Raw genomic sequence first — 72,089 nt, 5'->3', positions numbered from 1 at the left:
AAATCGGGGTTTGAGCTGAAATGAGTTGGATTGAGCTGGGTTCTAGAGTTTCAGAACTCAAATGGACTGACAAGGTACTGACTCAACTGGACTTTTCGATTAAATTTTCAAGAAATACTGCCATTTTTAGAGAAATGGTACGGAATGACCACTGGAGTGAAGTGGATTAGAGATTTGAGCTGGCTTTGAGCCAGAACAAAAGTCAGTAATACTGACATGAACTAAAATCAAAGCTTGAACACTAGCTTAATTGGCTGAACTCAGCTCAATTTCAGCTGAAAGAGCTGAAATGGACTAAAATGGGCTCTTGGACACTTAGAAATAGTTTTAAACTAAAACTGGAGCACTCGAACTTCTGGTGAGCTCAAGTTAGACTTTGGAGAATATGACTGACTATGAATGACTGACTCAGAGACAATTGGCTTGGATTTGAGTGAGAAATGAGCTCATTTCTAAAGAAATGATCCCATTTTGGCATGAATGGTCAGAAATGAAAATGGTTTGTTCATTGTGAGCTCAGATGAGCTTGAGATGACTGATATTCTAACTGTTCTGAACTGATGAGTGAGCTTTGTTGATTCCGACTGGCTGGGGTCCGGGATGACCTAGGGGTAAAATGGTAACTTTCCTAGTAAAAATGGGTAAAGTGGTAATTTTCTGAAACTGACTCGGGGTTTGACTCTTACACTGACCTAACAGGGTTGGCACTGCCTGAGGAGGGTTGTTTGAGAATGCATGATGAAAATTTAGGGTGTTTACAGATGCCCATCTTTGCTACTAAGCCAGCTTGAGGACGAGCTTAGTGGCAAAGAAAAACACACCAAATTTGGGCTATAAAAAAGCCCCAGTTAGAAGGATCTGACTAGATATGAAAATAATAGCCCTGATGAAAATGGTAGATATGAAGTGAAGAGTGAAGAAGAAAATTTACTTAAAAAGAAGTGAGATTCAGGTTTTGCCCTTAACTAGGATGGGACGGGAAATACCTCGTGTAGAAACGAAGCTCAGGTTTGACCCTTAACCTGACCGGGAAATGAAATACCTCATCAAAATGAAGCTCAGGTTTAACCCTTAACCTGACTGGGAAATGAAATATCTCATCAAAATGAGGCTCAGGTTTAACCCCTTAATATGACCGGAAAATGAAATACCTCATCAAAATGAGGCTCAGGTTTGTACCCTTATCCTGATTGAGCGGAAAATGAAATACCTCATCAAAGGAGACTCAGGTTTGTACTCTTATCCTGATTGGAAAAAAAATGGAATACCTCATCAAAGGAGGCTCAGGTTTGTACCCTTATCTTGATTGGGCAGAAAATGAAATATCTCATCAAAGGAGGCTCAGATTTGTACCCTTATCCTGATTGGGCAAAAAATGAAATACCTCGTCAAAGGAGGCTCAGGTTTGTACCCTTATCCTGATTGGGCGATCAAAATGGTAAGTTGGATGGTGAATAAGACAATTTTCTTGAAGAGGAATAAGGTGACTCTTTCGACAACGCGAAAGATGACAAAGGCGATCTAAAGGAACAAGGTGATTCTTTCAACAACGCGAAAGATGACAAGGCGATCCAAATGTGCAAGGCGATTCTTTTGACAACGCAAAAGATGAATTATTTTGACAACGCGAAAGATGACAAAGGTTATTCTTTTAGAGAAAAGGCTAATCTTTCAACAACGCGAAAGACGATAAAGGTTACTCTCTCAAGGTAAAAGGTGATACCAAGATGTGTCAAGATGAACATCGAGCTCTTCACTTCATGTCAAGATAGTAAGAAAATATTGCCAAAATGTTAAAAATTGTTTGTTGATTCAAAATGCTTGAAATTGATGTATATTGGTATGAAAATCTTTTCTCTTTTCTACTTAAAGTATCACCTCCGACTGGGCTTAACTCCGTAGAATCAAGATTCAAATTCAAATTGCTTGCGATTGGCTTTCTTTCAAGGAAGCTATCGATTTCCTTGATATGAGCAGAAAAGAGAGTATTCTTGATATTGTGAAAGCAATTTGTGAAAGAATATCGATAATAGAATTTCACAAATTTTAAAGAGGATTCTTGACAGATTTGGCATTCTGATATTCTGGGATTCTTTTCTCATGATGATCTTTCTGCCCACTTTTTTTTTATTGGCAGAATTAGAGCTCTTTTGGGTTTTTTTGGGGATTACATCATCCATCATTTTAGAGATGTCCTGACTTTTCTCTTTTTTTGGGAAGGGTACGTCACAAACTCCTTCATCTCAGAGATGTTCTGATCCTTCTTTCTCTCAAGGATTATATTGACGGTTATTGGTTCATTGGTTGGAAATCTCTTTATGATAGCAGAAATTAAATATCCTTTAGGGTTTGTCGGGAGGCTCATTGCAGTCGCCTTCATCTTGACGGTGCTCTGAACTTTCCTTGGAAGGATCCGTCACAAACTCCTCCATCTTGGAGATGATCCAAATCTTCTTTGGCCCCGGGAATCTAACTCGCATAATTCGTCTTCATCTTGACGACAATTGAGAGATCTCTTTCGCAGATATTTAATTACAGCTTAAACGATTGAGGAGATATGGAAATTGAATGGATTTTTCTGTATCTCTCAGGATATTTCGACTGCTTTATTTTCCAAGAATGATCTTTAAAAATGTGCCATTGATTGCGATCAATATCGATCACTTATGGCTTTGCAACAACATTGAATTTTCTTTGCTGGCCATATCGAGGATTTATTCTTCATCCTTTTGGTTGGCCAATAGAAAGATTTTGAATTTTGAATCCTTTTTCGCGAAAGCTTTGTCCTTTTGGAAGTAATATTGAAAGTATTCTAAGGTAATGTTTTTATGCAATAAATTTTTTTGAAATCAACAAGTATTTAATGACAAATTGGCAAAATTTTCTTGAAATCTTTGGTGAAAGAAATTACTTGAAGTATAATTGACACATCCATGACCAAATTGAGTCCTGAAAAAACTCAGTAAAGATCAACTCGAAAGTTGAGTTTTGTTTTGACTTACTAGCTCGAAAGCAGGATTTGGGTTGACCGACCAGCTCGAAAGCAGGATTTGTTGACCGACCAGCTCGAAAGCAGGATTTGGGTTGACCGACCAGCTCGAAAGCAAGATTTGTTGACCGACCAGCTCAAAAGCAGGATTTGGGTTGACCGACCAGCTCGAAAGCAGGATTTGTTGACCGACTAGCTCGAAAGCAGGATTTGTTGCCCGACCAGCTCGAAAGCAGGATTTGTTGATCGACCAGCTCGAAAGCAGGATTTGTTGCCCAACCAGCTCGAAAGCAGGATTTGTTGCCCGACCAGCTCGAAAGCAGGATTTGTTGACCGACCAGCTCGAAAGCAGGATTTGTTGACCGACCAGCTCGAAAGCAGGATTTGTTGCCCGACCAACTCGAAAGCAGGATTTGTTGTCCGACCAGCTCGAAAGCAAAATTTGTTGACTGACCAGCTCGAAAGCAGGATTTGTTGCCCGACCAGCTCGAAAGCAGGATTTGTTGACCGACCAGCTCGAAAGCAGGATTTGTTTACCGACCAGCTTGAAAGCAAGATTTGTTTACCGACCAGCTCAAAAGCAGGATTTGTTGACCGACCAGCTCGAAAGCAGGATTTAATTGAAAGATTGAATTTGATGATTTGAAATTGATGGACATTGATGAAGTTGTAACCTGAAGGCTTGGAAAGTTATAGATATTGATAAAGTTGTAACCCGAAGGCAGGAAAATGACTGATGTTGGTAAGATTGAAACCTGAAGGCTTAAATTTGGAAATTGATTGACCCGAAGGTCGAGATTGAGAATTAAACGACCCGAAGGTCAAAATTTGAAATCGAATGACACAAAGGGTCGAAATGGGAAATCAAAGATCGAAATTTAAGGAATTGAACGACCCAAAGGTCGAAGTTGAGAATTTGAATGACCCAAAGGTCGAAATTGGAGATTGAGTGACCCAAAGGTCGAAATAGAGAATTGGGTGACCTAGAGGTCGAAATTGAAAATTAGAAATTAGAAATTAGAAATTGGAAATTGGAAATTGGAAATTGGAAATTGGATGACCTGGAGGTCGAAATTGATAATTGGTTTACTGGGAACAATATGGGTTCAATAAGAATTCAGCCTAAGAACGACATTGGTTCTATTGAGAACGACATTGGTTTAGTTGAGAACGACATTGGTTCACTGGGAACGACATGGGTTCAATAGGGATTCAGCCTAAGAACTATCAATTCCATAGAAATTTAACCTAGGGATCACATCGGTTCAACAGGGATTCAACCTACAAACGATTAATTCTATAGGATTTTAAGCTAAGAACCATAGTTTAAGAAGGAAGGATTCAACTTGTGAGCTTTGAATGGACCAGATGCTAAACTGGGTTTTGAGGGAAGATTTGAATCAGAATTCAAATCTTCAAGGAAAAACTAAATGAATTGGGTTTTGAAAGAAAATTTGAGTCAGAACTTGGATCTTCTAGACCAATTACTAAATTGCAGAAAAGTTTGAGTAGGAGTTCAAACCTTTAAAGGAAAGCCAAGCGAATTGGATTTGGAAGAAAATTCGAGTCGGAACTCTAATTTTCTAGACCGATTCCAGGCATTTGAATTGGATTTGGAAAAAAATTTGAGTCGAAACTCTAATCTTCTAGACCAATTCTAAGACATTTGAATTGGATTTGGAAGAAAATTCGAGTCAGAACTCTAATCTTCTAGACCAATTCTAGGACATTTGAATTGGATTTGGAAGAAAATTTGAGTCAGAACTCTAATCTTCTAGACCAATTCTAGGACATTTGAATTGGATTTGGAAGAAAATTTGAGTCAGAACTCTAATTTTCTAGACCAATTCAGAAGGAAAAGAAATTTGAGTTAAAACTCGAATCTCGGAGGAAAGAAAATTCGAGTCGGAACTCGAATCTCGCAAGAAGACTAGACCATCATGGATTAGGTTTGAAAACATTAACCAGTAAAACCAGATTTAGAAAGTTTGACCAATAAAAATTGGATTTTGAAAGTCCGACCAATAACAATTGGATTTTGAAAGATGTACCAGTGTGAATACTGGATTTTGGAAATGAACCAGTATAAGTACTAGATTTTGAAAATGGATCAGTACGAATACTGTTTTTGGAAGAATTACCAGCACGAACACTGGATTTTGAAGATTTACCAGCACAAACACTGGATTTAGAAAATTTTACCAACACGAACACTAGATTTTGAAAATCTTACCAGCATAAACACTGAATTTTGAAAATTTACCACCACGAACACTGGATTTAGAAAATTTACCAGCACGAACACTGGGTTTTTGAAATTTTACCAGCACGAACACTGGGTTTTGAAGAATTACCAGCACAAACACTGGGTTTTTGAAATTTTACCAGCACCAACACTGGGTTTTTGAAATTTTACCAGCACAAACACTGGGTTTTAAAGAATTACCAGCACGAACACTGGTTTTTGAAATTTTACCAACACGAACACTGGATTTTTAAAAAAATTTACCAGCACGAACACTGGGTTTTTAAAAAATTACCAGCACAAACACTGGATTTTGAAGAATTACTAATTGATTATGATAGAAGATTTTCAGTCTTCACCCTCACGACAACTTGGACAACTGTCAGGGTCTAAGGATTTATCCCTTATCCTGAATGGGTAGTTCAGGTTTATCCCTTAACCTGAAGGGGAAATAAATTTGATGCAAATGAATGTAAATGAATGCAAATGAATGCAAATGTATGCGAATAAATGCAAAAATGATGTGAATGAATGCACATGCGTTTAAAATGAGAGATTTGTTTGATCTTGTCTGCATACAAGATGTTTTGAAGACAATTTTCAAAATAATGCCCCAGTATAACTGGGGAGTGAGAAGTTGAATGAAAGGATAAGTAATTGATATTTGAATAATGCTTTCTGACTTTTGATTGATTCGGAGACTCTAAAGAGGGTCATTCCTCATGCAAGAACATTTTGCAGAGAAGGAGAATAAGAGGTGAGATCAAGTTTGTGAGGAAAATTGATAATTTTATTAATGCATTGAAGGAAAGATGACAAATCAAGGAAAGACAAATGGGATTGCATTATTCCTTCAAAATAATGTAAGCAAGATGAGAAATGGGAAAATGCTAGCATTGTCAGCTTCTTGAATGATTGAGGAAAAAGCTTTGTCAGGATGACTAGTCCTCCTTTTCATCTTCAACGAGAAGATTCTTATCAATGCAGTCTTGAACGATATTCTTGAAGATGAAACAATGCTCGGTATCGTGACCCATTGTTCGATGAAACTTGCAGAATTGATCTTTAAATCTTCCCATGGTCACAGGAGGATCCGCTATCTTGGGGAGTCTAGCCATCCCTTTGGCTATCATGTATTCCAGAACTTGCTCGAGCGGTTGTTCTAAGAGAGTAAAATTACGGTTGTATCCCCAACTGTCATGCTTTGGTCTTCCTTGGGGTTTTAATTCTAGTTGGATGCTCGAGGGATGGCTGTCATTCTGCTTGTTGATTCTGTCCTCTTGTCCTATATGATTATCTTTGCTGGAATTTTGACTCCCTGATCCGTCAGTGTGGTTCTTTCTGCCACCCTTTTGCTTTTGCCATTATTGTTGCCGGGGGCATTCGCAGAGAATGTGAAGTTTGACTTCTTTTTGGTATCTGAATTGCTTTTTGAGAGTGTGAGACTCTCATATACTCCATTCTCTATTCCCATCTCGAGCCATTCAGCTCGTTCTATCAATTCGATGAAAGATCATGCTGGGGAAGTAGAGATCAGGCCTCTCAAAGGTTGAGAGAAGTTATTCAGGATGACCGACATCGCATGCCCTTCTGATAGCAGATCTTTCATTTGATTGTAGGTGGATCTCCATATGTGGATAAAGTCTCTGGCCTTTTCAGTGTTCTTCTACTTCAAATTGTAAAGATGATTCAGGGTGGGTAGCACCTCGGTATTGAACAAGAATTGCTCAATGAAAAGATTAACCACCTTGTCAAATTCCTTCAACTCAATGGGATTGATGTGCTCTAAATACCATTTGGCGGCAGTGCCCTCTAGACTGTGAGGAAAGCATCTAAACAAAGCGTGATTGTCTCTCTTGAATCTATTGCATTCTGCAAAGAACATAGCCAGGTGAGCCTTGGGATTGCCAGTCCCATCAAATTTGACAAATTTGCGAGGGAGATCTTCTAGGCTGTCATCTCCTTCCAGACTATCATAGAAATCTTTGCTTGTGAAAATCCTTTTGCCCTTGTTGCGGGCCTGCAGATCTCGAACTATCCTGACCATATCTCTGAACTGTGGTTGGTCAGAATCACTGATAGACTGATCTTTGAATCTATGGGTTGACCCCTGCTTCTGAGTAGACTTGCGGAGTATCTGCTGAGTCTTAATTTCTTCATCCGTGTCTCCCACTGATTCCTCTTCATCAGATGTATCTTCATGCTGGACACACTTTTTAAATATTTTCACCTGCTTCTTGACTGTGTGACCCTCAGCCTTCTGCTTGACCTGGGTCTGCTCTGTACTGGCTTCAGCTTGCTCTGTCAGCACCTTGCTCATCATTTTTTTGAACATGGCATACATCTGAGGATCGATGCCATCATCTGCTTGTTGACTTTGGTTTCTAGCAGATCGCGGAGAATCCATCTCTTGCTCGCTGCTACTGTTAGGGTACTGAAGCGATGTTGTTTTCTTTCCGGATCTAGTCTGAACCATTCCATGATACCGAAACTCTCTGTAAGACAAATGGAATGATTAAAATGAGGAAAATTTCTTGAAGGCAATAACTTGGAGAATAGAATGAAAATAATGGATGAAGATCTGAAATTGGGTTGACAGTTTGAAGGATATCCCTTTACCAGGGATGAGATTATTGCTGGGTTTGTGACAATTGCATTGTTATTTCATGAGAGAAAATAAACACCCGAGATATGTCTTGTTATTTAGGCGAGGTTATCAACCATGAAGAAAAAGATATTTTTGAAGGAATATAACAAAGTAATGCATAATTGGTAATGAGCTTCCCTGTGAACTTGGTAGATTATCTGAGAAGGAAGGCAGGAATTTTTTTTTTTTCAGAGACAAGCATTCATCACAAAGGGCATATTGCATGAGAGTTCAGAAAATAACATTATGAAGAAAATGACCTTCAAATATAAGGAAAATTGATAATTTTATTGATTTCTTGGAGGAAGGATGACAAATTTAAAGAAAGCAACTAGAGACTACATTTATTCAGAGAAGCAAAAAGCAAAAATGATGGAAATGAGAAAGCATTGGCATTTGTCGTCTTCATGAATGATCGGGGAAAGGCTCGGTCAGAACGATCGATTGGTCTTCCTCTTTAACATGGAGATTCTTGTCAACACAGTCTTGAATGATATTTTTGAAGACAAAGCATCGCTCAATATCATGCCTCGTAGATCGATGGAATTTGCAGAAGCGATCTTTCCATTTTCCTAGGGCGACCGGAGGATTAGCAATTCTTGGAAGCTTAATCATTCCTTTGCTCAGCATGCATTCAAGGACCTTTTCAAGGGGCTGATCTAGAGGAGTGAGCTTGCGGTCATAACCCCAACCTTCGCGCTTCAACTTCTTTTGACTGCTTGCTTTCTGGTGGGAGCGGGATTGAAGGGGTTTGGCTAGGACGGTCGACTGGTCCACCATTTTGCTTTCCCCCAGAATATTTTTATCAACATGATCCTGAACGATATTTTTGAGGACAAAACAATTTTCTGTATCGTGTCCTATTGCACGGTGAAACTTGCAAAATTGCTCTTTGAATATGCCCATGATTGACGGGGGATCGACGACTTTTGGTTAATGAACCATGTCTTTTGCAAGCAAATTTTCTAAAATAGTCTCGAGCTTCTGATCCAGAGAGGTGAACTTTCGATCAGCGCTCCAGTCTTTGTGTTTTGGTTTTTCCTGCTCTTTCCCTTTATGCTGGGGACTGGACTGGAGAGGTTGATCATTCTGCTTGGCTGGTTCCATTGTGGTGCTTGACTCGGGTAGCTCTAATAGCATTTTTGTCATCATTTTTTGAAACATCTTGTACATGACTGGATCAATGTCATCTTCACTTGTCTGGTCCTATTTCTTGACTAGCCTCAAAGAACTCATCTCTTTGACACTGCTTGGTGTTGTTCTCTTTCCCGACCTTATTTGAACCACGGTGAAAAATGCCAATGCTTTCTGTAGAATAAAGGAATGGTTTAGACTAAAGAATTTTTGAGAGAAATTGAGATGATGCAAGAGATGTCTAAGGACTCGGAAAGAGACGAAAATCTGGTAGACCTGGGGAAAAGAAGTTTGACAAGATTTGAACATTTGAAAAATTGCAGGCAAGATCAAAATAAGGTTAGAAATTCGAGGTCCAGAGGAAAGGTAGGAAATGGGAAATCGCTTGGACTTTTTGAGGAAAAATATGAGGTTTTGAAAATCATCCAGGGTTTTGATAAAATTGTTGAAAAAAAAAATAGATGAAATTTGGAAAATGATGTAAAAGGAAAATAAAAGAGAATTGAGAAATAAAAGAAGAATGCATCCAATTACATCCCGCACAAACAATTATGCACATACAACATTCCCTAAGAAGCTGACTCTAAATGCATCAATTTGAAAGAGTTGTAGGACCCTAATCCTGACTCTAGGCTCAGATCAACTGTGTTCAATCATGATATGCCGATATATTCGAGTCGAGACTCGATGTACGTGGCATAAAACTCATCTCCGGTTCTAGGCTTGTGTTTTCCCAACTTCCTTGAGCGTCTGCCGATATACGTTGGACTATGGCCCTTGGTACGTGGCATGGGGGCGTTAACCCAAATAAGTGGCCTAGTTGTGAGGCTATATTCCGAACTATGGTTATGGAAGAGAGCCCAGCAACGTGAAGACCGAGTAGACATAGGTGGGGTGGTTTTTGAAATATGATCAAATGCAGGCAAACAGAGGGCTCTAAGTCCTAAAGAGATAGAGTTTTGAAATTTTTTGAAGAAGCAAACATTGTTTTCATACAAATCCTAGATTGAGGAGTGTTGTATTCCAGACCTAAGTCTAAGTGAGCATGCATAATTCTCCTCAATATGGTCCTACCAAACCATGCCTAGTCTACATGCAGTCCATGTCAGCTGGGTTCAAGTCTAGGCTCCTAGGTTCACATGATATCATAAAGCAAAAGCTGGCATTCCATAGAACACAATTTTGATAATTGAACTAAGTCAAGCACACGATTGATCATGCGAAGACAGGTCCCATCTCGGTCGTCAAACCTGTTATCATCGTAAAAATTTTTCCTACGAGAGAGAAACAAATTTCGTGAGTCAAACTCGACCAAAGTTTTGAAAATGGTTTTGAAAATTAACTTGCCTTCGTTTTGAAATTTTGGGGGAAAATTTCGTGGAATGGGATCCGTCTGTCGGTACAAGGTTCAACCGTTCCTGGCGTCTTTACCAAGGGTAATTGAACCAAGGATCAATTATGTGCTTTAACTTGACTCAAATATCTAAGTTATGCTCTATTTTTCCTAGAATGCACAAAGAATCAGGCTTGTGCTATGAAATTTTGAAAAGATGCAAGTTTGAGAAAATATGATGTTTGCTTTGGAAAATTGAAATATGCTTAAAAAATGATTGAAAAGTGCTTGAAATTAGAATTCCTGGGAAAATCATTGAACTTCATTGAAAATCAGAAATTGGATTAGAAAATGATTTCTCAAGAAAACTTGAATCTTGGGAAAATCGATTTTTAGATTTGGAATTGCTTTTTTGAGAAAATGGATTTGAGAATCTTGAGAAAATCAAGAAATTCATTGGAAAAAGATTTTTGAAATGGAAAATGGATTCTCAGGAAACTGGATCCTCAGGAAAATGGGAAATCTGAGAAAATTGATTTCAGAAAACTTGGGATTTTTGAAATTTGAGAACTTTAAAACATTGGAAAATCTTGATTTGAACTTGGGAAATGCTTTGAAATTTCATTTGAAAATTCAAAGTTCTGAGAAAATCCAATCCTGAGAAAGACTTGGTAAATCCTTGAGAAAATTGATTTTTCTGAAATTAAAATTGGAAAATGAATTTGAAAATAATGCAATTTGGATGAGATGAATGAATGAATATGAATTTAAAAGGGGATTTCAATTGAGGAATTGGGAAATCCTTTTGAAACTTTGAGAAATGTAGTGCATTTTTGAAGTTAGCCTAAGTGTGTAGGTTGAATGCGGCTAATATGAAGATCATAAATCTTGGTTTTCTTCGTATTCTGACTATGGCTATAAATACGAATCCCACCGAGTTTATAAACTCCATAAGAGCTCATGCACGTGCCATTTGTGTCAACCATAGTGAATTTGAAATAAATGCACATGAATCATACATCAAATATTGGAATTTTGCAGAAATTAAACTATATGCAATGCAGTCTTATTCTAAGCAGAAATATAACTCTTATTCCAAATATTACATTGTTTTTTTACATTTAATTGAATAAAAAAAGAAATAAAATAACTAAGTCTTCTTCTTGAATGTTCCTGCAAAACTAGAAATCAGTGTTAGCTAAAAAATGTAGTTTTTTCTGAATTTATCCAAAAATATGGGAAATTATCAGATATTATTCAGATATAAACCCAAATTCATACCCCCTTTGATATAAACATGATAAATAATGAATAAATTTTGAAAATTTGAAATTGGGGTCAAAATGACCAAAATACGCCTAATGACCTTAAAATCAGGGTTTTCTAAAAGAAATTTTGTAAATTTTAGAAATTTGAAAATCAAATAAAATAAATCATACATAATATGATGAAATATGATGATATGCATGAAAATTTATGGAATTAGAAATTGAAATTTCGAAATTTAGGTCAAAATGACCAAAATACCCCTGATAACAAGACTATGACCTTGAAACCAGGGTTTTCTGAAATAAATTTTGTAAAAATGGAAAATTGAAATGCAAATGAGATTGAGTTTAACCCTAATATGATATGACATGCTCATTTACATGGATAAAACCCTAAAATGGCGAAAATATCATAAAATATCAATTTTAACTTGATTTTTGCCTGATTTTTGCTTCTGAATTTAAAGATAAACTAACATGTAAATCAAATAAACTTGGAATTAAGCAAAATTTGGCATGAACACTTAAATTAACCCTAGAAATAGAATGGAACTCGAAAATCTATTTTTTTGTATTTTCTTAATATGGAAAATAGCTAAAATCTTAAGAAAATAAAAAATTTGCCTAAAATGTTGATTCTAAAGGGGATTTCGGATATCAAACTTCCATAAAAATTTCCCAAATTTTATGGGGTGACATATGACAGTAAGGCAAGGATTTTGGCATTTTACACTTTCTGGTTTTGACCTATGGTCGGAGCTGTACAGCTCCGGCAAGTCAGATCAGAATCCGGTGACTCTAGGATTTGGGGGAAACAGACAGGTTTCAGTAGAAAATGTGGGGAAAATAGTAGACAGATGGGGAAAATGCTGAAATTGTGGAAAAATGTCTCTGACAGATAGGTAAAAATTTGATCTTTTTGCATTATTGGGATTCAGGTTACGGTTTGGAAAAGGGCACACTGTTATTAGAGACCCAAATCTCTGGAGTTTCTGGATAATGGAATCTGTCAGACAGAAATGGGAATTTTGAGAAAAATAATGAAACAGTTTAAAAAATCTCCAAGTTTTGGAAAATGACAGGAAAATATGTTAGAAACAACTTTTGTGTTGAAAGTTTTTGCAGACGGACTACGGATTGAACGGACTTGATGCATTAGGGTCTGTCTATACCCTGACGAAGAAAAATCGAGATTTTCCCAGAGGTCTGGGAAATCCGATTTTCGATAGAGGCCAAAACTACTTGGAAAAACCTCAAAATTTCTAGATCATTAGTAGATTTGATTATAAATCCACTGTGATTTTTGAAGGACAATACGAATCTCCCACAAGGGTGGTGCCAAAGGTTCTTTTCTGCTAAAGCAGAAATTGAAAATTCAGAGAAGTTCAAAACCCGAATTGGGATTTGATTTATTTGAGAGGGTTCCGAAACTAGAATTATACCAGAATCTTAACAGAAAATTGAGGACACATAAATCAAATAACAATGAAATTTACAGAATTTATTGATGAAATAACTTACATAAAATAATGCATGGACTTCGTATAAGAATGAAATCTAAAGGATTCTAAGTTAAATGACAATGAAATATGTAAAATGAATGAAACGACTAACAAACTGATCTAAAGACATGTTTTTAATGAAATTTCATGGAATATAAAACTAAAACAAAATCCAATGGGGATATGATTCCCTTTGTTACTTTTGGCTTTCGAACGAAAGATCTAGTCCATCCAACGGACATATCCCATCGTTCATCGAGCCTACTAAATATCCTCTAAAAACGTGTATTGATGAAACAAGGTGAATATCAAGTAAAAAAAAAAAGAAAACTCACCTTGGTCGTGGTTGAAGGTTGGAGAGATGCCTTGTGGGAGTTAATGCTGGAGTCAACCGGCTGCAAGGAGGAAGTTGGTGATGGCTGATCACCAAGGGCTGCCACACCAACTGGTTGCAATGGAGAGCTGGAACTATGGGGGGTGTTGAAGTAGATGGAGATTTGACTGGAGCAAGAGGACTTGACGAAGGTGGCTGTCAAGGCGTGGCTGAACTCTCGAATATTGAAGTATTGCTGGAGATGGTCGGCAGTTGAAGGGCTGCAATGTTGGACGCCACTTGGAAGAGATGGTTGCCAAAGTGGCTACCTTGCTGCAAAGAGGCGCTGGAGTGGATGGTGCTGGTTGTGGAGGCTTCAAAGGGAAAGCTGCTGGTACTCCCCTTGTTGTGGTTGTATGGTGGTAGGTGGCTGCAAGCTGGTGGCTGTATGGTGGTAGGTGGCTGCAAGCAGGTAGTGGCGGTTGTGTGGTTGTGTAAGGAGGTGAACCTTGATGGAGTGTAGCAAAGGCTGAAGATCTGCTACTTTGAGGCTTCAAAGAGGTGCTGCTGGTGGCTTGAATCGGTTGGGCGTGGAGGCTTCAAAGATGTGCTGCTGGTGGGTTGAACCGGTTGGGCGTGAAGGCTAGTGGCTGTTGGCTGGGAGCTTGAGGGTGGCTTTAATGGGGAAGTTGTTGTAGAGAGGTTGGAACCGCAAAGGGGAGAGAAAGATAGAGTTCAAGGGAGAGAGAGAGAGAGAGAGAGAGAGAGAGAGAGAGAGAGAGAGAGAGAGAGAGAGAGAGAGGTGTTGGATGAGGCAGCCGTCTCTTTTTTTTTTCACCAAAATCCAAACTTAGGCTTTAATGTTCTCCTCAACTTAGGTCTGGATAGCCTAATGAAAAAGAAGATCCTACAGTTTACGTGAATAGGCTTAATGAAGAAAGAGGAGTGCGTGAATGGTTGTAGTTTCATGCCTTTGAAAAAGATGGAAAGGAGGTAAGGAAGAAAGGGGAAAGAAGGAAGGGAAGGAAAAGGAAAGAAGAGGGGGAGAAGGAAAAGGAAAGAAAGGGGAAGAAAGGAGAGGGAAAGAAGAAGGAGAAGGGGGCTGAAGAAGGATGTACGTGAGTGGAGGCAGAGGAAAGAAAGAAAGAAAGAAAGAAAAGAAAAAGGAAGGAAAAATGAAGAAAAGAAAGAAAGAAGGAAAAAAAGAAAGGAAATGGGCTGGATTGAGGGCTAGGGTGGTCGACCCCCTTGTGGGTCCCACCTTAGGAAGAATAAAATAATTAAAAAAAACAAAAAATAAAATAAAACAAACAAAAATTAAAGAAAAAGATAATTTTTTTCTTTTTTTATATAAATTAAAACAAGAAAATGCAAATGGATGGGCCATCTTAGAGCAGGTCCAAATTGCAATTTTGAAATTCATTTTGACGATTAGAGGGGTAAAATAGTCTTTTCAAAAAATTTACAGACGACACGAGCTATTTTTGGCAGTTTTTGAAACGAGCTCGGATTTTAAAGTTCAATACCTCGTTGCGAAGCAAATCCAGTGTAGAATTTGAAAATTTAATTTTGAAAGAAATCCCAATTGTTTTTCTTGAGAAAATATTTCCAAATTTAGATTCCCGGGGGTAAAAATGTCAATTTTGGAAACCCAGGGTTTGAAATTGATTTCTGAAAGCTTTCGAAACTCAATCTGGATTGAAATGTATAAAACTGGAGTTCTGGACTTCGAAAATGGAATGAAATGTGATGAAATGTTATAAAATGTTGATAAATGATATGGAATGATGAGAAATGACATGCGAAATGCAGACCCTGAATGAAGAATTTTAAATGTTAGACCCTGATTGGCAGCTGTACCAGTTCAAAAAGCATTAAAATTGATAAAATTTGCAAAATAGCTCCAGAAATGGTTTTCGGACTCTACTGGGTTAGAGTGACACTAAAAATCAGGGTTTGAGCTGAAATGAACTGAAATGAGTTGGACTGAGTTGGGTTCTAGAGTTTCAGAACTCAAATGGACTGACTACTACAAGAAACCTGTGGATTAGCGATGACCTAAATTCGTCGCTAATCCGACGCTAATTCGTTCAGTTTAGCGACGGATTAGCGACGGAAAACTTTCATCGCGATTTTTTCGATGCTAAGTAGTGCAAAACTTATCCGCCGCTAATTCCGTTGCTAATTTGTGATGGATTAGCGACAGATATGATCCATCGCGAGTCCTTCGCTATTTTAAATTAGCGATGGATCATATCCGTCGCTAATCGGTCGTTAAATTTAAAAAAAAAAAAAAATTTGCTCGCTGCCGGCGCGTTCTCCGACAAGAAGCATTTTTTTTGCACAGAACCGGCGCGTTCCGGCATCGGGACGCTCTTCCCCTAACAATCGCGATGAACCGACGCTGCCTCCAGTTGCATCTTCCTCACCCTCTCCCTCCGCCTCTTCCCTTCGCTCTACGACTTCTTCATCGTCCTCCTCCACGTGACCAGCATCGTTGCTGCCGCATTTGGCTGCGCGTCGGTCACCAGCGTTGCCTCGCACATGCGTTGATACACCTTCCACATGGTGTCAACCGTGCTGACAGCCATATTCGAGGGGTCGGTGCTCATCTTCACGTGGACGAGAGACTTCCTGCAGTCCCTCAAGTCGTACGTCAGAGAAGATGACGAGGAGGTGATACTCAAGCTCACGGGGGGTCTCTGCGTGCTCATATTTTGCTTGGAGTGGGTGGTGTTGTGCTTGGCATTCATAATGCGCTACAACGCCTATGTTGTTGAACCGACATGTTCCGGCGTCGACGACTCCAACAGGCTCCAGTGGCTCCCCAACAGCAGCCTCCTCTTCGTCGCCACTCTCTTCAACTTCGGCAAGCTCTAGGTTTAAATCGAACAGGAGGGAGGGAAAAACAAAGAGAGAAAAAAAATTGAACGGAGGGAGGGAAAATTTCGTGCTTCAGGTGGGACGAGAATTAGCGACAGAATTAGCGAGGGAATTTTTCTGTCCCTAATCCGTCGCTAATTAGCGACGGATTAGGGACAGAAAAATTCCCTCGCTAATTACGTCGCTAATTAGCATTTTTTGTAGTGTTTTGGCGACGAAAAAATGTTGTCGCTAATCCCTCGCTAATTAGCAACGGCTTTAGCGACAAAAATATTTTCGGCGCTAATTTTGCAAATATTTCAAACGTTAGCGACAAATAGTTTTCGCTCGCTAATCCGTCGCAAATTGGCGACGAAAAAAATCCGTCGCAAATTTCCGTCGCTAAGTAGCATTTTTCTTGTGGTGGACAAGGTATTGATTCAACTGGACTTTCTGACTAAATTTTCAAGAAATACTGTCATTTTTAGAGAAATGGTACAGAATGACCACTGGAGTGAAGTGGATTAGGGATCTGAACTGGCTTTGAGCTAGAACAAAAGTTAGTAATACTGACATGAACTAAAATCAAAGCTCAAACACTAGCTCAATTGGCTGAACTCAGCTCAATTTCAGTTGAAAGATCTGAAATGGACTAAAATGGGCTCTTGGACACTTAGAAATGGTTTTGAACTGAAACTGGAGCACTCAAACTCCTGGTGAGCTCAAGTTAGACTCTCGGGAATATGACTGACTATGAATGACTGACTCGGAGACAATTGGCTTGGATTTAAGTGAGAAATGAGCTCATTTCTGAAGAAATGATCCCATTTTGGCAAGAATGGTCAGGAATGAAAATGGTTTGTTCATTGTGAGCTCAGATAAGCTTGAGATGACTGATATTCTAACTGTTTTGAACTGACCAGTGAGCTTTGTTGATTCTGACTGGCTGGGTTCCGGGATGACCTAAGGGTAAAATGATAATTTTTTTAGTAAAAATGGGTAAAGTGATAATTTTCTGAAACTGACTCGGGGTTTGACTCCTACACTGACCTAACAGGGTTGGCACTGCCCAAGGAGGGTTGTTTGAGAATGGATGATGAAAATTTGGGGTGTTTACACCAGAGACCTCGAGAGTTTGAGTTCGGTTGGTATTACTTTTCGAAGGAAATAGTTCAAAGTTCACGCAAAGAAACATAACTAATTTTTTTTTCATTCAATAAGTCTCTTTCTAATGCAATGTTCATTATTCATAACAAAAGCAAATAATAAATACATTATTGTTCAATGATATGAAAGTAAAAACTACCAAATACTCTGTCAAAAAAGATGTCGATCAAGTCCTATCTGTGCTATTATGCCTAGAACCTACAGTTGTAATTAAACAAGGGGGGTGAATCTACAACCCAATAAGAAATAATTATAAGTAAATAAACACTTAACTTACAACTGTAGTGGGCTCTAAGCCCCTAGTCTGAGTTTAGTTTTTGGCACACCACATAAGTTTGTATATTTTAATTACCTCAATTAACTTTCTTAAACACTCTATCACAACAAGCTATTACTAGGTTAGCTATTCTGGCCATAACCTTCTATGGGCGTAGCAACCCGCGTAGAACACCCCAATTCTACATGTTGGCCAGACAATGAACCATACACTCTCAGTGATCCCCGGACCACCAGTCACTGCAGTGAAACCACCACGGGGACCCCACCGGTAGCTAGCCGAGAGGTCAGGCTCTCAATCTCGGTATGGTTTATGCTACATCCTAACCATGATGGTTATCAACTATCCATGGTCCTTTAGAGTCCCAAACACTATGTGAGTGTAACCCTAAGTCATAAACTAAGTTCAACACGTTGAACTACATTCTCAAACTCATAATTTACTCATTCTCTCATGAGTGATGTCGTAAACTGATCACGACAGATCTTACTCTTTAATCTCATGATGACATTAGGACTCACACTATCTTATACTAAGCACGCAATGATGTAGTGTCTCCATATCATTAAATCACCGGTGACCCACTTTCTATGAAGACTGCACTCTGGCTGTGAACCAGGTAGCCCTTGCTATAGGTCACCACTTTCGAGATTTAAGGGTTCATGCATGCTGATCTTAAAATATTCATTCATATAATATGAATAGAATAAATGAGACTCCAATCTAAACATAATCTCATCACAATGAATGTTATCAGTAATCACAGAGACATGCTATCACCACATAATCTCTTTCTAATATGCATGACATACCATAACAACTTGTACATCACAATAAACATGTATATGAAATCATCTCAAAATGTCAAGCATGGTAATTATTATGCATGTTATGTTCTCACTCGAAAGCTATAATGCTAATCATATTAATTCACAATATTACAATAACATGCAACATAAAAATGTTTATTTACATCTAAAATTACTTATAATATACCTTACTTCAAATGTGAATATTATTCTCTAGATGCAATTGAGTCCGAAGACGCTCTAACAGTAGAATCTGGTCATTTCATAAACATGTTCGCATTAATGCACAAAACCTCTTATAGAATTACCAAAATATCCCATATGAATTGACTCATGAAACCTTGATTTTTTTGTTATTAATTTAACCAAAACTAATAAACAAGTAGATTTCTCTTTTCAATATAAGTCCAATGCACCAAACCTCACTCAATTATGAGTTTGGGGTGCAAAGTTATGCCAATTTTACCAAAATAGATCTCGGGTACCCAAAAGGGTATTTTGGTCATTTCAATTTTTTGTACAGTTCTAGAATAACTCACAACCCAATTCAGATCTATTTGTGATCTTGATCCAATACAGTTCAACTGGATCTAGATCCATTACTCTTCTAGATCCAAAAATATCTGTCTGGATCCATAACAGTCTATCTGGATCCAGAGTAGTCTGACTAGATCCAGAACAGTTTAATTGGATCTAGCCACAGTTTTGATATAGATCCAGAGGTGATCTAATCAGATCCAAAACAGTCAGTCTGGATTCAGATTTGGTCTGGTCCAAATCAAACTAGATCCGAACTAAGAATTGAGACCTAGTCAGACCAAACCAGTTTGGTCTGACTCGGGTTGATCCAACTGGTTCAGACTGAATCAGATTGGTCCAAACTGGTTCGATTTGAATTGACTCCACATAAACCGATTCAACTTGAACTGGTTTGGTCTGAACCGGTTCAACCAACATACTTTTTTCGGTTTGGCCTGACCCCAAGTTCGGTCTGGGTCACACCCAGACCGACTCAGTCTTGAACCTCTTTTTTTTTTTAAGTTGTCTCGGTTTGGGCGCGAACCAAACCATCTCAGTTTGGTCTGGTTCACGCCCAGACCTATTGGGTCTTAAAACCCAAAAGCAGAAACGAAAAGGGCAATGCCCCTTCCATCTGCAGAGGGGGTCAGCCTCTAAGCCGACCCTCTCCCTCGATGCTCCTTGTATCAGAGGGATTGACCGTCGGCATCGGCTGGCCGACCGATCATCTCTCTCTCTCTCTCAACCCCTCTTCTTCATTTTTTTTTCTGTTTAACAGGAACTTGCCGGCCGCCATGGTTGTCGGCCCCTTTTGTCTGAAAAAGAAAGGAGAAACGAAGAGGAAAAAGAAAAAGGGCAAAGGCCCTTACCTTGTTGCCGACACCGAAATCCGGTAAGTTGCCCCTCTCTCATTCTCTCTGTCGTTCTCTTTGTCTCTTCCTCTGCCCCTCGTTTGAGGTGCGGTGGACAGGGCTGCATGAGAGCTTTTATAGCCCTCACGCAAGGTGAGGATAACCCTCAAACTCCTGCGGATTGTGGCCCTCACCTCCTCTCGTAAATGTGGTTTCTTTAAAAGAAAAATCGTCATTTTTTCTTATTATGTTTATCCTCTCCAATGAAATCGCCAGAGGGGGTTACAATAACCCTCATCTCCACTCGATGATTGTGGAGGGTGAGATTTATCCTTACCCCCCTCTTCCTGTGGTTACAGGGAAGGCGGTTCCCTCAATTTGTCAAGATGGTTTACCAGATGGCCTCCCCATTTTTTCTTTACAGTAAGAAAGGGTAAAATGATGTGGCATTCTCCCTCATTTTCCCACCCTCAAAGGCCTTTACACGCTATATGACATGGCAATACCGGCTCCCTACCGGAATCGCCAACATAATATCTTGACTTTATGATTGTAACACCTTAGTATATTATGGAGCACTGATTTTTTAATCTTTAGACAGACCTTGCCTACTCATCATGCACAATTGAAAGATCAAAGATATGTTTCTTATTAAACAAACTGTGTAAATCATATCCATAATTAACAAATAAAAACCCAGCAAGTTCAGATGGATACAGTAGGGTAAAGAGGATAATACCTAACATTATTCCTTTCCACTTTTTTTTTTTTGGATTTATAACCCCCGGCACAAAAACCTGGTCACGCTTTCTCCGAGAGAAGACGCCCATAGAAATCTAACCTTGACCACCCTTCTAGTGGCCAAGGCCCCAACCCCGCTATGCCAACCCCCCCTTGGGCCCGAGGAAAACGATAAGAATATCCGGGCAAGCTACATGTCATTGTTAAGGCTGGTGGGCCAATACTACGGGTTAGCAGTGGTCTCTTGGTATACTTTAATCCCATCTGGAGAACGCATGTTTGAAACCGGAGACGACCCAAACGTCAAGAACCATGTCTACTGTTGGCTGTTTTACTGATCAAGGGACATTACTCGAAGGACAAAAATCCCATTTTTAGGAGCTTTCATTGTTGTCTACGTGTTGAAAACCCATGAAATCATTTTCTCACCCAAACTATTGGCACGTTTGAAAATGAAAAAGATGTAGGAAAATTATAGATAGAAAAAAAAAAATACAAAATTTCCACCATTCCATACAAGAAAATATTTTTTTCTAAAAAGTATACTTTTTTATACGAAGCATTATTCATGGGAGTGAAAGAATGTTTCTTATCATAATTTACGCACACCTTCCACGGCCACCCGCCATCTCAGCATCACCACCACCTACCATCACATTCGTTACAAAAGATCATAATCTGAGATCGTGATTTTTCTACAAGATTCAAGCTTTGTATTGGGGGGAGAGGTAAGCCGTGAAGAGGAGAAGGGGTGAGGCATATGCAGAAGGCCTTCGGGAATGGGAAGGTGACCGTCCTCTGCCTCCTCGTGACGGTGGTGGTCTTCTGCGGCACCATCGGTGCAGAAAAGTTTGGCACGCTGGAGCAAGACTTCAGCACACTAGCGCATGCAAGTTCGGCACCCAGAGGCCACCATCGAGTACAGCATCATCTCCTCTTCATCCTACGCTACCGCTACCCCTTCCTCTATCTCATTTTTCAAACAAATTTTTTTTTTATTTTATTTTTTCATGCAAACAAACAAGTAAAACATTTATGTTTAAAAAAATTATCATATAAAAACTTTTTTTCTTCCAAACGTGCCATAGAGAATGAATGTTGTCGGCTCTATTCTGTCACGTCAATCAGCCCAACCAAAGGTGAGAAGGGGAGTCCGGATCGAGTGCAATCACATCGCACAAAATATGTGCATTAAGCACCTGATTGCGCTCCATCCTGTCTCCAAGGTGATCAGGTGCTTAGCTCCCAAATATTTGTGCATTCATATTGCACCTGATCTTTTCATTGAGAATGAAGCATGAGGGTTTATGTGACAGACTTGCCAATTGGAATCGCACATCAGGTGATTTGTAATCTGCTTCCTACAGCCAAAGCAAATGTCAAACTCCAATCTCACGCGGACCATGTTTTTGAAGAGGGTATCTTGTAAAAAGCTGGGTGAGTTTAGAGTAAACGAACTGAACAAATAGTGACTCGGCTCAGTTTGACTCATCATAAACTCGTTTTTGATCGGTTTGTACAGCTGCCAAGCCGAGCCATGAGCAACTCGTGTAGTTTAAATGAGTCGAGCCTGAACAGTAGGTGTTTGACTAGGCTTGGTTCAATAGCTCTCATTATATATATATATATATATATATATATATATATATATAGAGAGAGAGAGAGAGAGAGAGAGAGAGAGAGAGAGAGAGGAATTGATAGTTGCTCACACCTTACAGATGTGATCTATGAAAATAAACATGCTAAAAGGGTTTTTCAGCATTTTTTTTCATTTTTTTTAAATTCTGACCGTACAGATGTGATCTATGTACTTGATTTTATAGGGATCAGCTCTTGAAGCATTCTATTCTCAAACATGGGTGAGTTTTTATAAGGTTCAAAAAATCAACGGTCTACAATATTTGTAAAATTTTGAGGCTCCAAATATCATTTTTTTCATGAAAAACACATGATCCAGGTGTGGATTCCTCAAAAATCGATCATACCCAATATATTTAAGGTGTCAAAACTGCAAAAAAAATATCAAAAGGGTAGAAAAACTTATTTAGCAATTATGATTTTGCACCAATTTTATATATAAGTATGCATAAAGCACATATATATATATATATACAAAAAAAAAACATGCATGAAAAATATATACATAAAATATAAACTATTAAGCATAATATATAAAATATATATACTTTAAGTATAATATATAAAAAATATATATTTCTTATTTATAAATAATATAAAAGGTTTTTACACCAGCTAGCCCCTTGTTTCATCGAAGAACGAACCAAGCTCAAGCCGAGTCATGAACACGAGCCTAACTACGAAGATGAGCCGACTCACAAGCTCTTTTCGCCCTTCAGCTTTGACACACAACCCCACTAACCAGAAGAGAAACACTAGGGTGTCATCGTTGGACTCGTCACGTCAAGTATTCTGAAGCCCACCCCCACAATGTGCCACCAACCATTATCCCTCACGCTTAGCCATCAGACCGGTGCGGGGCCCACCTGCCACATAATAAGTGATCTCTAGAGCGCATGGAGAGGAGTCCGGATGGGGTGCAATATGACTGCACAAAAACTGTGCATTAAGCACGTGATCACCCTCCATCAGGTCTTGGGCCTAGTCTATCCCCAAGATGAAGGATGATAAAGTGCTTAATGCAGTAACTTTTGTACCATCATATTGCACCTGATCTTTTCACCATGGGAGAGGACTTAAGCGAACAGTCGGGGCACTGGATTGTGGGTCCCACATCAGTGGTGGGATCCTACATAATTTCACGATGGGCTGCTGAAAATTTTGCAATCCCCAATCTAGAATCGATGCATGATTACAAATGTTTTTGCGTTACAAAATACGAATGAATAAGGCTTACTGGTGGTGTATTTGTAGTGTAATCTGAGATGGTTATATGACGTGGCACTTATCTCACGGATTTGGCTGCCATTTGCGGGAAGGAGTTAGAGGGAGTCAATATTTTAGGCGAGTTGACTCGAACTCCTCTTAAAAAGAGTAGGTATTTGCTACTCCTAGAAATCACAAGGATTCGGGTGGGTTCATAAATTTCCGTTGGTTCAAAATTTTTACCCCATTTATCTCAATAAATCTCATATTTATTTATTTTACCTCACTAAATCTTAAGTTTTTATGTTATATATATAATATATATATATATATATATATATATATACATATAATATATGTATATACATACATAATATATATATATATATATATATATATATATATATATATATATACATATAATATATGTATATACATACATAATATATATATATATATATATATATATATATATATATATATATATATATATATATATATATATATATATATATATATATATATATATATATATATATATGACTTAGCCCAGCCCAAATACCATGTTACGAGCTCCCAAACATGGTGAGGAATTAAAACTAGTTACAAGCCTGAATCATTGCTGGAGTTGTTTAGGCTTCCAAACAAAAAAGGAAATCCACAACTCCCAAATTCATTTCTCTTGAATTCCGCTAGTTCTACTCTTCCTGACTCCTTGCAACTCCCTCCAACACGAGTTCTCAAACAGAAGGAGGGTTAATGCACACAAATTTATTTTTGTTTTAAATCTATCTAACCAATATTGAAATATTTGAAAAAAACATTGCTATCATTTTCAAAAGCCAATATGATCTTGAAAACGCCACTATAGTTGAAAATCTTTCATAGCTTTTTACATTTTCTATTTATATTTCAACATAATACGTATATCTTTAAATATTTCACATACAACTTTATTGAGATTTTTCTCAAGCAAAACAGTTCCTCTTGGAGAAAATCCTGGTACTGAGGCTTGGGACATAATTGGTTTCAGTTTTATAAAACAATGTCAAAAGAAGGAAATGATATAAATTTCTGTCTTAAAAATCAAGTTACAAATATAAGGATTCAAACTGAAGATTTAATTTTTTCTTTTTTTGCTGATGCTAACAACGCCGAAAAAAAACACACACATCCAAAGAAATGAACAAAAAAAAAAACAGAAGAAAAGACAGGTTATGCCCAAGTTGACTGGCATCGAGCCATAAGCCGACTGGTACCGACTACCGAGTTCATCACTGATGAATTGGCATTTTTAAAGAAACACGAAGACATTTTGGTAAATGTCTTCCGGACCACTGCTGTTATATCGTTTGTCGCGAGAGAGAGAGAGAGAGAGGGCTGTTCTGCTGCTGCTGCTGCTTGTTGTCTGACCTTGACCAATGGAGAGCAGCCTCGTCCTACCGCGTCTACCCGCGTGCTGCCCTCGTGGTAGCAACAGCAAGGCGACTTCCTGTCCCTCCTCCCTCTCTTCCTTCTCTTACGATGCTCACCTCCGACCCTCTTCCCTCGCGCTGGTACGTCTCTTCACTTCTCTTCCTTCCCCCCAACCATTGCCTTATTCCCCCCCTCTTTCTCTCTATTTGGCCTGTTCACATCCCTACTTGTATGTTTTTTTCCTGTATCTGTGTATTCTTTTGCTATAATCTCTGTTTGTTGTTTTTGCTCATTTAGATAATTAGCAAATGAGTTCTACAAAAAGAAGTGTACAAATGTTAGGCTGATGTGCCTTCTGTTCTGCAAAACTTTTCTTTAATAATTTTACTACTTTTATTAGGAATTTCTTTGCGCAGCACAGTTTTTATCTTTTCTCTTTCTTTTTTTGTCTATTTGAGAGTCAAAAACCATTCTTCTTGGTTTTCTTATCCCTTCCTTCCTGATGCCTTTCGTTAAACAAAAAAGGATTTCTCTTGGTGGTCTCCAACTAATTTGTTTAGTTTTTTTTACATATTTGCAGCTGAAACATCTTTCTTGCACTTCTCATGTTTTGGTGGCTTCAAAAGCGAGGTGCGAGGCAACTGCAGGAACCAGTTATAGGTACAGATAATGATGTAATCTGGACTTTTGTCTGCTATGTACTTTGGCTGTGGCTTCAATTGTTTCACCTAAGTCTGCATTTTGAAAGTTTGTTGTTTTGGATGAAGATGATTAGAGGATTTTTAGTATCTATCAAATGCTTTGGCTGTCTTTTCTGATCATTGTATATTTCCTGCTTCTGTATTGCATGCAAATTCACTATGTTTGTTACTTACTGTTGACTCTTAATTGCCTTGTGATGCACCCTCAAATCGGAGGATGCAAAAATAATGTATGTCACTCCACTCTTATGCAGATTAAACTCCGTAAGACAAGAATAATTGAAATCCAACAACAAAATAACTCATAGAATTAAAGAAAATATTCAGAATCTCAATCATCAACTACCCTTAAAAATCCCATAACAAGTATTTATAGCATGAAAAAAAACCTTAACTCTAAGGCGGATCCTGGATAAGATCTGAATACAAAAGCAAACCAAAAAATAAAACCCACATCCTAAGTACTAACTACGGATCCAATTAGAACCTGGATCTCAATCCCTTCACCCTTTGGTCTTCTTTGTTTGTTTTGGATCCGTCTTCAGATCCATGACTGCATCATCCTCCCCGGCTTGGAAAGGATTTGACCGGCGAATCACAGATAATAGTATCATCACTACCCAGCATGAGGCCACTTAACAGATCGTCTTCATGAAAATAGATTGTTTCCACCTCTTCCTCTGCATCCCTGCCCTTCTCAGCATCCTCTTAGGCTCTTTGTCATTCTCTTCATGCTCGGCCAATTGGACTTGCTTGTGGGCCGTCGGACATTCGGCTGCTAGGTATCCCACTCCATCACAATGGAAGCATCACTGCCCACTCTCAGCTGTCCGCGCAAGAGATCTAGTATTGAACACGGGTCCTAGATCCTCTCGTTGTGGTGTTTGCTTGAGGTCCTTTTGAGTGTCTCCGAATTCGCTCCTCGAGTTGGAAAATCATCCTTGGATCAAGAGAACGAAGTTGCCCGCAAATCGCTCCTGGCCTTAAGCGTTTCCTCAATAGTCATTGCATGCTGCGTTACTTGATCCACATTCGCAACCACAAGACAAATTTATAAATCACAAAACAAAGACCAATGAAATACCTGGTGACCTATTGATCTTCAGTCTCATGATGTCAGCTTCATAGGTTTAAGTGATGAAATTCTGCCGTGTACTCAACCACATACCTTGAACTTTGACGAAGCAAGAGGCATCAACGACATGCCTGTTGGTAATAACTGAGTGAGACAAACTTCGCCTCCATGGACCGTAAGATCTCATCCCATGCCTCTATGGGCCCAAGACCTTGGCCCTGACGAACCTGACACAGATCAGTCCACCATAGTAACACTAGTCCTCGTAGGCGGGTCACCACAATCTCTACCGCCAATGATCTGGAACATGCTAAGAAGAGAAGTACACATCCATTGCCATCTTCCAATCTAACAAAGTATCGACGTCAAGCTATCCCGCAAATTCAGGGAGGTCCAGCTTGGCAACATAATTTTTCACTCGCTTGGTCACACGTCCCTAACGATGCAGGACTGGTATTGGAGGGTGACCGTGTCAAAAGTCTGCATCATCGTTTGGATCTGTCCGATCACCTCGAATTGTGTGCCTAAAAGATAGCTTCTCTAGTAAATGTCCTCGAGGCACTTCTAGCTACCTTTGATCTTGATGCGCAGCTGCTGGAATGTGTGCATACTGGTCCAAACGACCTCTCTGTAAAGCGGGATGGTGAAACAGACCCTGGATCTGATTGAGTCCAAGTATGGGGTTTGGGTTGACTTGGGTAGGCCTAGGTATAGAATTTAGAGGATAAATGGGTGGTTGTAGGTAGGCTAAGGGCTGATTTAGATGAGTTTGGGTTTGGGTTCAGGTGGCCAGGATAGTGAACTTGGTAAGGATCTGGTTGGATTGCAATCAGATCAGATAAGTATTGATTTGTCAGACCCGGAATGGGATGGGTCAGATATTGGATCGAGGTTTGAGGGGAATAAGTCTAGTTTGTCTTGGATCTAGATCTAAAATATGAATGAGTCTATCTTGACCTGGTCTGTATGGAAACAGGAGTTCTGTTTGGGTCTGATTAGGTCCAGTTTGGGATTGGATATGAGGAATATGAGCAAAAACAGGAATTTAGACTCAATCTAGAGGTTGTGCACCCTGAACTGGACCCACAATGCTAGGAATTGGCGGTTCTTGGGTTGGAACCGGTGAAAACTTGGCCAAATACGGATCCAAAACACCCAGAACCAAGTTCTGAACTGATAAATCAGGTTGGGACCCGCTTTCGGGGCCGTACTGCACCACAAGGGTTCCCACCTGTGGAAGGAAACCACCGATCATTAACCATCGACCAAGCATGACACTTTTAGAAGGGAAGAGCCCACAGAATTAATAGGTACAAAACTTTGATGACATGGTCTGAAAGGGAAAAAAAAATATGGTTAAAGTTGATTGGATAGTAGCACAGATTGAAGTGGCAAGGTGCTGTTGTCTATCTCTTGTCCATCTTAGCACTTCACACTTATGACTAGTCTTTGTATTACAGACTCCATCCATCCCGTGCTTAAGTGGTTGTATAAAAAGCAATCACGATGTTAAAAATGTGATGTATGGTGTAAGTTTTATGAAATAGATTTTTAAAAGATATTTTTGATAAAAACGGTTTATGCAAGCCTGACACCAAATAATAAAAACCGGCTCACACTAGGGTGGAGTCCAGGTCAAACTTAGGGAACGGGAGAAAAAAACTTTGTATTCCACAAAAATCTACTCATCATTACCTTAAAAATAAAAACAATTAATTAACTAAGAGCACGACCCTCTGCGGAGGCCTTAAACAAACAATGAAAAAAATAATTAAACGGTTTTATTACAAACCCAAAATAAATAAATGAATAAATTTTAAGCTAAAAAGAAAACAAAATGGTCTTCAGTACTTGAGCTTCTAGTCCCTTATATGCTTTAGCTGCTTTCCTTTCTTCCGAGGTCTCTCTGAGGGGCTCGAAGGGACCTTTTTGAGACCTTAGAGGGCTCTTCAGAGTCTCTTTTGAAGGCTCACCGCATGATCAACCGCTTTCCTGCAAGACAAAATTACAAAACGAGCACAAAACAATAAAAACTAGACAAAAATTCAATGTTAGTTTGTTCAAAAATCACAAAAAGAAGAATCTAACTATCTATAACAAACTAACTTCATGTAACAACTATGAACTAACATGTGACAAATTAAAGTACTAAATGAAAAAATAGCAAAACTAACTAACAATCGAGAAAATAACTGCTAACTGAATAAATTAAAGAATCAAAAGCTTTGACTAATTAACTAATACAACTAATATGCAAGAATCAAATTATGAGACTCAAGAATCTATGACTAACACTTTAACTACTAACAAGAAATAAAGAGTTAACCGTATGACAAGATTCAAGAATCCATATGGTTAAACTTAATAACTAACTCAGCAACTAATCAAGAAATATGAAAAATGACTAACCGAATTTCAAGAATTAACAATCAATATCGTAACTATATAACAAAAACAATAACTACAAACTACTTGCTTTACAATATTTCAAAATAAAAACTAAGTCTAACTATCTAAATATGGAAATAAACTATCTAGACTATTTCTAAGCTAAACATATCAATCAATGAATTAAAGAACAAGATTCAGTTATTACTAATCTAGCAAAACTAGTGATTTACAAAACTAATTGATTTAACGTGATTCAAATAAAATTAAATATGACAAAATGAATTACAAACTATTCCTAATCTATGGCTAATCACAATTGAATAAAAGAATATATTAACTAAACCATTGAGAGAGAAAATGATAATTGGAATCAAAGGTAAATCAGCTACTATTTAAACTAACAATGAATCTAAGCTATATTAAAAATCTAAGTTTGAACTAAAATTACGTGAATCAAACAAAAAATAAATTGACTAATGAAATAAACTAAGCTAAGCTGCAACTACTATGATTAAAATAAAATAATATTAACTATTCTAAGAAAACCGATATTGAAAATAAAGAAAAGACAATTGGCTAAATAATTTTAACTAATCTACTTTTTAAGTCACTAATCTAATTTAATCTAATGAATTTAAATTAACCACTACTAATCTAATTACTGTAAAAGCACAATTTACCATTAATTGAAATTAACTAAAAAGAAAATTTACAACTATCTAAATGCAACCAATATGCAATGAATATGTCATGCTTTATGCAATGAAACACTTATCTAACTAAAAACTATGGAGAAATGAGGGAAAAGAAACATATCTCAAGATCCGTTTTCGATTGAGGGGTTGAGAAGAAGAAAGTGATTTTACTTCTGAGCTACACGTTCCTCCGTCGGGGGGTGGGGTGGGGTAAGAAGAACCGACATCAGAATAAGGTTAGAAGTAGGAAGAAAACGGAGGAGAAAGGAAGAGAACAAGGGAGAACCAATTGGGAATGAGGAGGGGGAAGAGAAGAGAAGAGAAGAGGGAGAAGATGCCTGCATTTTCTCAAGAGAGAAAAACGTTTCCTATGGCTGAAAAGATATTATTTATACTAAAAATTAGGTTAGAAAACATGTTTTCTAAAAAGGCCCAATTAATTTTTAGAATTTTCAAAATAGTGCCTCTAGAAAAATGTGTTTTCAAGAAAAATATACTTCTAAAGAAATTAAAATTAATTACTACACTCCTAATCTAATTAGACTACACATTAGAAAATTCTAAACCAACTAAAACTTTGAAAAACGCAGGAAAGAGCTTGAAATATGCGATTTTACCTTTATTTTCAATTTCAAAGTAGTTTCTCAAAAACACTGATAATAATGAGTTTTTAATGCAATTTTCACTGGATTATGCATAAAATAATATGAATAAAATGCAGAAATTATGCATGATCGAATTCTCCTATGCTTATCGTTTGCTAGTCCTCGAGCAGACTGACCCTAAACGAAAAGCAAATGACAACTAAACAAAGCAAAAAGCTAAATCACTTTCGTACGAATCACGGTTGCATTTAGCATATGCAACAAATCTTTTTAAACCCCTGGGTTACCCCAGTGGATGAGTAAGGTCTCGTGAGGGTTTGCAGTGATGCTACCTACAAACATCTCTGTCATGCGTGCATAAGATTTAAATTCAAAAACATTAGGCAACTAAGGAGTTTGTTTTCACAAATATTTCAGGCCATTACACTTTCAAAACATAATTAGAGCCTTTTACATGCCACCACAGAGTAAAACAGTTTCTTTTACTTTTCTAAGAAAAACCATAATCATGTATGCTTTATTCTCGGAAAATCAAATACACACATGTCATTGTTTATTTATCTTTACTCATATGTTTTCTGCACATGTTTTCTCAATACTTATTCCTAAGCAGTGAACTTTATCTTTTATGCTCATGATTTTTCTTTTTTTTTAATTTTTCATTTTTTTCTTTTCTTTTTGTTGAGCACTATGTCAAATTTCTAGTTTTCATGACCCGTGTATTGAGCTTTGGGTCAGTGACTCCCAGGCCAGACGACCTTAGGGCACTAGATACAAAGTATCCCTCGGACTTAATTGCTTGAGTCACTAGACCTTCAATTTTAACAGTTTTACGTATAGCTTGCTTCTTGTCATGCACAATGTCAATATCTCTTAGGCTCTCTATAAAGTCCATGTAACGGGCTTTCGGGTCGGTGACTCCCAAGCCAAATGACTTTAGGGCACCAGGTGTAAACACCCCTCAGGCTCTACTTGCTCGAACAAAATAGGCCACATATATCAACTTAGACAAAGAAATGATTTCCTTCATTATCCTTTTCGACATGGGAATCAAACACTTCAACTTGTGTCTGAGCCCAGTTGCTGGGGAATACGAAGACTTCAAATAACTAAACGTATGCTCTTTTTCACTTTTTGAGCTCTTCTTTTCAATGTTGTTCATTTGCTTAGTTTTTCAACAATAAACTGTGCATGTTCATACTTGTGATTCAATAAAACTCTAACATGCATCTATCATCATTTCTTTAAAATCCACATAAATAACCATGTTTTTCTAGAACGGTGTCGATTTTTTTTCGTAGGGTTTAAAAATTCTCTAAAAACATTAGATTATGTAAAGCATTCATATAAGATCAAACTCCTTCCTTAAAAACCTAATTTTTATGAGTTTTCATCAATGCAAAAATTGGATAAAAAGAAAAATATTGGGTGTGCAAACTACACCCTTCCTCATGCTTGAATGACACTGTCATCAGTGGCACTCCCCCATGCTTATATGAAACTAGATTATATGAAACTAGATGAATGCACACTATAGAATAAAAGACATGCAAGAGATGAAGTAAAAGTCACCTGATCCGTGTTATGAAATCTGTCCTGTCACCTGGAACTCATAAATCATATAAAAAAAGAATGAAATATATACATGATTTATCATCCATGCTCATGAAACAAAAGAAGCAAAAACTACTGGATTACTAAAATTACAACATAATGGGCTGCCTCCCATAAAGCGCTAAATTTTACGTCTTCAGCCAAACGGATCTCTGGTGATCTTCCATCGTCTATGAGATCAATGGACTGATGGTCATGCTCAATCTGGAGGTCTTAGGTATATGGTCTCATCTTTTGCCCTGTCCACTATGTGGGGACGCTTCTCATATAATGAGCCATGAACCAAAGTATCATCCATGCATTTCTCCAACTGTGATGGATCAAATTGCTTCCATCGAGGATGGGTGCCTTCCATATGAAAACATTCATCATTTCCTGTCGCTCTTATGGCAGTATCAAATATGTTTGGCTGCAAGCGCTTGTTGCCAAATGAGACATCCATCTCTCCTGTACGACAGTTAATTTATGCGTTGGCAGTGACCAAGAATGGTCTGCCGAGAATAATGGGTGTTCGATGAGCGACATCAGTACCTTCCATATCCAGAACGAGAAAATCATCAGAGAAATAAAAGTCCCCGAACTTGACTAATACATCTTCTAATATTCTTTGAGGAATCTTGGTAGACCTGTCAGCCAACTGTAAGATGGTCGTGGTGGGTTTTAAATCTCAAATCTCAAAAGTGTCATAAAGGAAACCCGGCAATATGTTCACACTGGCCAAAAGATCAAGCAAAGTACGCTCGATGGTCATGTTCCCGATGACACAAGAGATGATCGGTGCCCCTGGATGCTTCAGTTTAGGTGGGGCTTGGTGCCGAAACACCGAGCTCACTTGCTCTGTCTGAAAGATCTTCTTGAGCAACGATCTCAATTTTCTCTTCTGCTTGTAAGGTTCTTTAAGAAACTTTGTATATGCAGGCAACTGTTGGATGACATCGACCAAGGGGAGGTTTATGTGAACATGATTGAATATGTCAAGCATTTCGTGCATTCTAGCCCCATGCTTGCCAAAAATATATGGTTTTTTCAAAGCCAAAGAAAAAAGGGGCTTTAGGAATATACGAAGGAGAAGGCATAGGCCGTGGGCCCTGCCCGCTTTCCTTGGGTCTGGTAGGAGAGATTGACTGGTCAATAGGTCTATCATTGGACTCTTCAGTCTTCTCCTGACTAGGGTGGAGTTCCTTTCCACTCCGAAGGGTTATAACAGAGTTGGCCTGCTCTTGACGAGACTCTATGAGGTGCAGGTCGTGGTGCATGGGTTCCTTACCCCTCAGGTTGACAACAAACTGACTAGGAAGACTTTCCTCGCTGCGCCTGCTAAAGGCTTCAGCCAACTGTCACATCTGAGTCTCTAGCTTCGCTATTGACTGCGTATGAGAATTGAGGTTGACCTTAATGTCAGCAAAGGCCTCGAGAAGCTTCTCCTGAAAGGTCTGGCTCGTTGCGGGCTCTAAGGGAAAAAGGCAAACTAAGTAGGAGAGGTGCCCGTGAGAATGTAGACCGTGGGTAACCTTGTGGGACGTTACCCGGTCTAGTCTGCATCTGGGAAGGCATATGAGATGGGGCTTGTGGATTGCTCCGAGCAAAGTTGGGGTGATTTTGCCATCCTGGGTTATAGGTGAGTGCATAAGGATTGTGCACCGGTCTGGCGAAACTTTAAGCAACATTCACTTGCTCCTGAACAAATTCATGATAGAGTGGCGCTGCCAGATTGATAGACTTTCCGGATCAACTGGTCCACTTTGATTTACAATACATGATTGGACCCAACTTAAAAAATTCTTCCCTTTTTAGGATCACCAGGAACATATGTGGTCCTATCAAGCCTCGAGGATAGGGCATGGTGCATAGAATTTTTACTCAGTGTTTCAAAAATTGGTTTGTCTTACCAATTGGGAAATACTTCTTTAGAAACTCTCTCTGCATTCTGTCTCAAGTGGTAATCTGAATCGTATCTAAAGCCTTACGCCAGTGCTTGGCTTTATCCTTGAGAGAGAACGGAAACAACATGAGCCTTAGCGCATCATTTTTGAAATTATTGATCTGCACCGTAGAGCAAATCTCGAGAAACTCATCAAGGTGACGGTATGGGTCCTCGTTGCTAAGGCCGTAAAAAGAGGATAGCATTTGAATGACACTGACCTTGATTTCAAATTGGTTTGCTCCTACGTCAGGTTTCGTGATGCAGAAGACAAGAGTGTAAGCATTGAGAATAAAATACTCCCTAAGAGGACGAGTTAATTGCTAGTCATAGGGCCGGGTCTGCCGGCTTTCCTAATGAGAAACTCGGGGTCCTCTAGAGTGTCTACAAGCTCGAGGTCAAGTGAACGTCGTCCTTGCATACACCTGAGGGTAGACCGGTGTAGCAACCGTTCTAAAGAGGGGTTTTCTACCTACCTAACCCCTAAACGTGATCAAACCATAGCAAACCACAAAGCAGGCAAAATGAAATAAAAGCAGAAAAACAGTAGACACACACCACATACTTGCACCCAAACAGATATGTTGCAAAAAAACAAACTATGGGCATGGTACCAATCGTGCACAATCACCTCCTAAGAAAAAACCTAGTAGGCAGGCCGTGTAAAAAAAGTAAACTGGTTTCTAGGGTTCATAAGTAACGTGGTTCTAAAAATCACAAAAGCAAACTAGTAGTCCTAGTTAATGGGCAGGGAAAATAAATTAACAATTCTAAATATTATGCAAAAAAAAAAAAACTAACAATCCTAAGTAAAATGAGAACACACTGAGGCAATAAAGTGAATACTCGTTTCTTTCACCGTTCTCCGGCAACGACTCTAAAAATTTGGTGTAAGTTTTATGAAATAGATTTTTAAAAGATATTTTTGATAAAAACGGTTTATGCAAGACGAACATAAAATAATAAAAACCGGCTCACACTAGGGTGGAGTCTGGGTCGAACTCAAGGAACTGGAGAAAACTTTGTATTCCACAAAAATCTACTCTTTATTGCCTTAAAAATAAAAACAATTAATTAACTAAGAGTAGGACCTTCTGCGGAGGGCTTAAGCAAATAATAAAAAAAATTAATGGTCTTATTACAAACCCAAAATAAATAAATAAATAAATCTTAAGCTAAAAAGAAAAGAAAAGGGTCTTCAGTGCTTGAGCTTCTAGTCCCTTCTATGCTTTAGCTGCTTTCCTTTCTTCTGAGCGGCACAAAGGGACCTCAGAGGGCTCTTTTGAAGGCTCACCGCACGATCAACCGCTTTCTTGTAAGACAAAATTACAAAACGAGCACAAACAACAAAAAACTAGACAAAAATTCAATGTTAGTTTGTTCAAAACTCACAAAAACAAGAATCTAACTACCTATAACAAACTAAATACGTGTAACAACTATGAACTAACATGTAACAAACTAAAGCACTAAATGACAAAATAGCAAAACTAACTAACAATCAAGAAAATAACTGCTAACTGAATAAATCAAAGAATCAAAAGCTTTGACTAATTAACTTATATAACTAATATGTAAGAACCGAATCATGAGACTCAAGAATCTATGACTAACACTTTAACTACTAACAAGAAATAAAGAGTTAACCGCATGACAAGATTCAAGAATTAATATGGTTAAACTTAATAACTAACTTGGCAACTAATCAAGAAATATGAAAAATGACTAACCAAATTTCAAGAATTAACAATCAACATCATAACTATATAACAAAAACAATAACTACAAACTACTTGCTTTACGATATTTCAAAATAAAAACTAAGTCTAACTATCTAAATATGGAAATAAACTATCTAAACTATTTCTAAGCTAAACATATCAATAAATGAATTAAAGAACAAGATTCAGTTATTACTAATCTAGCAAAACTAGTGATTTACAAAAGTAATTGATTTAACGTGATCCAAATAAAATTAAATCTGAAAAAATGAATTATGAACTATTCCTAATCTATGGCTAATCACAATTGAATAAAATAATATATTAACTAAATCATTGAGACAGAAAACGATAATTGGAATCAAAGGTAAATCGGCTACTATTTAAACTAACAATGAATCTAAGCTATATTAAAAATCTAAGTCTGAACTAAAATTACGTGAATCAAGCAAAAAATAAATTGACTAATGAAATACACTAAGCTAAGCTGCAGCTAATATGATTAAAATAAAATAATATTAACTATTCTAAGAAAACCGATATTGGAAATAAAGAAAAGACATTTGGTTAAATAATTTTAACTAATCTACTTTTTAACACACTAATCTAATTTAATCTAATGAATTTAAATTAACCACTACTAATCTAATTACTGTAAAAGCACAATTTAACATTAATTAAAATTAACTAAAAAGAAAAATCACAACTATCTAAATGCAATCAATATGCAATGAATATGCTATGCTTTATGCAATGAAACACTTATCTAACTAAAACTATGGAGAAACGAGGGAGAAAAAACATATCTTAAGATCCGTTTTCGATTGAGGTGTTAAGAAGAAGAAAGTGATTTTACCTCTGAGCTGCACGTGCCTCTGTCGAGGGGGGGTAAGAAGAACCGACACCATAAAAAGATTAGAAGCGGAAAGAAAACGTGGGAGAAAGGAAGAAAACAAGGGAGAATCGATTGGGAACGAGGAGGGGGAAGAGAAGAGAAAAGGGAGAAGATGCCTGCGTTTTCTGAAGAGGAAAAAACGTCTCCTATGGCTGAAAAGATATTATTTATACTAAAAATTAGGTTAGAAAACATGTTTTTTAAAAAGGCCCAATTAATTTTTGAAATTTTCAAAACAGTGCTTCTAGAAAAACGTGTTTTCAAGAAAAATATACTTCTAAACAAATTAAAATTAATTACTACATTCCTAATCTAATTAGACTACACATTAGAAAATTCTAAACCAACTAAAACTATTAAAAATGTAGGGAAGAGCTTGAAATATGCGATTTTACCTTTATTTTCAATTTCATAGCAGTTTCTCAAAAATACTGATAAGAATGAGTTTTTAATGCAATTTTTCACTGGATCATGCATAAAATAATATGAATAAAATGCAGAAATTATGTATGATCAATGTACCATTTACTGAAACAACTATGTAGAGAGAAAATTAAACCAATTTCTTTTATTTTGTTACAGAACTCAAAATTAGCATTTTGGACAACTTTCTCATTACCATAGTGGAGTACTGATTTCCTAAGATCAGACAAAAGGCATGAATCTTAAATTATATATTCTTAAATTGGTAACTACTACATGTTTAGAGTGTATCGTATCTTAGAGTTTGCCCATCTTCCCTGACATAAACAGGTTTCACATTTGCATGAGTTAGCATTTGCCTTTACAAATTGAAGTAAAAAATACCTTCCAGGCTGTATCACCTATTTTAGGTATTAATGCAGCTGGAAATGGTTAGAGACTAATTTTTAATCTTCAAAAAGTAGCAAAGTTCACACATGTGGATATTGTGTTTTAGTTTAAGGGATGCCAACAATGATTGGAGAAAGTTTAGGCAGCCAAATTTGCCAGGATGTGATTCAGGTCCTAAAACAATGCATGAAGAATGAAATGGCCACATTCATACTAAATCCAATATTCCAATTGCATGTTTTGGATACTCTTCTAAACTTCAGCACTGGGCAATATTAATTTTCTTTCAAGCCCCCTCCCAACCTCCAGTCTCTCTCTCTCTCTCTCTCAACTGTCTTGTTCTGATAATAGTTGCATATTGGTGATTTCTTATGCATTTTCTCCCTCTAAAAAAATTTGAAATTTCTACTGGTTTTATATATATGTCTAGGATTCTGGTTTTATTTGCATCAAAAAGTCTTTTTACTTAAGATTGAAAACATATGGCCATGTAATTTTTAGATGGCAAAATTTCTGATAATCAGCAGTTTCAGTGATCGTTGTTAGCTTATGTTCCTTGAACTTGGCTACATAGTGGCAATATGGGCCAGTAATTTTAGAGAGAATATCAGTACCTCCTGTCATGTAATGATCTAGTCTTCTATTTTTGTTGTCCAATATCAAGTATAATAAATACTGAGATATGTGCGGCATAAAACAGGGGAACTGATACTGTGCCAGACCTAGATTGGGATAACCTTGGGTTTGGACTTGTACCAACAGACTACATGTATATCATGAAATGTTTCCGTGATGGAGACTTCATGAATGGCGAGCTACAAAAGTATGGAAATATTGAACTGAGTCCATCTTCTGGAGTTTTAAATTATGGACAGGTATTTCAGCTTGATATTTTGCTATTTCTTATTGTATCAATCCTAGTTTCATTTATTTTCAATATTTCTTATTTAGATCTTTAAACCATTTTGATTGAACTATCATATTTTAATCTGTTACGTGCAAATGTGATTGCCTTTTTAGTCCTACACCAATTATTGGTTACATCTTATCTGTTGGCAGGGTTTATTTGAGGGTTTGAAAGCATACAGGAAAGCAGATGGTAATATCTTACTTTTCCGTCCTGAAGAAAATGCTTTACGAATGAAGATGGGTGCAGAGAGGATGTGCATGCCATGTCCATCTGTTGAACAGTTTGTCAATGCTGTAAAGCAGACGGTTTTGGCTAATAGGCGTTGGGTACTGCCAAATAGTTATATTTTCTGCTTGAATACTTTGTCAGCACTGACTAAATGTTGTATTTTACTTTACTTCCGTTGGCCATTATGTTCCCTTCCTCAGGTTCCTCCAACAGGGAAAGGTTCATTGTACATTCGTCCGCTTCTCATTGGAAGTGGAGCTGTTCTAGGCCTTGCTCCAGCCCCAGAATACACATTTTTGATATATGTTTCTCCTGTTGGGAACTATTTCAAGGTTTGCTTGGATTTTCATTCCCTCTTTCATGCTAAAACATTTAAAATGTAAATGTGCAGTTCTTTTTGTTATTTTCTTTTTTCATGTCCATAGGCCTTTTCTGTTTAATTATAAAGTACTACCTGCTCAAATTAACCTTGAGTAACTTCTTTGCTGCTTGATATCATATGAGAACTCATTAATTCTATATTGTGTCAGGAAGGCTTATCCCCAATCAACTTAGTCGTTGAGAATCAGTTTCATCGTGCTACTCCTGGAGGAACTGGTGGTGTAAAGACAATAGGGAACTATGCTCCAGTAAGTAACTATAAATAAGTAGATCCTCTTTGTAGTTATGTTAATTTGGTTTGAAACACATGCTTTACTCGTCTATTTCATCTCTTTTTTAAGTGGCTAGGAAGTTTTATGTAAAACTAAATAGGTTTTGAGATTATTTTCATGATCAGATCAAACGATTTGTAAGAAGCTAAAAGCTTAATCTGTTTCATGGCAATCAGCAACTTCCCATTTTTTGCAAACACAGTTTACAGCTTCTTGTGGCAACGGGCCCTGACTCTCATGGTCACTTGAGATGGCTGACCCTTGAAATTGGATCCAGATAGACAAAAGTGCAGTCAAAATTGTCCATGCAAATTAGTTTAAGCTTGGGATATGGTCTTTGCAGGCCTTGCATTCATTTTTAAAGTTGTCAAACTCATGAGATGGCATAGAGGCACCTATGGTCACCTGCTCCATTGACAAAGATGTGCATGTATCATGAATCGATTATAGACAAGAAAAATTTAAAATAAAGAGACCACAAGGCCACAATTTTTTGTAAGGGTAGGTGAATTTATTAGTTTGCAAGCTACTCTGAGCTCAGCTTGTTAAGAGCTTAGTTTGAGCTTGTCCATTTACTGAATGAACCGAAATCATTTTCTGAACAGGCTGAACTCAATTTTTTAACAGCGTTCATTAAAAGGTTTGTAAACTTGACCTAAATCTTGTTTAAAACACAGACACACATATGGGTTCAAATCTCATTGCAGATAATTATTTTTTATTGAAAATTCTTAATGTTTTTTACTGAACCAAAGTCAACCCAGGTTTAGAGTAACCAAGCCATACTTGGACAGCCTAATCCACGAGCATCTCTTCAAGTCCTTTATAGTACGATAATCTATGTTACAATCAATTTTTAAATTGATGACCGCAGTATATATTTAAGGTTCAATTGTCTACACTGACGATCCCAATGATCTCCACATTCAGCTGTTAAACTTTCTTCGCATCCTTTCAGGTGATATGAATTCTCAAGATATATATACCTATTGGTGAGAATCAGTCCCAATTGTTGATGTACAATGTATACCTCTAGCATCATGTCCCGTTGGATAACCAAATGAGAATACATACTATTTTATTATGTTGATACTCATCTGTAGATGCATTTTGTAGATCGTGTTTCCATGATAAATCTGTTTCTAAATGCACAATTGATTCATATCTCTGACTTCATATTTCATTCAAATCTTGTAGGTTCTGAAGGCACAATCTGCAGCGAAATCCAAGGGCTACTCTGATGTCATATACCTTGATTCCATTAAAAAGAAATACCTGGAGGAAGTTTCATCTTGTAATGTTTTTGTTGTAAAGGTATGACAGATATTTTGGTATACCACATCGCATCGTTTGCCACTTCAGCCTGATATCAGATATTCAATAAGTTAGTTTCAGGTGTCTGAGAAGTATACAAGTTTTATATTAGAAATATTATTTGATTAACTTCCTTTATAAAATAAACCTTATATGTTTCAATTTTCATTGGCCATGAAAAGCAATCAGCCCATAACTATTTCAATGGGTATGTCATGAAACACAGTTTCAAACTTCTAAAGTTTCCTTCAGAAAAAATAGTTATTACATATATCTAGTGGTTCAATCTTGACCTTCAAGTGACATTGGATTGCTTAGTTGTGTTTTCTGCAATAACATGGAACAGAATATGGTAATATTTATTTGCTTCAATTTGGCTTGTGAAAAAGTAGCAACATGAAGTAATTGTTCCCTGTATGGTTGAAATTGAAGCAAAAATCATCCGCAGATAATGATTTCACTTTGTGAAGAATATCAAGGAGGCTACTTTCTTTCTGTTGTTTATCCATAATGTGGCCTACTATTTTCTTATATTTGTACTTCTTGAAGTTTTCTGTTTGATTTAAAATATGCTGTCCAATTTTTTGTTTGATCTTCCTGCAGTAGAAGCAACTGATTGTGATCTCTACATGTTCTGTTCTTTCTCTAGCAGAAATAAGCTTTTATAATATGCAGAGTACTTGCCCATATGCTTTAAAAGAGTACTCAGCTTTCTTTGATTTTCAACATTCCCCAGGATAACATTATTTCAACTCCTGCACTTGAGGGGACGATTCTACCTGGAATCACAAGGAAAAGTATCATTGATGTTGCACGTAGTCATGGTTATCAGGTACCTACCAGTCAAGTCACCTGTAGTGTAGCATATGTTGTAAGTTCGCTGTATTTCTTATTCTTCCTAATGCCACTATTTGTTGTCTTTTCTAGGTATCTGTTTTGTTGGTAAGTTACTATTAGATAACTTATGAAACTTTTTCTTATAACTAATCTTAATTGAATGTGAGTGAAACTACCTTCTGTTGCCTTAATAAATTCACCGGAGCATACACTTGAGAGCAAATAAAATTTATTTTTTGCTTCTGAAATGTTAGAGAAAGAAATAAAAAAATTATGACTTACATATGTCCACACACCTTGGTTTTCACAGAAGTGTAAGGGTCCATAAAGTCAAAGTTTCGAACCGATTGATTTTCTTCAAGTACAATAAGTGTCTAATCTGATGCTGGCAATTATAGTCATCTTTTTTCACTGTAATTAGTTGTTTACATTTAGGCAACTGGAAGCTAGGAAGAGAAGAAAACGGTCGTTACTGGAGAGTAATTTGCAAGAAACACTGTATGTTGAAACAATATTCAAATGGCATGAATTGCTATTGAGCACCTCAGAAGTGTTTGAGGTAGTATTTGACAGTGTAAGGTTTACTTCCAGTTTTTAACCAGATATATAGCTCATTACTTGTATTTTAGTATCAGTAATCACTTATAGGCATTCTCATTAATACTGCTTAATCTATGCCCATGCTATGGAAGTTAAGAGTTTAATGAAATTATTTAGTTTTTTCCATTTTGATAGTATCCAACACATCCCTTTTTTTCCTGATAAATGAAGATTTCATGGACTAGTTATGGTTCTGGTATACGATTTTAATGGCATTATGCAGAGTCCCCATCAGTCTAGTGTGTCAAAGTTGTTTCATTGCAATGATTAATATACTTCGAGTCTGGTTTCATATATATATATATATATATAAACAGAAAATCTGAAGTCAGTCCTCATCACTAGGATGTTTTCCTTCTGATTTTATTGATATAGTATCTGTTCGCGCAACAATCAAAAGATATACACATTTACCTTCCTATTAAACTTGAGAATAACCTTTTCTTTTGTTCAGGTTGAGGAGCATGCTGTCTCAGTTGATGAACTGATGGATGCTGATGAAGTTTTCTGCACTGGGACAGCTGTGGTTGTGTCTCCTGTTGGTAGTGTCACCTACCTTGGTAAAAGGTATGTAGCATTCTTTTTTCCAAAAATATGTTTGTGTTGATAGAGAGTTTGGACCAGAGTTACCAGAAGCTTCTTAGATAGGTGGGAAGCTCGCTTCCCAAAAACTTGCTTTGGAACCGCGATACTCCTCACCTCCGAAACTTGATGAGAACCTTGATTCCCCCACTCTTCTCCTATGCTTTCCGCATGCTTCATCTATTCCTCTTATATGTTCTCTTACTCAACTTTTCATATTTTTTATGTGTTTTCTCTCACTCTTCTCACTCACTTCCATGTGCTTTCTCTAAATTGGTAGTCATCATTTTTAGATTTTGTTAAAAATTTAATTCTTATTCTAAAAAATCATGAAATTTAATATTAGTGACTTTTGTTTTAGTTTTTATTTGTGCTTCATTTTGATTCCCATTCAATTCTTATATTTATTTATTTTATTCCTCGCTTCCTGCTTCCTATGCATTTTAAAATGCACCGCTTCTCGCTTCTCGCTTCTCGCTTCCGCTTCCTAGTCTGGACAATGTAAATATTATCTGCATGTCAAATCAAATTTAAGCAACATGCTTTTACAATTCTTTCTATGATTTAGAAAAGGCATTTTACTCAGTTTAACATAACTAATTTCAGTGTTTTCAGTAATCAGATGTTTTCATGATTTTAAAGCAACAGTATGGACTTTAATGAACAACTTTAGACCTGAATAACTAATTGGTAGAAAGCATTTCAACATCTTTTGGGGATAGATATTCATTATTGATCTTGTCACATGAATCTTTAGTGGTCTCTCTCCCTCTCTCTCAAGAAATATCTGTAAGATGGTTTCTGTGTAGATCATCAGTGGAATATGCATATGAAATATGATGCACAAGGAATTCTTTGGCTTATAATTTTCTAGAGGCATTCCATTTGCATTATGTGTCATTCTTGGGAGTCTTATCTGTTAAACAGGCCATGTAGGCATTTCTCTTGGCCATTTCATTACATCGTAGTGCTTTAATTCAACCATTACTTCGGATTTGGAGCAAATGGGTAGAAGACAGTCTGTTCTATTATTCAAGTATCTAAAGGATATGAGATGAGTACTCTCTACCCTCACTTTGGAAGAAGGATATAGGTTTTTGGAACAAGACTATGGATGTTGTAACTCCTAAGAAGAAGGTCGATTACTTAATAGTTTTTTATGATAAATGAATAATATCAAATACTTGAATGACAATGTAGTTGGCTAGATTGACTAGGATTTGGTAGTGCAAACTGAGTTGGCGACCAAGAGAATGAGTTACCTTGGCTCTCCTCCATTCTCGTTTCTATGTTTTTGCTAAGGTGGTATAGACAAAAAAAGGAGGCTGTTTAGGTGATGTAAATGGTTTTATGTTGTCAACTAGAGTTCAGACCTATTATGTCATTCAATCTATTATGACATGCAATCTCTTATCACAGAAACGGATCTAAGGATGATGTTCTTGCAGGGTGCAATATGGAAACAAGGGAGTGGGCTTAGTGTCTCAACGGCTTTACTCTGCTCTTACAAGCATACAGATGGGGCTCGCAGAGGACAAGATGGGGTGGACAATGGAGTTAAGTTAGGCAGACAACAATAAAATTTGCAGAAAAATAAAAAGATCGACTTACCCATGAGTGCACAGTCATTGTAAGTGCAAGAAATTGTCTCTTCATATTATGAAATTTTATTTGTTGACTGGGTACAGCAATGAAAGTTAGGTTAAGTCACACATGTACGTGGTTGGTGATTTTTTGGTATTCTGATTTGTTAGCTTTTCATTTATTTAAGGTTGGTTTGAAACTCATGCACGTCAAGCGTAATATGTGTTGTTGCTTCCACCCCCCCCCCCCCCCCCCCCCCCCCCATTGCATTGTCAGTATAGGTATCGGCCCTGAATCGTTTGGACACGGATTCAGCTGTATCAGTCCCCGATACCGATACTCAACTGAATCATTCTGCATCGTCCCAAAAAATAATAATAATTTATTATGTGTAAATCATAATGTGACACGTGTTAAAACTATTAAAATAATAATAAATAACTTTTTAATATTTTTTACATTTATTAAAAAGTAGCCGATTCAGGGGTGAAGCGTATCATTTTTTTTTTTGAATACAGGCCGATACCCACGGATACTGATAACATTGCCCGAGACATCACACAGTTTTGGTTGCCGATCAACTTAACCGGGGAAAGAAAAGGTCCAAGTTCCCTCAAGACACTGTGCCAGTAAGGTCCTGGAAAAGGTTGACGAGATTGCAGGGAAAAACTTTTATTAGCGCGCCTGCGTGCCGTGAAAGAGAGCTCTATGGCCCCACCTGGTGTTAATCTTCAGTAGAACACGTTTGAACCCTCTTCCCCCATTCCCTACCCTAGCCACCCCAGTAAGTGTTACCACGAAAAAGACGATGGTACCATGAAAAATGAGCTCGTCTTTTTTTGGGAAAAGAGGAGCTCCTGTTTGTGTTACTTGGTAAATATGCACAGGTTTGCTTGCATTTTGGCAGAAATGTGGTCACAATTAGTATCATTTTGCTTGTTTTCTTCTTAATTTAGCACTTTTTGGGGTAATTTGCAAATAAGCACTACTTAATGTAAGGCAAATTTACGTTTGGCAGTTCCAGTTGTCAAATATATAACGTAAATATAGGTATTTAGAAACTGCCTGAGTTACTTTTTATATCACTGATTCTAGTGAAACTCTTGTAAAGCGACACTTTTAATCTTTCTTTTTTCATTTGAATAATTTGTTAAAAAGGTAGTGATTTATCTTAAATATATGAAAAGTGAGGTTATTTGCATAAATGACCCTTTTCCTATGTCTCCTAAAAAAGATTTTCAAGAAGCCCCGCATATCACCCGGTAAGGGCGAGAGCAGTTACCGTCATATTGTATATAGCGTTACATTCCATCATCACCGCACATCACCCTTGATGCAGGTATTTGTGGGGCCCGCTCCGACACATCTCACGGTTATCAAGGGAGATGTGCTGTGAGGATTGAAGCATAGGCTATATACAGCATGACCATAACTGCTGTGGGACAACGGCTCCCTCCAACTCCTCTCAAACCATCTCCTTGGCATGCCACAAGAAACCATCTCCTTGGCATCACAAGGCGTAATGTCAAAGAATGATTAGAACAATAAAGTTGGGAACTGAAGCAAATGTTTAAGTCAGAAAATGCTGAACATTCAAGTTCCCCTTCATATATAGTCTATGGAAAACGTGTGATGGCACGTAAATCCAATTGAGATTTATTTCAGTTTCCAACTTTCTGAACTTGATAGTGAAGCAATTACCATTCTTTGGAAAACTACTAACAATTTGGATCAAGAACAACAACAACAACAACAACAACTACGCCTTCATCCCAAAACAATTGGGGTCAGCGATATGAACCAAAAAAGAAATTCATTTTGGGTCTTCCACATGAATCCTTTTCCTCCAATCATTTCTATCCAACGCCATGTCCTCGGTGAGGTTCAAAGCATTCATATCATTTCCTATCATCTCCATCCAAGTCTTCCTAGGCCTACCCCGACCTCTTTTAACTAATATATTTTCCCATTTCTCCAACCTTCTAACTGGAGCATCATTAGGCCTTCGCCGAATATGTCCAAACCACCGTAAACGATTCTCTCGCATCTTATTTTCAATGGGTGCAACACCTACCTTCTTACGTATCTCTTCGTTCTGAATCTTATCTTTTATTGTATTTCCACACATCCATTTAAGCATCCGCATCTCAGCCACACTCATTTTTTGAATATGATGTCTCTTGGCAGCCCAACATTCCGTACCATATAGTAAAGCGGGTCTAATAGTCGTCCTATAAAACTTTCCCTTCAACCGCAATGGCATTCTACGATCGCACAGCACTCCAGTAGCACTTTTCCATTTCATCCACCCAACCTTTATCCTATGATTTACATCTCCATCAATTTCTCCATACTTTTGAATGATGGATCCCAAATATTTGAAATAATCATTCACCGGTATATCTTGCTCACCAAGCTTCACTACACTCCCATCACTACTTCGTTGCTTACTAAACCGACATTCCATATATTCAGTCTTACTCTTACTCAACTTAAAACCTCTAGCTTCCAATGTCTGTCTCCATAATTCTAACTTAGCATTAACCCCAGCTCTAGACTCATCAATCAAAACAATATCATCAGCAAACAACATACACCATGGTACATTTTCTTGAATTGATCTCGTAAGCTCATCCATCACTATTGCAAATAGGAAAGGGCTTAAAGCAGATCCTTGATGTAACCCAACCGTTATCGGGAAATTGGTTGTCACCCCTCCACAAGTGCGGACATTGGTTACTACTCCTTCATACATATCTTTAATTATACTAATGTACTTGAGAGAAACACCTTTCTTCATCATTGTCCACCAGAGAACGTCCCTAGGTACTCTATCGTATGCCTTCTCTAAATCAATAAAAACCATATGCAAATCTTTGTTCCTCTCTCTATATCTTTCAATAAGTTGTCTAAGAAGATGTATAGCTTCCATAGTTGATCTTCCAGGCATAAAACCAAATTGATTCTCCGATATCATGACAACCTTCCTCAACCTAGACTCAATCACCCTCTCCCAAAGTTTCATAGTATGACTCATGAGTTTTATACCACGATAGTTTGTGCAATCTTGTATATCACCCTTATTCTTATATAAAGGCACCAAAGTACTCTTCCTCCACTCATTAGGCATCTTATTTGTTCGCCAAATCAAGTTAAAAAGATTTGTCAACCATTTTAAACCTTTCTCTCCCAAGCATTTCCAAGCCTCGATAGGTATACCATCTGGGCCAACTGCCCTTCTTGATTTCATTTTCTTCAAAGCCTCTGCAATTTCTTTCTTTTGAATCTTGCGCATGAAGTCACGATTTATCTCATGAAAAGGAATGGAGAAGTCTCCAAGATCTTGAGCATGACTATCATTAAATAGCTTATCAAAATAATCTTTCCATCTCTCCTTAATCTCCTCATCTTTGACTAAAACCCTTTGCGTTTCATCTTTGATACATCTAACCATACCCAAATCCTTCGATTTCCTATCTCTTATCTTTGCAAGCCTATAAATATCCTTCTCGCCTTCTTTGGTATCCAACTTGTCATAAACCTCCTTATATACCTTAGCCCTCGCGTTTCGAACAACTTTTTTAGCTTCCTTCTTTGCTATCATATACTTCTCCAAATTCTCATTATCACGACTCTTACTTAGATTTCTATAACACTCTCTTTTAACCTTAATAGCTAATTTGACATCCTCGTTCCACCATGATGTATCCTTACCTAGTGGTGCACCGCCTTTAGACTCACCCAATACCTCCTTAGCTACTTTTCTCATACCACCCGCTATCTTATTCCACATTGATTCTGAATCCTCCTCGAGACACCAATCAACTTCCTTAACTACCTGCTCTACAAACCTTCCTTGTTTAGCTCCTTTCAGTGCCCACCACTTAATTCTAGGATCTATCCTATGTCTATCCCTTTTGCGGCATTGTCTAATTCTAAGATCTAAAATTAAGACTCTATGTTGTGTAGCTACACTTTCTCCTGGTATAACCTTACAATCGATGCAACAACCCCTATCTCTCTTTCTAAGTAGGAAAAAATCTATCTGACTCGTATTAACCCCACTTTTAAATGTTACTAGGTGAGACTCCCTCTTCCTAAACCAAGTGTTTGCTAAGATCATATCATAGGACAAACAAAAATCTAAAATCCTTTCTCCACTTTCATTTCTTTCTCCTATACCATAGCCTCCATGGATATTCTCAAATCCATCCCTACTAATGCCTACATGTCCATTAAGGTCACCGCCGATGAAAAGCTTTTCTCCATAAGATGTCTCTTGTACTACTCCATCTAAATCTTCCCAAAATTGATGCTTAATGGAATCATCTAAACCTACTTGAGGTGCATAAACACTAATAATATTAATAATATCCGTACCTAATACTAATTTAATAAGTAAAATTCTATCACCCTTCCTACGGACCTCAACTACATTATCTGTAAACTGACGACTCATAACAATCCCTACTTCATTCCTATTCCTATTTATTCCTGTATACCAAATCTTATATCCCCAAGGTTCTATCACTTTAGCTTTCTCACCTACCCATTTGGTCTCTTGAAGACATAAAATATCAATCTTTCTCCTACACATAACATCTACTAACTCTACCAACTTACCAGTTAAAGACCCTATGTTCCAAGTGGCTAACCTAATTTTATGGTCTTGGACTAACTTCTTTACCCCCACCCGTCCAACAAAGTGAGGGAACCCTTGCCTATTTGACACCACACCCGGGCGCCGGTGTGACGCGTCGCTTCTGGGCGACGACCTAGCAACCCTTGCACATTTATCACTGCCTCCGGGCCTAGAGAGTACAACGCGTCGCTCAGTAGGGAACGCCCCAACGAAATTCTCATATTGGTTCATTTTCATAGGATATGACAAAGTTTTTATGCTGGCTGTCACAGGCCTACCGCAACCCTCCTCCTTTATCCGGGCTTGGGACCGGCAGTGTATAACTACACAGGCGGAGTTAATTTGGATCAAGAACTTTCAAAAATTTTAAAGGAGATGCATCAAGTGTTGAACTATATAACAGTAAAGGCTGCTTGTGACTGTAACAAGAATGATGAAGTGCTCTGAGTTACCAACCTGATGTATTGATGTGAAAGTTGTACAGCAGCTACAACAGCCTCATCAGTATAACGGAGCTTGTGATGAATCTCGTAATGTTCAAGCAGACCGAGAATCAGAATTGTTTCATCAAAAGTTTGTTCAGGAACTTTTAAAGGCTGAAACTGCCTTCCCAAAGTAGGTTCTTTCTCAACGTGTTTCCTGTACTCTTCTAGTGTTGCAGCACCAATACACTGCAAATAAATCACAAAAACAATCATAGGTAATAGTAAAATCTTCTATGTAATGCACATGATAAGCAAACACTCCCACAGATTCTGAAAGTTAAATGACCTGAAGTTCACCCCTTGAAAGTAGGGGCCCAAGCGGGTTGGGTCTTATCAGACCCCAATTCTGAATCGGGTAAAAAAGTAAGACCCAAACCTGAGCCAATCTAATTCAAATACAGCGAGAAACTGTGGACCCATATGGGTTAATGGGTTAGGGTATACATCTGGTGAGGTCTTTAGTAGAGCTGTTTTGATTTGCATCGGGTGAGGCCTTTAGTGGAGCTGTTTTGATTCAGGTCGGGTTTGGTTTTGGGTATGATCTAATTCAAAGAATTTTTTAGCAGTATTTTCGGAATCACTTGAAACCAACAATTTCCACGACAAAAGGACAACAAGAAGTATCTGCAAAAATGAATTAAAGTTGTGATTACTAAAATGCAATGCATATTAATTCTAAGTTTATCAACATCTTTAAATGTTTGGTCAGGTACGGGTTGATTCAAGTTTGGGTACATAATCGGGTTGTGTTGGAGTCAGTTTTAAGTTTTAAAATATGGAGAACCATTTGGGTTAGAGTGCATAATCGGGTCAGGTCTGTTCCTATTTTGGTCTTTATTTACAATACTCAATACCTGACTCGTTTTCACTATGGGTCTATATTTTGGACCCGACCCAAACACATGGCTCCACTAATATCCGTTTGGTTCATGTATAATGGGTTCTGAATATTGGGTCGGGTTGGGTCCCATATTCTCAAGAACATGGACACCACCACCTTCACAAAGCAATATCCTAGAAGTAAATGCTTTGATACAATATAATTATGACCTGCGATTAACAAAAAACAATCGATTCAATTCTACGTTCAATTTTTAAATTGTTGCTTGACGAGGGTATATTTCATACAAACGGAAAAACCCTATAAAAAATTAAAAAATGGGGCATAACTTATAACACTTGAATTGTCATTTTAAAATATTAAGATGGAAAAACATTTTTTAGCTCACCGATGCCCCTAATCCATTTTTTTATTAGATAGTAGAGACTTTAAGTTGGGCTGGAGCTCCCGAAGACGAAGGGTAACTTATTTTGTCGCCATCCTCCGCACGCCACGCCATGGCTTGATCATTAAAAGAAAAAGAAAACGCATAAAAAATAACTATTATAGCGTAGCTTTGAAAAGATGATTTTACTTGTTAATATATAAAAAACAATAGTTTAGTTTATTTATTATAAATAACTGATTATTGTGTTGGATTTTGGATTGGATCGAATTCAACCCATATTGACATGGACGTATCAAGGAACATACATGCTAGAGGCTCTTGGGTTTTAGTGTCCATATGTACTCATTATGGTCTTCCCACCATATCTCTTTATAAATAAGAGACCCATAGTAATGTGATGAGAACGACCAACATGTTATCGGTCTCTCACCATTTATGGGGGTTCAAGGGTCATGCTAGCCTGGACTTAAGCCGACAATGGGTTATGGTCCCACACTGCGCATAAGCTGTGCATATTCGGGATGTGGGTGCACCGACTATCAGGCCATGCTTGCCGGATTTTTTCACACATGCCGGACTCCCGTTGGGTTTTGGTAGTTGACAACGAGGGTGATGGTTCGACCAACAAACCATTGCTTACAGACCTGGGGCTGACGTTGTGTAGGCCCTGTCGATGCTGACGGTGGTTACCGCCGATGAGCAAGGGCACCAAGAGTTCCTATTCGCCGCTGGTGAGCACTAGCAGGGTTGCCAGGATGTGTTTCTCATTTGAAGGCTGCAATTGCAGGATGCATGGTCGGGTTAACCCTGGTCGCAGACGCCGGTGGCTGGCGCCTGAGAACGCCCACTAGTGGCAGCTGCAAGTGGCTGAGGAAGAGCACCCTCACCCCTTCCACAAGTTTATGTTCTTGTCACTGCAGTCGTCATTGACAACTGAGGCCAGTTGCCCACAACGAAAGACAGTGAGGGGCAGGGGGCATAAACCCGTTAAAAAAAATTGTTGGGGAAGATGAGGAATCGGGATTCACCGTAACATTGTAAATACAGTGAATCCCAATCCAAACCCGAACCCTGTATTGGGTTTCAGATGGATCCGAGTCTGAGCTACATCAGTGTGACTTGGTCCTAGACCCAAAACCCATTACATGGTTTTCGAGTGGTCCGGGTTAGACACCGTCCTGGTAGACCCGGTCCAGAACTCGAACCCATTTTCAGGTTTTTGGGTGGATTGGGTCTGAGCCTATCCCGAAGGGACCTAATACAGACTTGGACCCATTAGCGGGACTGGGTGGATCGGGTCTACAACCGACCTGGTAGGACTCAATCCAAACCCAGACCCATTAGTGGGTTCTAGGTGGATGGGATCTGCGTCTAACCCAATCGGACCCAAACCTAATATTTAGGCTTCGGGTGGATCGGGTCCGAGCCTGACCCATTGAGTCCCTGTCCAATACTCATTACAGTTTCAGGGCAGATCATGTGAGTACCTTAGGTCGGATCAAGTGCAGAACCAAAGCCTATTAATTAGAACATAACGGATTCAGGGGTTTCTAAGACTGATTCTAAAGTTTTTGGAACTAGTTCATGCATCCTGAGACTGATTCTGAGGTTTTCAGAATCAGTTCAAGATATTTTAAGATCGATTCAATGGTTTTTTAGACTGGTTCATGCTTCCTGAGATCCGTTTAGGGGCTTTTCAGACCAGTTCAGGGTCTTTAAGGACCGGTTCAGGCTATTTTAATACCCCAATCTTGGATATGACTCTTAAAAGCTTGTCTTTATCATTAATCTCATACGTTTTGGTGTCTTTAGCATGATATAAGGTGTGTTTTATGTTGTTTTTGAGTTAGCCATGATTATTTAAGCATGAGGTTATGAATGTATGCACTATGTTTTGTGTTGTTACATGTTTTACATATGCTTAAGGTAAAAGATCTTGATCAACTCACTCTTGAAATCATAAAGTGATTTGAGTTATATTGATTGAGGGTTCTTTTGACCATGTTGAGAGCGATATTCGGTATTATGATTGTGTGATTTTATGAAACAATGATTCTACCTAAAGGTAGGTAATCATGTTACAAATTCACATAAGGCATAATAGTAGGTTTGTACACCAACCCATGAAGCATGATTGTATATAAAGGTAAATTGCCAAATTATCTCATGGTTACGTGATATATTAGTTTCACCAATTAAAGTCATTTTTTTTTAGAATTGAGGAGGCAGATTAATTTTGAGTCTTATTGTTTTCACCAAAATAGAACAATAATGATGCTACTATGCTTGCCTTAGAAAAGGTGAATAATAGGGTCATACATTTACTTTTTAAATATGAATCTTGTATGAGCAATTATTTAGTAATGTCTTTCATTCTTGCACACTAGGTTTCTTAATCATTGACGGTTCTAGTAATATCCTCATTTTAGACAAATCTATTTTTTTGGATTGAAAAAAAATAGTGTTATTCACTTTGGAATACATGAACCAAGATTTAGTGTTAAGAATTAACAAACCTTCTGTTCTTACAGAGTAAAGTACAATTGATTAGAAGGTTGCATTTGAGAAATGGGAGTGCTCGAATCTCGAGTGACTAAGAATATTCGAGGTGTCATCCCTTACTACTGAACAATGAAAGAATTTCTGAGAGCCATTGAGGCTTAATTTGTTAGTTTTAATAAGTCTAAGACCAATACTCTCATGTCTAAATTAATATCTATAAAATATTCTTGAGATAACAACATCTAAAAACACATTTTAGAAATGAAGAATATTGCTTCTCAACTAAATGTCAATAAGCTCTCTATTTCTAATTTCTTCTTAGTTCATCTTATTTTGACCTCATTTTCTATAGAATACAGACCCTTCAAAATCTCTTACACCATACATAATGATGAGTATTTAATTACCTCTTAACTAAGTATGCTGAAGAGGAAGAAAGATTGAAGGGTGAGAAGATGTAGTGTGCACATATGACTTCTTATCAGGGAAAGTATAGGCCTGTGGCAAAGAAGGGTTCTTTCAAAAAGAAAAGCAAAAAGAAATCCTCTTGTGAGAGTTTGAACTCTCCGACTAATGCCAAATCCTAGTTTGAAGGTTTTTCTATAAAGTGCTTCTTCTATAAGAAGAAGGGATATAAAAAGGTGGATTACCTGAAGCATAAGAAATGACTCAAGAAGAAATTTGTTTCTCATGAGTGCAATTTAATCTATATTTTAGTGCGTAGTTGGTGGATTGATTCTAGTTCCAAGGTACATATTACCAACTCTTTGCAGATATTTATTAATAAAAGGAAACCAACACAACATGAAAGAAACATCTTCTTAGAAAATAAGATGTGTTAACATGTGAAGAACGTTGGGACCTGCAGAGTTGTTTCAGAGTCTTGATTCATTTTGGATTTGGTTGATACATTTTATGTTTCATCATATAATCAGAATCTTATTTCTATTTTAAAACTTGATAAGTTTGGTTTTGCATTTAATTTTAAAATCTCCAAGCTTATTATTGTTCAAAATTCTATTTATATTGATTCTATATATTTATGTGATGGTTTATATCATTTGAGAATCAAACTCCATATCCAAGAATCTCACTCCGCTGATAATATGATGATTAACAATAAACATAGTTTAAATAATGATCAATCATATTTGCTTTGATATTGAAGGTTAGGACACATCTCAAAAGAGAGCCCAAAGACTTGTGAAAGAAAGGATTCTTGGATCCCTGTACTTCACGGATACAAAGCTATGTATTGACTGCATAAAGGCTAAACTTACCAATATATATAAGAAATATGTTAAACTCAATAATAAAAAACTAGAGATTGTGCATACAGATATTTGTAGGTTGTTCGCCCCGTGTTACACGGGTGAAAAATATTTTCACCTTTATAGTCAATTACTCAAGGTATATGTATCTTTACTTGTTATTTGAGAAATATAAAGTATTTCGAGTGTTTAAGGACTTCAAGAAAGATGTAAAAAAATATATTAGTAAAGTTATAAAAGTAGTTAGGTCTGATAGAGGAGGTGAATATTATGATTATTTTACTGAGATATGATAAAAAAAATGGTCATTAGATCTATTTCTAAAGGAAAAAGACATTGTGCCTGAATACACCATGCATGATAGTGCTTACCAAAATGATGTAGTTGAAAAAAAATTGTACACTTAAAAAGATGGTTTGAACGATGTTAAATTACTCAAACATTCTATTGGCCTTATGGAGTGAAGTTCTTAGGAATATAGTGCATATATTGAATAAGGTTCCTACGAAAAAAACTTCTTATGTGTTATGGACTAGTAGGAAAACTTTTTTGTCATATATGTGCATATGGAGATGTCCAACTGAAGCTAAATTGTATAACCCATATATAAAAAGTTTTTTTATCTTAGGACAACTAGTAGATTTTTCATTATTATCCAAAAAGATCAAAGTGATTTAGGTTTTATTATCCATCTCATATACCACAAATAGTGAAAACAGACAAAGCAAAATTTCTTGAAAATAACTCTATTAGGATAGATGCATCTCAAAGTCTTGCATTTCAGAAATTGCAGGATTCAATTTTTATACCTACGAAGGAAAAATGCCTAGTTTTCTCGAATATTGTCTCTTTAGATGATGTTAAGGAAAATCTGGTCAATGAACATCAATATCAAGTAGAACAAGTTGTTGATGAAAAGTACAACAACAAGATGTATAGGTTCAATTTGAACTACCTATAACACCTGTATAGAGGTCCATGAGGACCAAAATATCTATTATCCACCCTGATTATGCGGTGTATTTACAAGAGCCTAATGATTATATATATATATATATATTAAAGATGATCCCTTATCCTTTGCAGAAGATATTGATAGTGATAAATTGTCACATTGGATCGATGCCATGAAAAAATAACTTCTCTTTATGGCAAAGAACCAAGTGTGGGATTTAGTACTTCAATCTGATAGAGTCAGATCTGTTGGTTGTAAATGAGTCTTTAAAAAAAAAAAAAACTCTAAAGGGCGAGTGAAGAGGTACATGACTAGGCTTGTTACAAAAGAATTCACTCAGATAGAGAGCATTGATTATAATAAAATATTTTTTCTATTTTAAGTAACGAATCATTGAGAATAATCATGGCCTTTATAGCTCATTTTGATTTAGAGCTACATCAAATAGATGTGAAAATGACTTTCTTGGATAAAGATCAGGAATAGATGATATATATGCAATAACCTTCTGGTTTCAGTGTAGATTACTCAAATAATTCAGTTTGCAAATTGAAGAAATCAATCTAAGGACTTAAACAAGCTTTTCACTAGTGGTATAAAAAGTTCAATCAAGTAATTTTGAATTTTGGATTCACTTAAAACATTGTTAATTAGTGTATATACCTTAAGGCTAGTGGGAGTAAGGTCATAATTTTGGTTTTATATATTGATGATATTCTTCTTGCAACTAATGATTTGGGTTTGCTACATGAAACAAAAGAATTTTTTTTCTCTCATTTTGATACAAAAAACATGGGTGAGGCCGCTTATATCCTTGGAATTGAGATCTATCATAATAGAACTAAAGGTATACTCAGCCTCTCAAAATCCTATATTCTTAAAGTTCTTAAAAGATATGGGATGGAGAATTGCTCTCTTGGTATAACACCCATAGTAAAAGAGGATAAATTAAGCCTAAATGATTGTCCTTAGAATGATAATAAAAATGCTCAAATGGCAAGTGTCACATATGCTTCGACAGTTGAGAGTTTACAATATGCCCAGACTTGCACGTGATCAGATATCACTTTTACTGTTGGAATGCTTGGTAGATATCAGTTCAATCTAGGAATTGCACACTGGAAGGCTATGGAGGCGATTATGCGTTATTTGTAAGGAACAAAGAACTATATGTTAACCTATAAAAAGTTTGGCCACCTAGAGGTCGTTGGATACTCTGATGCAAACTTATGATGATATCTTTGTGAAAAGTCTTACACAGAATCAAGTTTCCAAATAACTTGATATTCAAAACATATGCCCACACAAAATAGCATAAAAAAGCTTCACACCACAAGAAAGAACAAGTGCTTCAAATGCACTGTGTTATTGCTATGAGGGGATAAAACCCTTTCATTAATTTACAATTACAATGGGTTCATTGCCCTTATTTATAATGCATTACACATTGAAAGAGTCGTTGGGCTATTCCCAATAGCTCTAATTAGAGTTGTTGGGAATCAACCCAACGACTCTTATTTGACAGACTATGTACACAATCAATGGCTGACTGTTATACACTGTACACAAGTCAGCTACTGACTGTATACAGAAAGGGAACAAAAACTAGAAAAATAAATAAATAAAATAAGAAATTACAGAAATAAGAAAATAAAAATTACAAAAATATATGTATATACTTTAAATATGTATTTATATACATATACATACTCTTGTATTATGAAGAGTATGCATATGTATATACTTGAGTATATATATATATATATATATATATATATATATAATTTTCTAATAGTCTCCCTCAAACTTATGGTAACATCACTGAAAGTTTGTCAAGTAAGAAGTTGAATCTTGGTGAGCACAATACCTTGGTGAAGAAATCCGCAAGTTGATATTCTGATGTCATGTAGGGAAGATTAATAGTATTCTTTAAATATTCTTCATGAACAAAATGGCAATCCATCTCTATATGCTTGGTTCTTTCATGAAACGTATGATTTCGAGCAATGTATATGGAGCTCTTGTTGTCACAACATAATCTTGTAGGATTCTGAAGATGAATTCCCACATCTGAAATTAGTTGTTGAACCCACACAATTTCTATGGTAGTAGTTGTCATTGCTTTACATTCAACTTCTGTAGATGATAGTGACACCTTTTGTTGTTTCTTGCACTTCCATGAAATCAAAGATTCACCTAAAAACACATAAAATTAGTTGTTGAGTGTCTATTATTTGGATCCCCTCTCCAATCAGCATCAAAATATGCAATAAGATCTAAGGAAGAAAAAGAGGATAGAAGACTCTCTTATTTATTATGCTTCTAATGTATTTGATAATTCTCATCACTGCACTCATATGAGCTGATGTTGAAGCATGTTGAAATTGACTGACTATATGTGCATCATGTGCTATGTCTGGTCTTGTAATACTCAAATACATAAGAGATCCTACGAGTTGTCTAAATGGAGTTGAATTGTCTAAATGAACTCCATCATCGGCTCACATTTTCATTCCAACAGTCTCTGGGGTGTCAACAACTTTATCATCCGATAGTCTTGACCTGTCAATAATATCTGAAGCAAACTTTGTTTGTGACAATATGTACCCTCTATTAGAGTAGGATACTTCTATACCAAGGAAGTATGTTAGGAACCCAAGATCTGTCATTTCAAAAGAATTTTTTAAAAACTGTTTTACTTTATTAATTCCTTCTTTGTCACTCCCTGTAATCAACATATAAAAGTAAAATTATAATATCTGCAGAAGAATTCTTGATAAATAAAGTTGTATCAGTATAGCATGGTTTTAAACCATATCTTACAATAACATTGTAAAAAGTATTAAACCGAGCTTTAGGTGCTTGTTTGAGACCATACAATGATTTTTTTAATTTAAGTACTTTACCTGAATGAATTATCAATCTAGGTGGAACATCCATGTATACTTCCTCATTAAGATTCCTATTCAAAAAGGCATTTTTAACATCAATTTGAAATATATTCTATTTTTTAATAGCTGAAATAACTACAAGCATTCGAACAATGGTCATCCTGACAATAAGAGCAAAAGTTTCTTCGTAATCTACTCCATATTCTTGAGAATATCCTTTGGCAACTAGCTTGGCTTTATGCCTTTCCAATGATCCATCACTTTTGGGTTTTACTTTAAAAACCCATCTACATCCTATGATCTTCTTTCTAATGGGTAAATTTAGAAATTTTCAAGTGTTAGCTTCTTTAAGAGCGTCTAATTCTATATGCATAGTTTTATCCATTCAGGTAATTTTTTTTCTTCGTTGTAATACGAGGGCTCAAAATATAAATGAATAGCTATAAGACATGCTCTATGTTTAGGAGAAAATGAGTCATAATACACAAATTTATTTAGAATTCTTGAGGTTTATTCAGATCTACGAATGGTGGCTTGTTCTGAAGGAATTTCTAATGCTTCATTGTTACTTTGATTTACAATTTCATTGGTTGCATTTTGATTTCTTCTAGTGTATACTATTGATTCAACTGTTGTTCTATCTTTAATAGGAGATTCTAGATAACTATTTTTATCATTAGACAACAGTTTAAACAAGAAAGAATAATCAAAATTTATGTCTTGTGACGTGTTTCCTTCAAATTCTCTTTCATTTTCAACAAAATCAACATTTCTTGAGACAAGAAGTTTATCATTTTTGATATCTTAGCATTTAAATCATTTTTGTATTTCAGAGTAACCAATGAACGCACATGAGATAGCCTTAGTGGATAATTTATCTCCTTTATCATTTAAAACATAACATTTACAATCAAAGATTCACAGTCTTTGATAGTCAGGTTGATATTTGAATAATTTTTCAAAAGGAATCTCATTTGTCAAAGTTTTTGAAGACATCCTGTTTATGAGATATATTGCGGTTAATGGAGCTTTAGAGCAAAGATTTTTAGGAACATTTCTAGCAATAACAAGGGTTCTTGTAGTTTTCATAATATGTCTGTGTTTTCTTTCTGAAATTTTGTTTTGTTGTGGGGTTCTAGGATATGATTTCTGATATAAAATTTTTTCGTTTTCTAAAAATTGTTTAAACTCATTTGACAAATATTCTCCTCCAGAGTCAGTTTTGAGAATTTTGATCTTGTTTTCAAATTGATTTTTAATCATGTTATAGAATGTTTTAAAGGTTGCAAATACATCTGATTTAAACTTAAGAAAGTAAATCCAGTAATATCTAGTGAAGTCATTGATAAACACAATGTAGTAGGAGAATCCTCCTTTAGAAGCAACAGAAGCAAGACCCCACACATCTGAATGAACTAATTCAAAAGGCATTGAAGAGTAAAAAGTTCTTTGACCATAAAGCAAGGCTATCATTTTATCGAGTAAACATTCTTTACATTCAAAATTATCTTTACAAAGATTCTTGGTAACTGGTATAAAATTTAATTTCCTTATATTTGGATGCCCAAGTCTATGATGCCAAGTCTGTATATTTTTTGTTTGGGCAGTGTTACAAAATGATTCCTTTATAGTACAAAAAAATTCATATAATAGAGATCTCCTTGCCTAGAACCTTCCCTAATCAATTTCTTAGACTGACGATTCTGCACCCAACATTTACTTGATGAGAAAATGACATCAAATCCACGATCCGAGATTTGAGAAACTAAAAGTAAGTTAAGATGAAGTTTTGGTATAAGTCTTATTTTTGGAATATAAAATTTGTTATGTTTTGACAAATCATTTTTAAAAGTTTCAACACCCTCTATTTCCAAGGCAGTGCCATCAGCAGTGGAAACAAAAGATGCATTCGAATTAGGTTGACATTCAGATAATATAGACTTATGTGAGGTCATATAAAAAGAAGCTCCTGAATCAAGAAGCCAAGAGCACATACCAGGAGTAGAAGAGGATGCAATGGCCGCTCCTAAAGTAGATCCCTTGAGTAATGGTTGCAATGATTCTGTTAGTTGAGATAATGATTTGGTGAGGTCTTTGAGATTCATAGTATCCTCATCTTGTTTTGATGGTGCAGTGGTAACACGTTTTTCTTGAGGCCTATATTTGTATCTAGGACATTAAGGCCTAATATGACCAGGTTCATTACAGTTATGGCAAATGATTTTTTATTCTCCTCTATTCTTGCTAAAATGAGGAGGTTTATATGACTTGATATGATGTCCTGGTTTTGATGCGGCAAGTGCACAATCCTCTTCTTGGACATTGCTAGAAGTAGCAAGCACACTAACATTTTTATTCATATTTAGTCTAGTTTCTTCTCCACTAAATTTAGTGAAAATCTCATAAATAGGAGAAGGAGACAAAGACGATAGCAAGGAGACCCTTGTTTGTTCAAACTCGGGTCTAAAACCATAGAAAAAAGTGAAGTGTCTATCTTCTTCAACTTGAACTCTTCTCATTTTTATACACTTACCTTCCCATTTGGATTCAAATTGGGCAAGTTGGGTCTATATGGAAGATAACTCCATAAAGTAATCTCTTACATTTTTATCTCCTTGTTTGATATTTCTAACTTTTTTTTTAAGATAATACTTGTGGGTCATATCTTTTTTGATAAACATACCTCTAAGATATTCTCATGCTTCATTTGTCTTTTTGTAGCATAATAGGTTTGAGGCAATTTTTGTCTCAACTCCACTTAGCATCCATGAAAGATTTTTTGCATTTTTCATTTCTCATTCATCCAATTTCTTGTAATATTCTTCTATGGCTTTGTTTTTTTCGTCAAGACTAGTCTCAATCCCATTTTTACTTAATGTAATTTTGGGAGTAGGTTTAAGAACAATACCTCTTACGAATTCCCACAAATCTTGACCCTTGATAAATGTCTCCAAGTGTCCCGCTTAAATGTTATAGTTGCTTCATTCAAGTTTAAATGACAGAATAAACTTGGAGTTGCTTGTATTGTGTGGAAAAAATTCACCCATAGTGAATTAGAAGAGAAAAACTAATCACCACCACGAAGGAGAATAAGCATGTTTTTTGAGGCAATCCACTAATGCACGGTTGATCATACACCAAGCTCTGATACCATGTGAAAAGTCTTACACAGAATCAAGTTTCCAAATAACTTGATGTTAAAACATATGCTAACACAAAATAGCATAAAAAGCTTCACACTATAAGAAAGAACAAGTGCTTTAAATGCACTGTGATATTGCTATGAGGGGATAAAACCCTTTCATTAATTTACAATTACAATGGGCCCATTGCCCTTATTTATAATGCATTACACTTTGAAAGAGTCATTGTGCTATTCCCAACAAGTCTAATTAGAGCTGTTGAGAATTAGCCCAACGACTCTTATTTGACAGACTGTGTACACAGTCAATGGCTGACTGTTGTACAAAAAGGAAAAAAAAATGGAAAAGAAAAATAAATAAAATGAGAAATTACAAAAATAAAAAAATAAAAATTACAAAAATATATGTATATACTTTAAATATGTATTTATATACATATACTTATACATATAAATACTCTTGTATTATGAAGAGTATGTATACATATATATATATATTTAAGTATATACATATATGTATTATTTTCTAACAATCTTGATAGTAAAAAGTCTACTATTGGATACATCTTTTGATCAACAAGTGGTGTCATATCATGGAGAAGTGGAAAACAGCCTATAACTGTAGCTCACATCATAGAGGCATAATTTATTGCTTTATATGAGACTTCGTCTCAGGCTATATGGATCAAAAACTATATTATAGGTCTTGATGTTATGGACTATATTGAGATGCCACTAAAGATCTTTTATGATAATGAAGCTATTGTGTCTTTCTCAAATACCAACAAGATCTCCATCTCATGTCGACACAAGGAGTTAAAGTACTTTCTTGTTAAATAAAAAACTGAGAATTATTTAATGTGTATGATACAATCAGTATGAAGGAAATGACTATGGGTCCTCTTAATAAAGAGCTAGCACAAGGATTATATTTCCAACATGTAATGAGGATGAGTCTATTTGATTCTTTCTGATATATGATAATATATTATGGTTATATGTGATCATATTTATGAAATTAAATTGATTCTCTATGGTTTTTATGCATTATTGATTCTGTATAAAGTGTCTCTCATTTTGAAGAGAATAACAAAATAACAATATTAAAAAAAATTACTAGAACATATTAGAGACCAAGTTGTTCATAAAGGTATTCTTAACATGCTAAACACTTAAAATTAATAATACTATAATATATAGAAATATGATATATCATATAGAGGTGTTCATCTCCATGACGCATATGATTCATTTTTGTGATATAAGATAGCATGTGAATCCACATAAAATTTTAATTGAGATAACAATAATGAATCTCGATGAAGTGTTTTTCCATGTCAATGGGTCAAGTGGGATAATGTTAAATTTTGGATCAGATCAAATCTAATATGAATGTGACCCATATTGACATGAGCACATCAAAGGACATACATGAGAGAAGCTATTGGGGTTTGGGAGTTACAGGACAATTATGAGGCCTCATAACTGTCCATGTATGCCCATTATGGACCTTCCTCCAGATCTCCCTATAATTAGGAGACCTGTAGTAGTGTGATGAAAATTACTAATGTGTTATCTGTCTCTCACCGTTTCTAGGATTCAAGGATCATGTTTACTTCTTGACATTCTAGCCTGGGCTCATTGAGGGCATCGATTAGCTGAGGAGAATGTTGATCACCCACCTCCACTAAGGTGCTATTTAGATCGTCTATGGCCACATCCGATAAGTGGCTCTTTCGATCCATTATAGGACAACATATTCAATTATAATAACCTTAGTTAATAATACTAGGTTCTTTGTTTGCCAACTTCTTTAGAAAAAAAATGTGCTTTTAAAATGGGCCTTCTTTTGGGCACAAGGTAAAAAAATGATTCCCTATGAAAAATTTCACATAAAACTCAAGCATATTGAACTTGATCACACTTACTTGAATCTAACTCCAATATGATAAAACCTAATCAGATAGATCCAAACTGTAACCTGGTATATAGTCTGGATCTATCTTTTTTCACTGATCTACGTACAACTCCAAGACTTGCTATTGGTTTTAGATTGGAGGTCTATCAGGATATTAACTTGTTTCCACTCACAACAAAAAAAAGCTTGATAGGAATGCTCTTATTAATAATTTATGTGCCTATTCGCCACCTAAGCTTTCTATACATTCCAACATTACTCACTTTTCTTAATTGACAATATGATAACACAACATAAAAGCTAAAAAAGTCTTAGCTCGACATAGACAAGCCAGTCCCATGTAGTTGGGATAAGGATTCATGATAAGGAAAAAAATTCAAAAGTTTTCTCATCATTTTTATTTATTCTCAATTTATATTGTATTATCAATTTTTTGACTTTTTGGCGTTTGAAAAATAATCTATGACCATTTATGCTTCACATTAAAAAGTGTAGTTTTTTTTTCTTTCTTAAAAACTAAATTTCATACCCATACTCCTATGTATTGTGGTGATATCAACATGATACTGCAGGGTTGATTTTGCTGGTATAGTTTTGATGTAAACCGAGAGGGCTCGATTTATGAGGAGACAGCCTGATTCCAAATTAATGTAAACCAAGAGAGCCTGATTTGCGAAAAAACTAACCCACTATAAAATATCTAAAAAACATAAAATAAATCTGAAAGTATGAGAAATTCAAGAAAATTATTGAAAAATAGGAAATAACAAAAAATTGAAATAACTGAAAATTTAAATAAGAAAATTAATTAGGATTCTCATATAGTCTCTGAACTCTAATCCTAGATCTTTCCTATATTTATAGGGAAAGAGTTCTAATCCTATTAGACTCAATTTACCATTTTTTTGATAAACACTAATTAAGAAAGAAATCCTAATTGTACTAAACTATTAAAAGAAGATATGGCTAAATTATCAAGATTAAATATCCATTACAATAAGTCAAAATAAAAATATTCAATCTAAACTAACATTGATCTCAAATGATCTAATAGACTATGTGAATCCAGGTATGTGTCGCTCTATTCGTGCATCATTCTCCCCAAGTTAGAGAAAACTTTCCCTCAAGTCTTGATCATGCTTAGGTTTCTTCCAGTTGCGCTCTAACTATAGGAAATAATGGTCTATTAGAACCTTTGAAAGACACAAATTTGCTAGCGCTTGTGAAATCTGATCCGAATAATGTTCAAACAAGTGAAAACTGATTAACCAATCATCCAATAACTGGTTTTACATGTAACCAAATGGGTATTTGTGTAGAACAATACTCAAACCAGAAAGACCCATCTTAAGATGCACTTGAACTCAAATAGAATCAACTAGATCCAAGTTAATCTTAATAGGATGCAAATGAGTTATGCTAGGTCTAGGGTCAAATGGATAAGTTATGTTGGGAATATAGGTTGGCTTCAAAAGGAGTCTACGTTGAATTGGTCTAAATGAGTTTAGAAAGAGTGTTGGGTCTACAATGGATTTTGGGGGTTTATTTGAGGTTAAACTAGACCTATTCTTAATAATGAATCCAAAATATTGGGTTTGGGGCTGGTTTGGATGAAAAATCAAAGTAAACCTGACCTCAAGAGGTTGAGAATGGGCTTGAACCATCTCAAGGCTTGTTTGAATAAGGTCTAGAGCCCTGAAACCAACCCCAATAAGTTGTTGGGGAGAGAACTAGTTTGCATCAGCTTTCCTACCCAGTTCAATAGGTGGGAGTCCCCCACTAATGTTAGTGTTGGGCCAGGACTCTCCCACCATCAGAACAACAAATATTTGGGGGGCTAAGCAGTCAAGCTCTCTGGCAGCCGTCACTGGACGGTGAGAGGTGTCCTGCAGGTGGACCGCCGACGGCCAACTATCTGGTTGTCGCCCCTTCCTCACAAGCATATGGGTAACCAGTGGTGGAGGCACCAACATTAGGTTCTATTTTCATGTTCTTAGGCGGCCAGGAAGTCCCCAAACCCACCACCAAGTTTGGTGGTAGGGTATTGGTGGTGACAACAGTACATGGTTGGTGGAAACAAAAGGTGGGGCATGGAAGAAGAGGAAGGAACAAACATAGGGGAACTCGACACCATGAGCGCCTAGGACAGAGGAGACCCCCCCCCCCCACACACACACACACACCAACAGAGCAGTTCCAGGTTGGTCGAAGGTGGCAGAAACTTGAGGGAGCAGGGTCGATGGTGATGGATTTGTGTACAACAGAGAAGGCATCAGTTGCCTGGATCCGATCGGCCGGATGGTGGCCAGGCCTCCATGCCACCATGCCTTCTATGTTGGTGGGAACGATGGCAAGACGTGGAGATGCCGGCTGCAGAGTACCTTTCAATGGTGCAGGGTCCAACTTTTCTAGTGGTTTTCGAACTGATTTGGTAGTTTGTTGACGGAGCATCTTTATCCCCAATGCTATATTCTGATGCATTGAATCTAATATTTGCTTTAACTCATCAAATAATTGATTTGTCTTTGTCTATTCTTCATACTTATTTCTCGAACTATAAGACATAATGAACACGATCAGGATCCTGCCTTTGATACCAAATTGATATAAACTGAGAGAGCTCAATTTATGAGGGGTAAGGATGAAAATAGACCAGGAAAAAAATGGAGCCCCATCGTACCTTGCCCAGTTTGGATGGGAGATGAAGGACATGAAACGGGGAATGGATCGAGGATAGAGGTTAAAATCAAAATCAAAACCCATGCGGGGATGGACTTACTCTTGCCACCGCCCCACCCTACCTTGCCTCGTCCTGTCCCCGATCTCCAATCTTCGTTAAAAAAATTATATTTATACCCTTATACATATTATAAAATTCTATATATATTCATAACCCTAACGTAATCCTTTTTCTCGAATCTCTCATCTCTCCTTTCTCTAACGAGCCAAAAAAACTCCCATTTCTCTCTTCTTCTTCCTCTAACGGTTGAACGTGACAGTGGCGAAAGGACCGAGGAAACAGAAACCTCCTGTTTGAACTGAGGATGAAGGACATGAAACAGGGATGGAGGGAAATTTTTTGAGATGGGGCAGGGGTGGAGACCTTGTCCCCCTCCCCCACCCCAGTCCACTGCCATCCCTAACGAGGGGACGCTCCAATACCAAATTGAAGTTAATTGGGAGGGATCGATTTATAAGAAAACCTAACCACTATGAAATATCTAGGAAAATAGGAAATAAATATGGAAGTATGAGAAATTCAAAGGAATTTTTGAAAAACAGAAAATTGAAATAACTAAAAATTTAAATAAGAAAATTAACTGGGATTGTAGTATCAACTCTAGACTCTAATACTAGATCTTTCGTGTATTTATAGGAGAAGAGTTCTAATCCTAGTAGACTCAATCTACTATTTTTTTTATAAACACTAATTAAGAAAGAAATTCTAATTCTACTAAGCTACTAAAAAAAATGTGGATACATTATAATGATTCAAAATAAGAATATCCAAACCAAAGATCTCAAATGATCCAATAGACCATGTGGATCTAGATATGTGTCACTCTGCTCCAGCACAAGTTTGGCCTGCAATAAATAATTCTTTAAGAATGTATTCTTTTGAGTTGTCCTGCACGTCCTAGGCATTTTGTGTGTTTGGTTTTTCTGGGATAGTTTTTCAATGTTATTCTTTATAAATGTATAATAGAAAAGCTCTTATAACTTCCCACAAGGGCTCTGCTCATCTGGTAGGCTAGAAGGGATGTCAGATTTACAACCTATGGAGGGCATTTTTTTTGATAGGCAAGGTGGGGTTAGACATAACCCTACCAGTTCATTAATAAAAAAAAATCTATTAAAATGATTCGAAAGAGATAATCCCCCAAAATCAAAATCCAAGACCCAGCTCTAATAATACTTTCCTACGATAGACCTTGATTTTTATTAATAGCTCTATATCTAATATCAAGAGATCCAAGACCTATGCAGGTTTCTCCATTAAACTCTCTTAAAGTTCTGACTTTTTTTGGATGACTCATGGAGTACGTTTGGAAGCAAGAAAAAATCTCATGGAAAAGTAAAATTTTGCCTATGAGAAGTTGTGATACTATAACTTTTTCAAATAAATTTTTTTGCTTGTTTGTGTATAGTAAAAAAAAGCATAGTGGAAAATATGAGAAAAATAATTGAGAGAGAGAGACTTGAAAATAGTGGTGGTGGGAGGAAGCTCTTGTTGTGGCAGTCCTATGGAACAAGAGGTGGTGAATGTTTGTCCTAAGGTAAAAAAACAAATTGATTGAAAAAATTCCGAAATTTGTTCTATCAAAAATCATACTTTTTAGAAAAACTTTTCTTTCAAAAAATTTCTTTCGTTTGAAATGGTTGAAAAAGTTGTAAAATTTTCTTTTTTACTTTCACTTTTTATATTATTTTCTCACTTCCAAACGTGCCTTAGAGTGGAAGATAAGAAACCTTTCTTCAGCATGGAAACTTTGCAACCGATTTTAGAAGATGTTGGGTTTATACATGTATAAATTGTCGGGCTTATTCACAGGGTTTATACAGGAAGGAAAAACCACGGCACAAAAACTTGAGAAGATCTGTGTATGAATTGTTTCACTTGTGGATTTCAAATTTTCGGTTTGCCCGATGGTTTTTCTCTCTTTGTTGGGAGGGTTTTCCATATTCTATAGTTTGCGCTTGTTGTTCTAGTTTCTCTTTTTTTTTTTACTTAAATTTGCTGTGGTTGATCACCCCGAGTTGATTTTGTGACACACACACACACACATATATATATATATATATATATATATATATATATTATCCCCATGTATAATTCTAACATAAGTAACATGATTTTTTTTTTACGCGAGCCAGCTCGTGTTCTGCTCACCTCGTTCAGGGACGAGTCAGCTCGACTAAGCACGAACACGCTTCGAATCACAAGCTTGCTTCACTGGCAAAAGAGCCAGCCCTACCGACAATGGGATTCGAATCTGAATCCTTCGATTGAGCTGGTACAAATCTAACTAGTTCATTTATCCCATTCCATAAAAGCAGTTGTTTGTGATGCGACTTGTCTATAACTGCATTGAGTTGGATGGCGGCGTGGTTTACCACCTTTGTTTCCAAGCATGCACGTCTCTTTGTTCGGATAAGTACAGGCTGGGGCCAGAATTGGTCAAGGTTCCACTGAGTGCATGTTAAATCCAAGTGGGTCTACTTTCACACACTGTCCTAATGCAAGTCCACTCTCATCGGTCACCCTTGTCAATTTATTATATATATATATATATATATATATATATATATATATATATATATATATATATATATATATAGTTCCAACCAAGAAGCGTAAGTGTCTCCCTTTTTTGGCTCTTTACTAGGAGAGCAATTGCAAATAACCAAGTGGTAGTCTTTTGGGTACTCCCATCCCTTGATTCAAAATACGTATGAAACTCGATTTGGTGCACCCAAACGAGCATCATATATGGACAATGTTCTTGTACAGAAAATTTAACGGTGTTTGCAGGTGGCGTGTGACATGCAGCTTCTGCGAGGAGAGGGACGTGGAAGAGCCGTATTCCACTTTTATATTGACTTGTCGAATCCGTTCCTGTCCTCAAAGAGATAAAGGAACGCTCCATTCTTCTAGGAAGATGTCAGTGAGTGATGAATTTCTTTTGTTTTTTATTAAATTGTTTCCGGTGACAATTGAACTCATTGCATGCATATAAAGGGCCACAGCCATAGAGCAACTAAATTAAGGGAACGAAAGATTAATTCTCTATATTTTGCGTTGCTGAAATCTTCGTCTTGCTATTTTCATCTCATCAATTTCCTTGATGGAGCGTTGTCCGTTCATTGTTCTGGTCATTTTTCATAGACTTGTCACCGTTTAATTGCAACCACAGTTCTCTGTTTTGGAATACTCTCTCTCTCTCTCTCTCTCTCTCTCTCTCTCTATATATATATATATATATATATATATATATATATATATATATATATATATATATATATATATATATATATATATATATTCTTCTTCCTGCGTGGTGGTGCTATCGATTTGATCACGGTCTGGCAAAAGCGATGGTAGGGAAGAGCATTTTGAGTGCAAGAGTGCTCTGGGCTTCTTTGAAGGTCAGTCACTATATCAATAGTTTCTCGTGTTCTTTTGGCCTTTATCGTTTCGTGGGTTTTTGTTTCAGAGATGAAAGATTAAACTGCTAGGCAGAGAAAAAGAAATTTTTTTTAGAGGTTGGTTATACTTGAACTGCAACAAGCTAAGCTGGTTCTGTAAAAAGAGGAAATGAACATTGCTGGATGGTCCCGAACGTCCAATTCCATCCCCCCCCCCCCCCCCCCCCCCCAACCACTTGATCCCTCTAGAATGTTTTGCTTGTCGAGGCTTCAATCGTATTAGATATGGATTTGTTGTATTGCCATCGATTTGCCACTTTGCTCTGTATTCTGTTGTCTTACAAACTTTGCAGCCTTATCATTGTCTTAGCGTAAGATGATCTTCATTGCATGAGACGGGTACATGCATCATTTGGACCACCACAGTTGACAACCCACTATAAGTTTCATGAATCCGGATTTTATGCAGAAGCATTTCTTTGGTGTGGCCATGTTCAAGATTGAGGCTACATTGAAGGATTTCGCTATTATGGATGATCACTCTAGACGGTCTAATTTATTATAATCACATTGTCTAATTTGTTATAATAAGATCACATTTTCTTTAGGAATGACGAGGGAGGTCCGTATATCTGGGCACCCTGTTATGGGAATTATTTTTCGGTTTAGCCTACCCTGTTGCAACTTACAAATCCAATCAAAATGACTTGTAACCAATAAGAGCTACAAATTTCCCTTTTCCAATTGTATTTCTCTAAACTGTGATAGAGGATTGTTGCCTTTGGTGTGTAGTACACATTGATATATCACAGCCCCTTGTCGGCTTATTATTTTTTAAGTGCTTAGATGTGGAACCCTGCAAGGATATGCATCTTGGCTATTCACATAATTCGTAAAGCTCTGAAAAATTCTGTCCTTCGGTTTTCGGGCAGGGCGTAATAAAATTCAGTAAATGACAATAAATTAAAGCTGGGACTATCAGTCAAACAACTGTTGAAGCATTACATGAGGTACTTCAGAAATAATCTGGCGCCCCAAGTGATAATCGGTGCAGCAAGTGCCATCCATACCAAGTCACTTCTTCATACATATAAGTCCATAAGTGATGCAGCAAAAGGTCACTTTGTGCAGCTATTTTACTTCTTAGCACTGACATGTTCTCTGGTTTTGTCTTGCAAAAGCCATTGTAACCCATGGAAGTACCTTGCTTCTGTGGTTTGAGAATGAACAATCCCAGGGCTGCCAAGAGGTTTGAGCAAGGAATAACAACTGTAAAAATGAGTCCATAAGGTAATAACATGATAGGCTAAGATCAAAATGGAGCCTAATGAAGCTTTTCTAGTGAGTGGGCTAGGAGTGAACAACAGATTCCCAGGTGATGGCAAACAGGTGCTTTAAGATCTAACGGAGTTAATTCACTCAAACATCCAGAAAACGTTCAAATCCCTTAACTGATCAGTTTTATGACAATGTTACACTAATGTGAAAATTTGTTGACTTGTCAATAGGCCAGAATGACAACCATACGTTATCAAGCTATCATGAACTTTGAGCTATGATAGTCCATAAATGATGAAAAATAAAATGCCTATTTAGAAAGGGAAGTTCTTTATAGAGAAATCAATCATATAGTAGAAAAACATACTTGAAAAAGTGAGGATACATATATTGAATTGACAGGTGGTGTAAATGTCATGGACAAAGTGGATTTTATAATGTGTTTCGTTCAACTTATTTTGGTATAAAGAAAGGTGTAAACCTGTAAACAGACTAGGTGATTGCTATACAGAATATGTAAAGCATGTTGTAAATTCCATGAACAATTTGTTACATGCTTATTTCACTTTTCTTGGTATAACGAGTGCACAATGAAATATGCTTGCATGAGAAGCAAAATAAAAGAAAAATAGTATCACCACTTGAACAGAGGTTTCTAGGTTTATAAGTGGATGAAATGTATGTATTTAGTGGTGATACCAGCCACAGAAAATGCAGGTCATTTGTAAACCAGGTAAAAGTATAAACATCACGCATAGACTTCATCTCTGTTTTCATTAAGGTTTTCTTGGTAAATGTGCAAATTGGTACTCAAAATTTTCTGTTTGATATCAAGAGCCTATTTTCTGCCACAGTTACGTAGTTTACAGTCACATCTTATTCAGTGCAGTTAGGGTAGGTGATATTTTAATCCCTGATTCACCATTAGATTCCTGGTTTTTATGTACAATAATTTGTTCCTATATAAAGGGAATAGGTGAACTTTTAAGGTTTATGACAAAGCCTTGGAATTTGTTAGCTTCCATCTATTACTTCTGTTATCTTGGAGTTCCTATTGCAATGATTGAGTATTCAGTCTTTCTCAGAAATTCTGAAATTTTAATGCATTTATGCTTGATTATTAGACATATATACATCAAGCTGCATTTTAGCTTTGGTTCTTGATGTTTGTATATATTCCTGGCAAATGCCTGCTTGAGATCATGAACTGTGTCATGTTATCATATCCTTGTTTTGCGTGTTTCCTTTTTTATGGTATCACAAACTGTATGTAATACGTATGTTGAAAACCATTACACTTTTTGCATGACAATATTAGAGAATAAAAGAAAACACTTGAGTATATATTAGTTTTCATGGTCTGCTTCCTTCTTACCGTGCTTGTTGCAACATACTGTTGAAAAATGTTCAGACATTTCCTTATTGAGCTCTTTTATTTGTGATATTTTGCAGTGTAGAAATTCTGCACCCTCTACTGGTTATCGTGCATTGTTTTCTTTGCAACCAAGTTATGCAGCAGTTGCAAGCATGTGAGTTCGCTTTTGAAGAAAAACTGTGCTATGAAGTGGGGAAA

General features: G+C 36.8%; 2 protein-coding genes across 4 annotated transcripts in view; both read left to right on the top strand.

The window, feature by feature from the left end:
• Positions 1-24,851: 24,851 nt before the first annotated feature.
• Positions 24,852-44,212, top strand: LOC149834822 (branched-chain amino acid aminotransferase 2, chloroplastic-like). The gene is made up of 10 exons (XM_090011574.1): positions 24,852-25,057; positions 25,498-25,577; positions 38,049-38,223; positions 38,408-38,584; positions 38,687-38,818; positions 39,017-39,115; positions 40,337-40,453; positions 41,190-41,285; positions 42,345-42,457; positions 43,921-44,212. The coding sequence occupies exons 1-10, from the start codon at positions 24,923-24,925 to the stop codon at positions 44,036-44,038; spliced, it is 1,242 nt and encodes a 413-aa protein (XP_089867700.1). The 5' UTR covers positions 24,852-24,922; the 3' UTR covers positions 44,039-44,212.
• Positions 44,213-69,158: 24,946 nt separating this feature from the next.
• LOC149834821 (branched-chain amino acid aminotransferase 2, chloroplastic-like) overlaps positions 69,159-72,089 on the top strand; it is a 16,967-nt gene continuing 14,036 nt past the window's right edge. The window contains exons 1-2 of one of the 3 annotated variants that reach the window (XM_090010307.1): positions 69,159-69,238; positions 71,969-72,045. In XM_090010307.1, the coding sequence (XP_089866433.1) occupies positions 69,188-69,238; positions 71,969-72,045 (128 nt within the window). In that variant the 5' untranslated portion in view covers positions 69,159-69,187. The remainder of the gene's footprint in view (positions 69,239-71,968; positions 72,046-72,089) is intronic. The other 2 variants (XM_090010309.1, XM_090010308.1) reach the window with 2 other exon arrangements.

The sequence above is a fragment of the Nuphar pumila genome, chromosome 6 (assembly GCF_984573655.1).
Source record: "Nuphar pumila chromosome 6, dmNupPumi1.hap1.1, whole genome shotgun sequence".
Lineage (NCBI taxonomy): Eukaryota > Viridiplantae > Streptophyta > Magnoliopsida > Nymphaeales > Nymphaeaceae > Nuphar > Nuphar pumila.
This window is presented reverse-complemented; position numbering and strand designations above follow the sequence as displayed.

Bases quoted from the DNA above. Each gene is read 5' to 3' on its own strand.
- LOC149834822 (XM_090011574.1), top strand. From the start codon at position 24,923: ATGGAGAGCAGCCTCGTCCTACCGCGTCTACCCGCGTGCTGCCCTCGT. The intron at 39,116-40,336 runs GTAAGTAACTAT...CAAATCTTGTAG, and splicing joins CAATAGGGAACTATGCTCCA to GTTCTGAAGGCACAATCTGC. The intron at 42,458-43,920 runs GTATGTAGCATT...ATGTTCTTGCAG, and splicing joins GTCACCTACCTTGGTAAAAG to GGTGCAATATGGAAACAAGG.